The 72,089-nt window shown below is 40.2% G+C and overlaps 1 protein-coding gene across 1 annotated transcript; it reads right to left on the reverse strand.

Annotated features, from left to right (window-relative positions):
* Positions 1 to 37,468: 37,468 nt before the first annotated feature.
* Positions 37,469 to 40,902, reverse strand: LOC149214082 (F-box protein PP2-B11-like). The gene is made up of 3 exons (XM_089392184.1): positions 40,517 to 40,902; positions 40,277 to 40,401; positions 37,469 to 38,635 (listed from the first exon to the last, which is right to left on the reverse strand). Exons 1-3 carry the CDS (start codon positions 40,826 to 40,828, stop codon positions 38,236 to 38,238), a joined length of 837 nt encoding a protein of 278 aa, XP_089248310.1. The 5' UTR covers positions 40,829 to 40,902; the 3' UTR covers positions 37,469 to 38,235.
* Positions 40,903 to 72,089: the final 31,187 nt, after the last annotated feature.

Below are 72,089 nucleotides of genomic sequence, written 5' to 3' on the forward strand. Positions count from 1 at the left end.
ACAAAACTAGGGCTTGGTGTCAATCCATCAACAACCAATCTGCCCTCAACAAGATACTCTGACTATCTAGCTAATGTAGCATGCACTCACAGCTCTTCTCGTTTGTACCCTGTACCTTCTCGATCCTTCAGCTCTTGATATACAACACTGCCTCTATCAGCGATCCAATTCCATCTGTTCACTAAACCTCAATTATCTAATCTTTTCACTAGTTGATCATTCGTCCTTCAACGCATCAACACATCGAGACTCATGTTGAGTTTTTCATAACTCTATTTTGAACAACTCTCAATCTTCCCATTGCTACTCATTATCTACTCAGGGACTTTAGCCCACTATGGTCTTCCTATGCTTCTCCAATGAAGACCACCATAGGGCACAAAAGGTTTCCACCTATCACTGAAATATGTTCATCTCCCACAATGAACATGGGCTAGGATGAATACCCATCATCTATGTAAATCTCCTTCTCCACACACAAGTCTATGGCTGCACAAACTACTCCTGGATGATCATACCCTTGAGCTCTTCTTCTGCCACTCTAGCAACCACCTAAGTCCATGAATATGGTGCACATCGGGCTCCAACTTGGACACTATCATGTTATCCTCCAGCATACCATAAATTCCCAATCCACATTCACATTTGGTCCTCTCTCATGTTTCCCTCCAATAGACCACGAGTGTCCAATCCTGTTGTAGCATCAGTGCCAAGTTATGGCAACCGACACCTATGGAGACCCTTCCACATGGCTACTAAAAAAATTCTCCAATCAATCTCTCCTAGGACACTCATCCTCTAGCATCCAATCATTAAACAAGAATACATCTGCAACTTACTGTTGTTGTCCTCCTTTCCTTGGGATTTCTACATGTACCAGATTGGTTAGGGCACACCAAAAACCCTACACCAGTGCCCAATATTTGTATTCACCTTTCTCCAACTAAGTTGCTCCACTTGTTATTCATTCTAGGAATCAAAGCACAATACTAGAGCTTGATAATCCTCCTCACAACACCCTACAACGTACCTGTACCTTCCAGCAATACAAATCTTTCCAAACTCATGGAGAAAATGTTTTTCTAGTTTGTGGTCTTCAATATATGAATGTAGTTGGGTTAGAGGGTCTATCCTAGGCCTCTCAGCCCACTCAAATCTTCCTTCTCAACATTTTTGCAATTCCTCTGATCTACATCCCAAACAATATGTACTAACACACTTAAACAATGCACAGACAATCCCTAACTCGCCTCTAACCTAGTGGCTTAGGATTTTCACTTATGGACTACTTCAACCAAGCCAAGACATGTCTCAATTTATCTTCTACATGCCTTAGACTTGCGGCCCTGTTCCTCATAAATCTGCACTCCTAAAACAGGCCCAAACTCGTGCTCCTAACCTTCTTCGTCCTCCCTTAATATCAATATCCAATCACAGAGGTGTTCCTTTGATATTGATGATACAATTAGGATATGTGGTATGACCTCCAAATTCACACCTTTTTATATCCTCCATGTGGTTGTGACATTAACCCTTAAGGGCACTCTTACATGTTGGTGGACTTTTCCTAGTAGACCTCACAACCACACATTAACTTCAAAAATTCATAACCCAACAACGACAACTCGAAATTGGATGATTCTCGATGTGTTGGATTCATATCTTCATCTATTATCATCCTCATCCATCGCATGTCGCAATATCATCATGGTTTTGGCCCAAACATCGATGGGTGAAAAATCCCAGGCTTGGGTTTCAAGACCACAAGGCTACTTGTGGAGCTCCTTCCTCCAAAACCTAGATCCTCAAGGCTTGGAGTACCTCCCAAGCTACAAAAATCAACACTCCCTCTTATCGAGGGAGGTACCTACAAGACTAGGAAGTAACCATCATCATCCGGCAACACTATCCAGCTGCCTATTTGGCATCCATCACTGCAGCATACCTTGTAGAATGAACACGACAATATCAACAGTGCCTCTGCCTCATCACATCTGAACCTGAAGATCCCAAACCTCCATAGGCTTTCTCCCTCTGAGGCTAGACTCCCTTTGACACTACACGGTCTGCACTGACTCAGTTCTGCAAGAATTCATCCTCCTAGATCAAATACCACTCATGCAAATCCCTCCAATCTCGGATATGAAACATCACGGTCTGATGAAGACTCTATCCTAACAATCTATAGTCCATCACATGAAGCCATCTTCATCAACCCGATATCATCTAAGCTAAAGAAGCCCTCAAGTTTAAACCAACCATCCATGGAAAATCAAAGGAAGTCCACGATCAAAAACTTTCCCTACAACAAATTTTTGTTCACCGGGCTCACCACCAATCCACCAAAATTACCATCCAATCTCATTTCCAAACTAGTCAAGACCACATCTCCATGTCTTCAGTTGAACCCTTTGCTCCATGTTCTAGACCCACAACTCCCTTTGAGTTTCTTTGCTATGAACACTGATTCACCGTCCCTCAAAGTAGCTTAGATATGCTCTGATACCATGTTGTTTTTCCGTGATCTTTGTATCTGGGATATAATCTTAAATATCTGATGCTAAAAAACCAAGAATCACAACGAAGATACTTTGCATAGTTGAATATAAACATTAGTAAATATACTAGTGCACAAAATATAGACAACTTTTTACAATTTTCAACCCAACTTCATTATATTAATCAAACTAAATAATACAACAATTTGAGGCTCCCGTACTAGGGATAATGGCCCTTATACATCCACTAGTACAAGAATACAAAGTTGGGTCTTGGTGTCAATCTATCGACAACCAATTTGCCCTCAACAAAATACTTTGACCATCTGGCTAATGTAGAATGCACTCACAGTTCCTCTCGGTCATACCCTGTACTTGCCCGCTCCTTCGTCTCACGATTTGCAGCACTGCCTCTATCAATGATCCAAGTCCATCTGGTAACTAAACCTCGGCTATCCAATATGCTCACCAGTTGATCGTTCGTCCATTAATGCATCAACACATCGAGACTCCTATTGAGTTGTTCACAACTTTGTTTGTGAACAACTCTCAATCTGCCTACTGCTGCTCCTCAACTACTCAGGGACTTCAACCCACTATGGTCTTCCTACACTACTCCAATGAATTCCAACATAGGGCACGGAGGGCTACCACCTATCACTGCAAGATGTTCATCTCCCACAATGAACATGAGCTAGGAGGATTCCTCATTATCTACTATAGATTTCCTTCTCCACATACAAGTCTAGGGTTGTACAAACTTCTCATGGCTGATCAGACCCTTGAGCTCTTCTTTTGCCACTCCAGCGAACACCTAAGTCCATGAAGATGGTGTACACTGGGCTCCAACTTGGACACTATCACGTTGTCCTCTAGCAGACCATAAATTCCCAATCCATGTTCACACTTGGCCTCTCTCAGCCTTCCCTCCAACAGAGCATGAGTGACTAATCATGTTGTAGCATCTGCGCCAAGTTAGGGAAACCAACACCTATGGAGACCCTTCCACATGGCTTCTAACAAACCTCTCCAATTAGTCCTCTCCTAGGGCACTCATCCTCTAGCATCCAACCATCAAACAAGAAGACATTTTCAACTTTTTGTTGTTGTCATCTTTGCATCAGGATCTATGCATGTACCAGACTAGTTAGGATGCATGAACAACCCTACACCAGTTCCCAATCTCTGTGTTCACCTTTCTCCAACTAGGTTGCTCCACTTGTTCTTCATTTTAGGCATCAAAGCACAATATTAGAGCTTGAGAACCCTTCTCACAACATACTTGTACCTTCCAACAATACAAATCTGCCTAAACTCATATAGAAAAGGTTTGTTTAGGCTGCGGATTTCAAGAGATGAATGCAGCTAGGTTAGAGGGTCTCTCCCGGGCCTCTCAGCCTACTCAAAACTCCCTCCTCAACACTGTTGCAATTCCTCTGGTTTGCAGCCCAAACAATATGTAATAACACACTTAAACAAGGCAAAAATAATCCCTAACTCACCTCTAACCCAGTGGATTAGGATCTGCACTTATGGATTGCTTCAACGAAGCCAAGACACATCTCAATTTCTCTTGTACATGCCTCAGACTTGCAGCTTTGTTGCTAAAAAATTTGCACTCCTAAAACAGACCTAAACTTGTGCTCCTGGCCTTCTTCATCCTCCCTTAATCTCGTTGTCCAATCGCAAAGGTGTTCCTTTTATATTCATACACTTAGGATATGTGGAATGACCTCCAATGTCACTCCTTTTTATAGCCTCCATGTGGGTGTGACATTAGCCCTTAAGGGCACTCTAACATGTTGGCTGACTTGTCCTAGTAGGCCTCACAACCACACATTAACTTCAAAAATTCATAACTCAACAACGACAACTTGAAATTGGACGATTCTCGATGCATTGGATTTGTCTTGTCATCTACTATCATCCTCATTTATTACATGTCACAATATCATCACGGATTTAGCCCAAACATCGATGGGTGCAAAACTCTAGGCTTTGGTTTCAAGCCCACAAGGCCACTTGTGGAGCTCCTTCCTCCAAACCCTCGATCCTCAAGGCTTGGAGTGCCTCCCAAGCTACAAAAATCAACAGAGTCAATCTAGATAGATATTGAACAATGGTTTCATTTTTCTGCATTCGAATGTTCTTGAGCTTATCTTTCAACGCCAATTTCCTAGAACCATTGCTACTTTCGAATAACTCTGTGAGGGTTTTCCACAGTGCATAAGAAATATGCTTTCCATGCAAACTCGAAACCACATGGTCTTTGACTCCCTCCAAGATAATCCTCCTGACCTTTGTTGTATCTTTCATCCACTGAGCTAGTTGTTGAAACCTAACCTTAGTTATTTCGTTGGTCATCTTGCTGCTACAGTACATTGAGAACAGCACTTGGGGAGATTAATCATACGTACAATAGGGTAGTCGAGTAGTATGGCTAAGGGTATGATTAATCCTCCTTGGTTAGTGCCCTGAAAGATTGGGTCGAGTAGTATTGTTGGACCCCTGCGTATATTGTGATTTGTAGTTAGGGTTTTCACAGCGCAGATCAAAGTCTTGGTGCAGTGAGGGTTTTGGCCACCCTAGTCTAGATCAGATTTTCGAAGCACATTTTGTTTTACCAAGCATTTGGGGTTGTTGTCACTATAGTCCAGGCCTGATTTTCACAGGGTATTTGACAGTATTAATCTTTCTAGAATTTAGCTGCTGCAATATTGATCAGCTGGGAGTAAAACTCCTTTGGAGTAAAAAAAAATCAGAGGTCGTCTCGGGATGCTTGCAAGAGACTTAGCCCATAAGATTTAGGACGATGAGTTTGTCGCAGTGGTACCATTCACTTGTAAACTCCCAATTTTTAGGCAGTGCCAAATTTTTCCCGACGCGACTTCAAGTGACCCACATCACTAGACTCCTGAACTTTATGTTGGGCATCGAATCCCCCAACAACATGTTTTGGGGCTCAAAGCCCAAGTTTTGGTCAAATGTATTGTAAGACTCCGCAAATTGCAGGCTCAGAGCGTGAAGTATAGGTTGAGTTATAGGGTTGTCTGCCCTAAGTTTTGTAATGTAATGTAATGTCATGTCGACCTACCCATGGTCCACGGACCATGGGATTGTATAAATAGAACGAGGCTCTAAGTTGTAAAGATAACTAAAAATAGAATGAAAAATAGGAAGTGAATGGTTCAAGCATAGAGTAAGAGTCTGAGTGCTTTGGGTCGTAAAAGTAGGAAGAGGCTCTGCCGCTGAGTGCACAGAGGCCTAGTAGAGTTCGTAGCTGAGTGCGCGGACCCCTGCAGCTGAGAGTTGAGTCTATAACCTTGAACGAAGAATAATAAAGAGAAGGTGATTCCAATTTCTGTGTGTATGCTTTTTTATTATTTTCTATGCATTTATATTGTTTTGGTATCACACGCACTTATATGAATGTTGAACATTCTATTAAATATCACTAGACATACCTAGATAAGTTAAGTAATCGCATAATATCAGGTTAATAAGGAAATTGGGTAATAACACAGATCACGCCTCGAATAGGGCTGCGCGAAGGCAGCATTGCAGGATGCGAAGCACTGACAGGTGCGCAACGTGCGCACAGAGTCAAACCGCAGACCACCGAAACTCATCAAACATCTCTAGGGTGTCGAAACCTAGTTGTAGCACCCTCCCATACTACTTCGGGTGAGACCTTAGTCCGCGCTTCGTGGACTGTTACCGGAAGGGCCAGTAGTACCGGGATTTGTTCGGTTAAATCACCGCAGAACCTAGGTCAGGCCCCACTAAGCCAACAAATGGTCTGCATAAGGGATGTCTGATGTTGTGTCACTGGAATTCGACAAAGAAATAAATTGAAAAGTGGTTAGACAAAAAAATTCATGAGTTTGCGGCGCAGGAAAACAGGAATCCACAAAGTATCTAAGGAACAGTGGTTGGAGCGCTACTTATATATGGAAATCCACGAAATTTTCTTTGCATCCTTTCCTTTTGAATTGTATGAGTGGATCGCGAAGCTAGCAGAAAGTCAAGGAAGGTGTAGGCTCAACAAATCGATCGTGTGGACTCCAAAATTAGTATGCAGACTGGAAGCATCGGAGGATAAGATTGTGCACACTGTGGACCATTGGCTTGATCAGATTATAGGAGGGCTCATCATCGAGTTCGCGATGGACACATCGGTCAGCTACAGCGAGGTGGAACAACGCTTCCTCAAAGGAATGTGAGGTAAGTATATTAAATCGTTGAATACTTGGATTAAGATGCTATTGTGTGGAAAGCGGTTCATGCGAATAAATTAATGTTTGGGACTACACGAAGTGGGAAGATCTACAGAAACGAAGGTAGCAAAGAAGTATAAAATAATCCTTTGATTTCACCCTCATGAGAAAGAGAGGAGGAGCTCGCGAAAGTTTCCCCGAGAAGCGCGATCAATCTGATAAGGCAGCGGATTCCGCGCATTCCACCCCCACCTACACCGCCACCGGCTTCACCATCATCACCTCCATCTCTGTCCACACCACCTCCGCCACCCACCCCATTCCGTATGGTGAGCACAATAAAATTACCAATATTCAAAGGAGTAGGGAACAAAGACATAGATAAATTCTAGTTCGTAGTAAAGGTAGTATGGGAAGCACACAGAATCACAGATGACAACATTAAGAAGGCAACACTGGTGAGCACGTTGCAAGACCACGCATTGACGTGGTACATTAAACACTCTAATGACAATCCAAATGCAACGCTCGCAAAAATCCAAATCACGCTGAATAGGGAGTTTAGCAGGCCAAAATCAGAGACACGGTCGATTATTGGGTTTAAGGAGATCGCGATGCTTCCAAGCGAGACTCCCTGGGAACTGGATCAAAGGCTGAAGGGAATGATTCACGAAGCCAACATGACCTTGACAGATGCACAACACCACGCATGGTTCGTAGCATCCCTAACGCCGCACCTAAGGACGGCGCTCTCGCAGTAGAAGTTATCCACCCAAGTCAAAGCATTGGAGATTGCAATGAGACTGCATGAGACCCCTATACAAGATCCTGGCTTGGGATTTCAACAAATCCACGCGCAACTGAAAAATTTATGCCTGGAAATGCAGAGCTTAAAACAGGATAGGATGACTCACCTAGAGGTGTGCGAGGAAGTATGGTGCATCAAATGTAAGGGACAGGGACATGATAAGGATCACTGTCCTATTTTCGCGAACTATTTGGTGGTAGGAGGGTTGATGCCATTGAGACAGGAGGCACAAGCAGGGTCGACTGCGGCGCTTGCATTGTGGTGCACAGTCTGTCAGATAGGAGGAAAACATGCTATAGACAATTGTCATCTACTACAGAAGTATAGGCAGACGTCCCAACAATTGTTTTGTAATTTCTGCAGGTCGGTAGGTCATGATGAGCGCACATGCAGAAGCTATGAACTAATGATGGACTGAACCCCTACCTACAGGGTGCAGGCTGAAACATGAGCCCTTGATCAAAATACAGGGCTAGCGCATGCTGGATTTCAAGGACGCGGACGGGGTCGAGGAGGAATGGGACCAGGAAGGGGTCGCGGACAACTAATTTGTTACAATTGCGGAGGGCCAGGGCATTATGCCCGCGATTGTACGAATCTGACGAGAACATCATGTTTGTATTGTACTCAGTTTGATCATGAGGCAGAAGACTACCCTACATTGATAGCGAGGCTGCGCAAAAAGGGGGTACTCCAGCCTCCCTCAACTCAGAATCTACAAATGATGAGGTCTGAGCCACGCAAAGAGGACCCGAATGTGAACATTGTGCTTTGGAGTGGTATCATAATAGGGGATGAAAAAAGTAAGAAACCTGAAGAGAGTGCGTCCGTTCGCAAGGCTCCTGCAAAGGAACCTGAATTTGATTTGGAGTGCGCAAAGGAGACATTTATTGAAGCTAAGAAGATCTTCATAGAGGCCTCCACTTCAGGTAGTAAGGATCAACTAGACCCAGAGATGGATCCTTCAATGCTCACTACCTTTCTGGAGACATGTATGAAGTTGTTGCGCGACAGCAGGGCTATGAAAGGACTACAGGAACTTATCACTAGGTGTGCGGGGTCAGGAGAACCGCACATGGTCCGGAAACTTGGAAAGCATGCACTGCGCACAGGAAGGGAAATGAGGTTGACTGCGCAAATCGGAGAATATGAAATGGATCAAGTAATTCTAGATCTAGGATCGGATGCGAATGTACTACCAAAACAAACATGGGAGCACATGGGCAGGCTCACATTGCAGTGGTCTCCTATTCAATTACGAATGGCGAACCAACAAAAGATCTTACCCATGGGGAGACTGCAAGGAGTAACAGTCAATATTGAAGACGTGAGCACTTTGGCGGATTTTGAAGTGATAGAAATTGTCAATGATAGCAATCCCTATCTGTTGTGGGGAAAAGTATCCAACTCGGAATGACCCTATCCCACTCTAAGGGTGATAGTTCCTTAGCAACAGCTGAAGCAAATCTATCTAAAATTACTTCTTTATGACATGCAAAAGATGAAAGGAATAGATCCACTTACCGATGTCTTGCGCAAATGGTCCGTACCCCGTCCCCTCCTTCATCTTCGTAAGAGTAAGAGCCGGCAAGAGAGTCCGGCTCTCATGAAGAAGAAGGGGCAGTTAGGAATGGGGTTGTTCTGGAAAAAGATTCTTTTGTTAAAGTTATGTGGGAGGACGGGAGCCCGTTACTCACCATTATCTATCTTTAGTAGGCATAGCCGAAGAAAGATTTTGTTTGAAAGATTAACGGAAAGGATCTTCGGGTAACCTCTTTAGGTAGGCATCGCCGAAGAAAGTTTCTGTTTGAAAGGATTAGCAGAACAATCTTTGGGTAACCTGAAAAAGGTAAAGCCTCACCCGCTGAAAACAAGGGTTTTTGACGGACAAGTAGGGGCGACCTTGAAATTAGACTTTATACCTGGGGGCATGCAAACCTCTTGAAATGCAAGCACGGGCGGCTTTTTTAGTTTTTAGGTAGGTCTAACCCCTCTAACCCGTAGGATAAGTCGATACCCAGCTTGCATAGAGAGAAGATATGGAGCAAAGCATAGCGAGATGAAGCTCTTTAAAAAATAGCGAGCACCAGGAGACCTTCCTACTTTATGACTGGTAAAAACGAGCAGTTTTGGCAAAGTTCATGCTCGTTAAAAAATAAACGCAAAACCGAGCAATTTTAACGCGGAATTCATGCTCGTTAAAAAATAAACATAAGCATGTGAGCAAGCTTCCCCCCAGAGTTTAAGCTCATCAAGAAAAATGAACCGGTAAATAACCATTTGAGACCGTAAATTCATCAGCCATAAAAACCTTGGTCGTGTTTGTGCACCGTCACCTCCATTTTTCATTTGGCCGATCATTCACATCCACTTGATTGTTTACCTATTTTGAGGAACAGCTGTGAAGAGTGATCCCACTTAGCCCTCCTTGTAACACTGCCGTGATTGGAAAATTCCAACCTGTACCTGGAATCTGATGCTATCCCTGTTTATCACTCGTTCCTCAAAATACGAGTCTTCTTTGAGCTCTTTTCAATGACTCGTAAAATATGAAAAGTTTGCCGAGTTTTGGCCTTCCAGCTCGTTAAAGGAACAGGAAGAGCTATCCCTCCTCTAGATTTTAATCTTTTTGGACCTGAGGGATTATTGCACAAAAAGATCGAGCGCTTGTCTAGTTCGGCTCGATAAAGCTATCGAACATTCATCCCTTCTGTATTGTTTTATACTTTTTCGGACTTAAGGGATTAGATGACGAAAAAGGACCTCTGGAGTCAACTTTATGTACCCTTTTCAGACTCTCTAAAAATGAAAAGGACCGAGTTGTCTTTGTCGTTAGGCTCGTTAAAAAATATTGGATAGCGACAAACTTGTCTTTAGACGAGAACGAGTTTCCCTATCGCTAGGCTCGTTAAAACATAGCGATGGGCTTGCCCGAAGGGCAGGTTATAGAACAAGCATATGTTATCCTCCTCAAAGCTTGACAAAAATAAAGAGGTACTGGTCAGAAATGACTGGGGAAAAATTGGGAGAACCTCAAAGCTTAATGGTAGCAAGTCGCTCTTGAACATGACACTTTTGCCTCCGTAAATATCGGGTTGGGTTATTTTCATTCACCGGTCCCTTCACCATGGTCTCACCATACCATCCATATATGGGGTAATGCTACCGATCCATCACATCAGTGTCGTTATATGTTCAAGAGATGTCATTCAGAGAGTGTCAACCGGGTCCCATCCACTACCATACATCATCTTTCATCCTTTCATGGCCGCCACCCTGAATCATATTTCACAGATCGTTTTCACCATCATCACAAACGCTAGCTTCGTTCCGTGTCACTGATGTGGGATTCATTAAGGCCCTCCTTTGACGGATCGCTTCTTGTCGACATCAGCTCATTATCCAAGAAGTTGATCTAGGAACACCCCCTCAATACTTTGAAGCTTGCATGCCTCAATGGCAAGTTTCTCACTTCCGGCGACAGGTATACATTAATGACCTTCGACCGGGAGACTTTGCGTGGTGTTCGACGCCAAATCCTATATTCACGCCACGTGAATTGTGCTGCAGTACCTTGAGGGTCATCATCATTATCGGTGATTCCTCTCGCGCTTGTTAACAGTTTACATTATTGACTGGTAATCAAGCGATGTCTTTCCATGTTCGACTCCAAGAAATTCTCACATGGATCGACTTGTACTTAGAGTGAAGATCGGACAAGTTTGAAGACCCCGGATCTAGTTTCATCCATCCGGGCTGCGATATATATTCAGGAGATAAAGACATAGACATGTGCAACAGATGATCATCCTACTAAAAGGATGATAATTAAAAGCAGAGAATTATCAGTCTACTATCAGACGATCGTCTGTTTATGTACAGAAAATGTATTTATAAAGCTGAACATGGGAAATGCCCGCATCAGCTAGATCATGAAAGCAAGTATGAAAAATAATGTATTGTATTGTATTTTTTTACAAGTCACCTCCCGACGACTGAATGAACTTCGGATCCTCCTAATAAAGCATTTCACCCGATAAACGACCTCATACTTTAGGGGGCAACTGTTATAGACATTTTTGCGCCTTACAGCATGAAGCATAAAATGTCAATAATCTGAGGGATCCAAAGTCCCTAAACATGTTGTTCTTACCCTTAGAGGAACAAGGTCAGCAAACCACAGCACTGCAAGTCAGTTCTCCACTGAAAAACACTCAAAAACAGGTCAATTTTGGATCATGTCAACTGCTCCACTGAGCACCTGCGCTGAATGTCAAAAGCTCCATGGTGTACCTGCGCTGAATGTCAAGTTCATCAAAGGCTACCTGCGCTGAGCGTACTTGGACATGTGGAGGAATCTTTCCTCAATGTGCCAGTGCCCAGGAAGCTTCCAAAATGACACTTGGATCAGAAGATTCGCCTAATGATGAGTAAAGAGGTTCTAAAACTCCAAGTGGAAGGTAGGATCTCCGAGTGGACTCAAGAACTGAAGAACAACTGGGGTTGAAGAGGACAACAGTCACACATCAAGCTGACTTATCTTCACTCCAAAACTCTATATAAGGATCTCATCCCATGGGATCTAGAGGCCGGAATTTAGTGCAAAGAATTTTTGTTGGTTTACAGTTGTGAGGATTGGGTGATTGCTTGAGGGAGGTGAAGAGGAGATTTCTTTCCGTCGAGAAGGTGATGCTGGATTGGACCTCTTACGGTTGTATCACCGCCTGAACCTTACTTTCTTCCATTAATAAAGCATCTGAGGTTCTTCTATTCGCATGTGTTTCAATGATGTATTGTCTTACTTGCGTATTTGATTTATGCTAATCCTTGAATCAATTATGAATGCATGCTTCTTGTAGTTTCCTTCTCTTGTCTTGTTTGCAGGATCTCGTGTAGCTAGGCCCGTGAGAAGACTTGGAGCTGGGAGCAAGCGGCAAAGAGAGGAGATTGGATCGACCATTTGCGAGATGAAGCTCTTTAAAAAATAGAGAGCACCAGGAGACCTTCCTACTTTATGACTGGTAAAAACGAGCAGTTTTGGCAAAGTTCATGCTCGTTAAAAAATAAACGCAAAACCGAGCAGTTTTAACGCGGAATTCATGCTCGTTAAAAAATAAACATAAGCATGTGAGCAACCTTCCCCCCAGAGTTCAAGCTCATCAAGAAAAATGAACCGGTAAATAACCATTTGAGACCGTAAATTCATCAGCCATAAAAACCTTGGTCGTGTTTGTGCACCGTCACCTCCATTTTTCATTTGGGCGATCATTCACATCCACTTGATTGTTTACCTATTTTGAGGAACAGCTGCGAAGAGTGATCCCACTTAGCCCTCCTTGTAACACTGCCGTGATTGGAAAATTCCAACCTGTACCTGGAATCTGCTGCTATCCCTGTTTATCACTCGTTCCTCAAAATACGAGTCTTCTTTGAGCTCTTTTCAATGACTCGTAAAATATGAAAAGTTTGCCGAGTTTTGGCCTTCAGATCCCATGGGATGAGATCCTTATATAGAGTTTTGGAGTGAAGATAAGTCAGCTTGATGTGTGACTGTTGTCCTCTTCAACCCCAGTTGTTCTTCAGTTCTTGAGTCCACTCGGAGATCCTACCTTCCACTTGGAGTTTTAGAACCTCTTTACTCATCATTAGGCGAATCTTCTGATCCAAGTGTCATTTTGGAAGCTTCCTGGGCACTGGCACATTGAGGAAAGATTCCTCCACATGTCCAAGTACGCTCAGCACAGGTAGCCTTTGATGAACTTGACATTCAGTGCAGGTACACCATGGAGCTTTTGACATTCAGCGCAGGTGCTCAGTGGAGCAGTTGACATGATCCAAAATTGACCTGTTTTTGAGTGTTTTTCAGTGGAGAACTGACTTGCAGTGCTGTGGTTTGCTGACCTTGTTCCTCTAAGGGTAAGAACAACATGTTTAGGGACTTTGGATCCCTCAGATTATTGACATTTTATGCTTCATGCTGTAAGGCACAAAAATGTCTATAACACTATCCCGCGCTACTGGGCATAGACAGGGCCACTGATATGAATGGAGTTATAAACCTGAAAAAGCGCAAAATGATTTTTGAGAAAAAGTCACTCCGCGTAGTAGTACTGCTAGATCCTGTCGAAGGAGCGCGATATACAGAATCAGTGCACAACGACGATAGTGATGATGATCTCAATTGTATCTACAAGATAACAGTGCGAGAACAGGATTGGGTGAATCCGACAGCCGATGGTAGGATTTCGTGGGAGCACGACAGCTCTTGCACCTCATATTCGGACGAGGAAGTAGAGCGATGGTAGAACCGGTTACATGAGGTAACCATGATAAATTGCAATATGATGATAATATCATTACACTGCATAGCAACAGAAGCAAGGGATCTGCCCTCATATGACGGACTGACATCAGTAGAGTAATTCCTAAACAACTTTGAAAGCAAAGTACCAAAACAATAGCAGTTCGATGCTCTGAGATGGGCACTACGCGCTATGCTTGCAAGATGGTGGGGTACACACTAGCAGAGTTTTGAGGATTGGCGCGACTACAGAAGGATGATGCTTATACACTTTGGGAAACCCCAGCCATCGATGAGAGTTGGGTTTGAGGGGAAAAACAGCTTGCGCACTCACCTTTCTAGATGGATACAGGCATATGCTACGCAGCCCATGTGCACGCGCACCACTCTCGCAATCGCAAATTAAAACAACAAGCGGAAGCATGAAAGGCGAAGTGCGGCAAGGATTATCCAAGCAAAAGCATTCAACATGGTGTGTGAAGCACTGAACAAGGTTCACTAGGTGAGACGTACTGACTGGGACCTGCACGTACCAATGGTTCGATGGGCATATAGGACCATGTGTAAAACCTTGACCGCGACAACAATTCCAGGGTTGTGAAAGGAAGTAAGGACCATAATATTTGAGGAGCATGACAAGATGGACCCCCACATAATAGCACCCGCAGGTGTGACAATGCGCGAAGCCCAGGATGATGAAAACACACAGCTATGTGAAGCAGAACATAGAAGACTTCAGAAAGCAATTTGACAAGGAAACTATAGACTTCGCGAGCTTGAATCGGACTGGGTATGGTTAAGGAAGAAAGGCATTTTAATAGACACATAGGTCAAGGGGCTAGAAAATGAAATAAAGGGAGCATTTCTCGTCAACGGACCAAGGATAGCAAGGCAAGGTGCATACAATCATTCGAATAATTTAGAAGACTATCGCCAAGAACCAGTTAATCTACTGCCATGGCTAGGTCCGCATATCACCAAATGTAGTAGCCAAGGGGATGCACTACGTAAAGAAGAGTGCACAACACTGACTCCCACAAGGACAAATGGAGATTTTATACGAACTATACTAGAGCGCGAAATGGAGGCCTGCACAGGTGGTGAAACCACTTGACTAGCTGTAGGAAGCACAGTCTTAGCGCTCCAGGCAGTTGAAAGGAAGTGCAAGACTATAAAATATTCTGTCGAAGGACTGTGCACTCTGGGAAGTGCATGCAATAACAAGATTTCACAGGGTTCGCGACCACGCACAAAGGGCAGCGCTGCCACACGAGTAGGCTAGGAAGTGACTATTGGTGTCACTGTTCACGACGGGATGTCTGATTTGGGGCCAAATGGAGTGGGAGTGGGCATTTAAGACACGAATTATGGGCAATATTTGGGAAAATCTCCTACTAGGAAAGCATTGATGGCCTGGAATTGGGGGGAACGGTCGAATTTGAATTCAAAAGGCGCTATAAAACTCCAAGAGCTAGTCACAAGACAACACTTGTTCACTTGAGATTTGAGTGGTTGAATAGAGCATAGAGTGTTGAGTGCTGAGCGATATTTGTGCCCCTAAGTTCACGAAAGACCACGTATAGTATAGACAAGATGACGGCTACCAGGAGAGGTTTGGGCTTTGAAGAAGGAACAGTCGGCGAGGTCGTGCAGAACCCCAGGGTACACGATGTTCCCGAAGGTACTGGGGTTGCACCAGAAATCCCTAAATCCCCCCGAATGCCAATGCTAAAGAAAGTTAAGCAGCCAACAGGACTAGTCTGCATGTCCTTGAGGAATCCATAGTTCGGTAAGCTATAAATGGAGGAAAAGGGAAAGGTTGTAACCATTGAGACAGATGAAGAGGAGGAGGATTTACAGGCTCTGATTGCTGAGGTCGAGGAAGGAGAGGACATAGAGGAAGATATCCAACCGTTGCACTCTATAGCGAAATTGCCCGAGTATATCCTTCCGTGGAAAGGGAAAACCAAGATACCAAAGGATCTGGATGCAACAAAGAGTGCGCTCCAGACCCCGCTCCTCCTTGATGGAATTTTGTTTGAGGGATTGCACCTAGGACGCGTGCCCACCATGAAGTTCTAAGATTGGGACCTCGCGGACAGCGAGAAGTTCCCACACTTAGAGACGACGAGCCTAATGAAACAGAATACGGAGGGGCCAGTAATAATATTAGAGCCACGAAAATGGCTATGCGGTGTGGAGAAGGTTGGGTTGCTTCATCTGCTATGGATACCACACTTTCACTGCACACCCATCACCATTTTCGTCATCAGGCAGCTACTTTTCCTAGTGCATGATGGGTACTTATGGCTGGAAGAGCCTATTCCCATCATGGCGGATCTCATCCACAGGATTTCTTGGCTTCCCTGTAAGGGAAAGGACCCCGCAACAATAGCAGGAAAAAGCAGCAATTTGGCTCTCGCGGAAGCCATGAAGGCCAAATATAAACTTGAAAAGAAAAAGAGGGGTTATGCCATCACCAGTATCAAGGATAAGGGGGTGCGTGTAGCCACCCAACTCCTGGTTGGCAAGGTAATGAGAAAATGTCACACCGATGAAGTACCAGCGCCAGTGATTGCATTGGCTGAACAATGCGCGGAGGGGGTCCAGTTCAACTGGGCTGAGTTCCTCTGTGAAGAATTTTTTATCAACTGTAAGGAAGCCTAGGAGTAGGGTAAGACCTTCCACTATGCATGGTTTCTCTTGTCCATCTTGCTGGTTGCAGGTGAACTACCAGAGGATAGTCAGTTCCTGGACATTGAGCATGACTTACCAAAGGCCGTGAAGTATGCGTCACTCTGGGCTACCAAGGACACGAAGCGGATTCACGATACAAAGGTTTTCTGGGTGCTCATGGAGGTGAGCATCCGCATGTGGATCAATAGGAGGTTGCGCCTGTCCCACAGTGCACAACAGTCTACAGAGTTTCGCATCCTTCAACGCAGACATGCACAATATCTACATCAGGGCGCGGAAAGATCTGGTGCAGCAGTGGACCAAGCTCCCATTCATCGCCACTGATGATGCAATTTTTACAATGTTAGAGACATGGCCTCCCGAGTGGTGCACCCCAGATTTAGCAAAATTGGCAAAGGTGGGAGCACAGAAAAGAAAGGAGGAGGCCAAGTTGTACGTCACATAGCTGGCCAAGAAGAGGCGCAATGAAAAAGTAACAACAAAGGTAAGGTCAGTCCGCGAGGCAGCGCGGGGAGCCGCGGAGCAGACAAAGGCCGCCGAAGCAGCAACAACAGCGCAGACAATAGGGTCCACAACAACGCAAGCAGAGGAGGGCCAGGAATTGTCTACAAGACAGGAGGAAGAGAACACAGACCTTGCAGAAGAGGGCGCAGACCCAGGCACAACTTCCACCCAACTCAAAAGGCAGCATGTCATAGAGAGATCGGGTCCATGGAAAAAGGTCAAGGCCTCGAAGCTGGCCATCAACCTGATCAAGTTAATGGAAGGTGACCTCTATGTCATTGGCGAGACAGTTCGCGATGTCACAAAGGAAGTGCTCCAAGAAGTCATAATGGAGCAGCAGACTATGTTGGGGAACCTAAGGGCACAACTGCAGGAACTACAGGTGCGGCCCCCATAGGAAGGAACCATAGCCACCTACGTCACAACAAGCACATCAACAACAGAACAGATGCTATGCGCGAGGATGACCAATACCATAGTGTTATCGAAAGGAGCTCTAGCAGCAACAAATGAGATTGATAGAGCCGCGATTGGCAAGATCAAGGGACTTGGCCTTAATTTGGCTGCCCTTCCACGAGAAACACTATACCAACTGCAGGATGGAATAACAGCAGAGCTCCGCGCCAGGGAGGGCTGCGCGTGTAGAGCCTCTACTTTACACCTACTTGTCTACCATTTCCCTCAGTTTTTCCTCAGCTTTTCTTCACTTTTGCCTCATTTTCACTGTAAAACCACCCAGATCATTACATTAGGTGTCATTAGGCATGATCAAGTAAGTTTTGCTAATGGGTGACTGTTTTGTTTAGATTTTGACATACTTGCAGGAATCCCGCAGCTGTCTGGCAATCCCGCAGCCATTCAGCGATCCCGCAGCCATCTGATGATCCCGCAGCCTTTTTGTTAAACTCAAGGTTCCACGTGTCAGTTTTCCAGATGAGCCACATGGGCACTTAGGTATCAACGTGCTCGAGGTTCCTGTGCCATTTTTCCAGCCATCCACGTCATCTGTACCTCCGGTCAAAGCTGGTCAAGTTACGGTCAACTAAAGGCAGTTTAACGGTGATTGTGAGCTGTTAGGTCACGTCAGCTCAAACGGTGACTTGTCCGCGTTTTGCAGGTGGTAGGGGACATGATCCAACATGGGATTCATTGCCCATGACGACAGAACCTCCAGCTCATCCACGCAGCCTTATGATGTGTCAATGAACCTTAATTACGCATTACAGTTAGTTGTTTTTCAGTTATTAGCTGTATGTGTTAGGCCATCCTTGAGATGCCTATATATAGTTGCGTCTGCGTACGCTCATTAGACTTTTTAGCTACTGTACTTTCTGAACTTGTGTGAATTTTAAGAGCATTTGTAAAACTCTGTTTATATAGTGCTATTCTAGCACTCTGTTTTGTACATTTCTGCAAATGGAGCAATAGAAATAGTGCCGTTTTGAAGCTTTCAGTTCCTTAAGTCTTCTTGTGGCTGAATGAATAGAGGGCCCCTGTTCATGTTAGCCTCTGTAAAGTATTTTATGTTCAACATTTCTTTATTTTCTCATTCAGCATTTCTTTAAGCATGTATAGTTTGATTTATTTGATTTCTTTTCTTTCAAGCTGATCAGTATTATTTCCTTGCAGGTTTTTAGCCCGGGATTTGTTTTTATGTTTGTGTATTTGCTTTACAAACTAATGGTATTTGAAGTTGACAGGTTCAAGTTGCTGTCTTTGTTTTTATAGCTGATTTTTAGTCTTATTTCTCAAAGTTCTGCTAACACATGAATGATCTTTTATCATAAATTGTTATCTTTTAAGGATCAGAATACCACTAACTTGCAGTTGGCTTTGAGTGCTTTTTAGACTATTCTTTCACTACTTTCTAATCATACTTTGCATAGTACATATGGCAGAAGTAGAGAGTTAGAAAGAGCAAAACGTTATCACTAGTCTTTAAAGTAGATTTTTCTCATTTTTAATCACTTTTCTAATTCAACTTGAGCTACTTCCTAATCATGCTTTACACAGCACTATGTGTTTGAAGCAGGGAGTTAGGGAGAGATAATCATTATCTTTGGTTTTAAAAGTGACTTTCTTTTCTTTTATTTGCAGCAGCATGAATGGTGTCTAGTGTCATTGGAAGTGGTTCTTTGCTTTCAAGTTATTTCAAGTCATTTATTTCTTTCAAGCATTTCCTTTCAAGCAAGTAGTTAGAGATCACTAATCACACACTCTCACTCATTTAGGATTCACTCCACACACACTATCACTCATCTGTTTATAAATCACCACTCCATCTTAGGAAAATAATTAACCACAAACAACACCCCCAACGATAAGAAAACTCTAAGAGGTTGCTTAAGTACATATAGTACACCTTCACTTCATTAGCTTACGAGCCCCAGGTTGACAATTAATACTAGCAATTTAGATAACACTAAATTGACTAAACATTTTGGCGCCGTTGCCGGGGAAGTGAAATTAAGTAGCCATATTCTTAGAAGAAAAAAAAAAACATAAAAATTTCAAGGAAAGAAGTTAATAGCCTATCTAAGTATGCTCTCCTCTTGCACTTCAAAGTGATCTGGAGGATCAGAAAGGAGAAAGTTATTGATTTAGTAGTTTCTTGAGTATGCTCTCTTCTTGCACCTAGAGTGACCTGGAAGATCAGAAAAAGAACTATTAACTTGACTTGAAGATAAAATAAAAAAATGACATGCATAGAGCTAGAGATTCTAGAGGAAGGTTTTTAGCTAGAGCTCGAAGTTCAATTTTTACAAGCCCATCTGCTTCAAGAGATAGACAAGAGACACCTCCCTTATCTCCAACCGAAACTCCTAGTCCTAGAATTCCTGCAATTCAAGAGCCTAGAGTTGACTCTCCTACACCTTCTATTGAGTTTGAACCAGGAAGAGACTCTTCCCTTTCTCCTACAGGAAGACCCATTATGATTGAGGAAATAGAATCACCTGAAGAAGAAGGAGAAATCTCTCCTCATTCACCCTTTGTAGAAGAACCAGAAGATTTTGAAATCCCTAGGAGAACCATCATGGCTGAGGAAGAAGGAGGTGGTAGAGGTAGAGTAGGAGGAGGAGGAAACAATAATAATAATGGAGGAGGCAGAGGTCCCTTTGGAGGAGGAAATAGAGATGGGGATAACTCATTTGGGTTTCCCATTGTCAATGAGGATTCCCGAGCCACTATGAAAAACATATCACCATCTGTCCTCCCAAATTTTCATGGGTTAAGAACTGAGGACCCTGAAACATTCTTGTTTGAATTTGAAGTTGTATGCCGAACCTATGACTATCTGGATGATACTCAGAAACTCAAACTGTTCCCATCAACTTTAAAAGATCAAGCTTTGAAATGGTTCATGGGGTTACTAACTCAATCCATTAGATCATGGGATGAGATGAAACAAGCCTTTTTGGATAGGTATCAGGACTATTGTACGCCTACTAATCACAAAGATGAGGTATTTAAAATGATCCAAAGAGAAGATGAGAGTTTGGAAGATTTGCTTGAAAGATTTCAATATAACTTAAAAAGAGCAAAAATGAGTGCTTTGGATGAAGAGACCTTAAAAGCCCTCTTATTAAAAGCCATTAGGGATGAATGGATAGATATCTTAAACATGATGGGGAAAGGGGATATTTCTCAACTTTCTCTCAATGATATAGCAGAACTTTGTATCCATCTCTCAAGGGGCAAATCAAAAACTCAAAAAGGGCCTAGAGATCCTTCTCTCCTTAGGGCAAATAAATCTGCAACAGGATCAGTGAGTAGGGCTGAAATCGGTAATATGCTTGATGAATTTAAAACTGACATCTTAGGGAGTCTTAGTGAACAAATTGATACCCTTAAGATTCAAAATAAACAAAAAGCAGAAGCTGAGGCTATGACTATCTTTTGCCCGAAGTGTAGAAAGAAACATGCTTTAAGGGAATGTCCCTTGGAAGCAAATGTTGTAGAAACATGTGTCATTTGCTCAGAAACTCATGAGACTAAGGATTGTCCTTCAATCCCTGGCCTCAAAGCAGTCTTTCAAGAGGATCCAAACACACTTGAATCTCTCTGTTTTGTTGCAAGGAGACCTTGGCAAGGACAACAGAATCAAGGGTTTAACAACTCTATGAATTCTCAATCCCAACCAAATTGGAATCCTTGGCAACAACCTTGGCCTCAACCACAAAATGCTTTTCAAGCATGGTTGCAAAGCATGCAAAATCCTTATGCGAGACTTGCTCAATTCTATCAATATCCTCCATCATTTCAGAATCAGCAAGCTCCCCAACTTCCAAATCAAGGTCAACAATTATCATTGCCATACCCTCAACAACAACAAACTCCTCCACAAAATCAAAATTCTCAACTCACCCAGCAGAAGTCAAATCAACTTCCCTCTCAGCCATTACCAAACCCAAATAATAGGAACCCTCAAAATGCTTATGTGATGGAAGGTCAACCATTCCCTACCTATATGGTTGTTCCTCTTAATGAAGTACAACTCAGATCAGGTAGAATCTTAGATCAACCTTCCACAAGTGTTCAAGAACCAAGCATTTCTGAGGAAGAATCTCTCAAAGTCAATAAAGGTTCTGAAGTATCACTTCAAACCCAAAAGGAAAAAGAATCAACTCCCTTAGTTGAGCAACCCACATCTTTAGCTACTCCTCCTTTTCCTGAAAGATTGCAAATTGACAAAGGAGTGGAGAAGCAGATTTGGTTGCCTGACTATAGCTTTCTAGATGAATTGAAGAATGTTTGTATCAAGATTCCCTTGTTACAAGCCATTAAGGAGATTCCCATTCTAGCAAAGACAATAAAAGAGTTGAGTTTGAAGAAAACAGTAAAAAGAACCAGAGATACCAAAAGGATACACCTAGTTGGAAAAATTGCAGACATTATGATGGGTAAGACATTATGATGGGTAAGATTACCATGCAAAAGTATGTGGATCCCGGTAGCCCTATTGTTAAAACTCATATTAATGGGGTTGAAATCCCAAATACCTTGATTGACTTAGGAGCCGCTATCAACATCATGAGTAGACAGACCATGGATCAGTTAAAGCTTCCTAACCTTCTCTTTACACCTACTTTGCTGCAACTTGCAGATAGATCAATCATCAAACCTGATGGTGTATTGGAAGATATTCCAGTCTCACTAGACTCTTGGGAGTATCCAGTTGATTTTATGATTCTAACTCCCAAGAACAATCTAGGAGGACATCCTCTTATTTTAGGAAGACCTTGGCTGGCCACAGCTGATGCTTTCATAAGTTGTAGGCCTGGGGACATGTATATATCAGATGGTAATTCTACCAAGAAATTCAACTTGTATCCTCCCGCAAAGGCAATAACAGAAATAGGAGAAGATGAGTGGATCGATGATGAGGATACTCTTCAACCTGTTCTAACCATCTCTGAGATTAGTGAGGACAGTCAAATTCTAAATACATTAGAAAATTTTGAGACACCTTTAGAATATGACTCTACAAAGTTTCAGTTAGATGCAGACATTGAATATCTCTCCTCTAGACAGATGTCTCTCTTCTCAATGGAAGAGTTTGGTAGTTCTACAGTTGAAATCTTTCCAGGAAAAACATTAAACATTAACAAGAACTTGGAAAGACCACAACAAGAAGAATTAACTAAACTGTTGCAAAAACATTCCACTGCCTTTGCATGGGAATACACTGACATGAAAGGAATCGACCCTAAGACTTGTATTCATCACATTTATATTGAATAAAACAGCAGACCTATTAGGCAGCCACAAAGATGGATGAATCCAAATCTTAGGGAAATTGTGAAAGAAGAACTTCAGAAATTGCTCAAGGTAAACTTCATTTACCCCATTTCAGATAGCCAATGGGTTTCTCCCTTGGTTATAGTGCCCAAAAAGAATGGTAAATGGAGAGTTTGCATTGATTATCGAGAATTGAACAAGGCAACCTTAAAGGATCATTTCCCTCTACCTTTTATTGATCGGGTACTAGATACTTTAGTAGGTAAAAAGTATTTCTCATTCTTGGATGGTTTTAGTGGTTACAACCAGATTCAGGTAGCACCTGAAGATCAAGACAAAACCACATTTACTTGTCCTTGGGGAACTTTTGCCTACCGAGTACTCCCTTTTGGATTGTGCAATGCACCCGCTACATTTCAAAGGGTTGTACTAGGAATCTTTTCAGATCTAATTCATGATTGTATAGAGGTATACATGGACGATTTCACAGTTTATGGTAATACGTTTGAAGAAGCTTTGGAAAATTTGGAAAAAGTATTGGTAAGATGTAAGGAAACAAATCTTTCTTTAAGTCATGAAAAGTGTTTTATGATGTTTACTGAAGGGATTGTTGTAGGACATCATATTTCAGGAGATGGAATCAAAGTTGATAGATCTAAAATCGAAGTCATCTCTAAGTTACCTGTTCCCAATTGCCAAAGAGATGTTAGAAGTTTTCTTGGGTTTACTGGTTATTATAGAAGATTTATTGAAAACTTCACTAAGATAGCATCCCCTCTTTTCAAACTCCTTACTAAAGATTGTGAATTTAAGTGGGATCCTGAATGTCAATCTGCCTTTGAAGCTTTAAAGATTAGAATATCTGAAGCACCCATTCTAAGGGGTCCAAATCGGAAACTCCCTTTCCACATTTCTACTGATGCTTCAGATACAGCTTTAGGAGTTGTTTTGGGACAAAAGGATTTGATCCCTTATGCCATTTATTACACAAGTAAGAATTTGACTCCTACTGAGTTAAATTACACTGTTACTAAAAAGGAATTTCTAGCAGTTGTTCATGCGATAAACAAGTTTAGACATTATATAACCGGCTATGAAACCTTTGTCCACACTGATCACTCTGCCATTAGATACCTCATGAACAAACCTGTCACTAATGGTAGAGTTACAAGATGGCTTTTGCTTTTACAAGAATTCAACATAACTGTGTTAGATCGACCAGGTAAACAGGACACAGTAGTTGATTTTTTGTCTAGAATCCAAAACACTAATGAGGATTCTCCTGTAGAGGATAAATTTCCAGATGAGTATTTGTTTGCAGTAACTACCAAAACTCCTTGGTATGCTGATATTGCCAATTATTTAGTTACTGGAAAGCTACCTTTACATTTATTTCCTAATGAGAAAAGGAAAATCATTCAGGATAGTTCACATTATTCTTGGATTTCTAATGAATTGTTCAGAACAGGGCCAGATTTTATGATCAAAAGATGTGTACGGGAGGATGAAATGCCTGACATCCTTAAGGCATGTCATGACGAACCTTGTGGCGGACACTTTGTTGATAAGAGGACTGCCTATAAAATCCTTTCTTTAGGATATTATTGGCCTTCTCTCTTTAAGGATGCAAAGCAATATGTTAGAAGGTGTGACAGTTGTCAGAGAGTTGGGAGACCAACTCTTTCAAATGAAATGCCACTACAGCCACAGGTATGTATCGAACCCTTCGAGAAATGGGCTCTAGATTTTGTTGGACCAATTAATCTGCCATCCAAGCAAAATAGATATATATTGGTTTGTACTGATTATGTTACTAAGTGGGTAGAAGCTAAAGCATTGACTTCTGCTACTGAAAATTCAGTTGTTCAATTTCTTTTTAAGGATATTTTCACTCGTTTTGGTGCCCCAAGAGAAATTGTAACAGATCAGGGGAGCCAATTTACATCAAGGATGATGGAGAAGTTGATAGAGGAGTATAAGATCAAGCATAGAACATCTACTCCATACCATCCGCAAGCGAATGGTCAAGTAGAATCTACAAATAAAGTTCTTGAAAGCATCATCACAAAGACTGTTCATCTTCATAGAAGAGATTGGGCGGAAAGGCTTCCTGAAGCCTTATGGGCCTATAGAACTACATGGAGGAACACCACAGGACATTCTCCCTATGAACTTGTTTATGGGAAGGAAGTCTTGTTCCCCATTGAGTTCCAAATCAAGACCTTCAAGACAGCAGTTCAATTGGGGATGAGCTTATCAGAAGCCCAGAAGCACAGAATGGACCAGTTAAATGAACTAGATGAAATGAGACAAGATGCAATTCTAAGGACCGATCTAGTTCAGCACCAAAGAATCAAATGGCATGATCGACATATCAAAGAAAAGAAGTTTAAAAAGGGTGATTGGGCACTCTTGTTTGATTCCAAATTTAAGGACTTCAAAGGAAAATTTCAAACTCATTGGCTTGGGCCATATGAGATTGATGAAGTCTTTAATAATGGAGCAGTTAGATTGAAGACTATTGATGAACTTCAAATTCCCTTTATTGTGAATGGCCACCGGTTGAAAGTTTACCACAAGCCACTCTCAAAAGAGGAGTTTGTTAAGTTGTTCCAAGGCGATTCTGAAATGAGGCTGGTGGAGAAGAATTCTTCTCCTCCATCAGCCTAATCTCTGTTTCTTTCAATTTCAATAAAAAAAAAAAAGAAAAAAAAAAAAAGGAATAAATGTATGAGCCTGAAAACCAATCTCTGATTGGCAGTCTCATGCAGAAAACCTGAGGTGAAAATTAGGGTCACCTGACACCTCATGTTTTCCAAAAAAAAATCTCTCTCTCTTTCATCTCATTTCGCCATTTCATCCATTCCATTTCACCATCTCATTCCATCTAACCATCCTCACTTCACCTCACTGCTTTCCACCCATTCATCCATTCATTCATTCCATTTCATTTCATTAATAAAGTTTTTTTAGGCAACTAAAGTTATTTTGTGCAGCTGGAGGACACCATTGCAGTTCCCGCAGCTATTTGGCAATTCTGCAGCCATTTAGCCTTTCCGCAGCCCTCTGCACCTGCACAAAGAAACACAGTCTGTTTGAGAAAATTTTTACAGTTCAAAAATCATCAATAACAAGTAGGAAAGAGTTATGTAATAGCAATAAGTTGACAAAGGGTTAGTGGCAAATTATCAGAAGGCAAATCAAACACGGATCTGAGGTATGTTTTAAATCTTAAACCTACAGTTATTTCATTACGCAAAATTTTCTGGGTTATGTCTTTTTGCCACTAATTGTAATGATTACCCATTTTCCCTACCATCCGACCATATATCCACGTATCCTCCACCTCTATCAGTCCATGATAACCACGATTTTGAAAATCACTTACGGCTGCTTCTGTCATTAAGGCTTTCGTACCCTAGTGACGTAACCTAATGTACTACGACTCTCTAAGTCCTCATCCCGCAGCCATGTGTAAACCTACAGCCGAAATCTGAGAATCTAGCCATTTCCATTCATTATTTCGAAACCCTCCTACGCTCATAACACTCCATTTCACGCTGTTCCATTCTCTCATTTCCTTCATTCCGTTCCACTCACTACGTTGCCTCCATAAACCATACTCTGTTTTTCCTCTCTGCTCATTCTGAGAAACAGTGAATACGTATAACCAGTGAACGTATGTTACGGTTGTATTACGACTGCTAAGCCACCGTTCCACTGTGTTAAAACTGTTAATCCACCATTTCACTATGTTCAAGCCGTGAATTCACTGTGTCTAAGGCTGTTGCTGAAACCATACATCCTCTTTTCCACAAAATTCTGAACAAGAACCGAGGATTTACTGTGTAAAGCCACCATCGAAGTCGTGTTTTAAGACAGAGCTGTAGAGTCAATGGGGAAACTTTTAAGGGCTAAACCAGAAGGTTCAAAATTCCTGGAAGCATATCCTCAAGTTGAGGAGGCATTGCAGAAAGCCAATTGGCTACAGTGCATCAAGAAGTTTAAAGGCTACCACAAGGAGGTTACAAAAGCCTTTGCAAGGTCATTCAGAGATAAAGACAGTCAAGTGGAGGTGGGTGATTTAACGTTTGCAGTCAGTGAGGGCAGCATAGCACAAGCTACATCTCTCCCACAAACCGGAGAAAGGTGGTTTAAAAACCGGTCTGTTCAAGATCAACAATGGAAGCAGATTTTTAAAAACCCAGGTATGGATACCAGTATCTTCACAAAAGGAATCCTTGTCTCTTATGTTAAGGAAGAATGGAAAATTTTACTATTGTTAGTGCAAAAAAATTTCACTTGTGAAGGGAGATTTGGGGTTTTATATGTTTATCATGGTAAAATTATGCTGCAATTTCAAGGAGAACATGATATAAATCTTCCCTACTTTCTATTCCAAAGCCTTAGAAAAATGTGTTCCATGGCCCAAAGGAATCCACGAAACATTGAAGCATATCTCTGTCATCATAGTCTTGTTAAGTTGTTAGTGGAGGAACAATTAAAAGCAAAACGAGACACCTGGGAGAGATTCCTTGTGAGAAATCATTTTGAAGAAGCTGGAGAAACCTCTGTGCCTAGAAAAAGTAGAAGAAAAAGAAAAGAGGATACCCCTGAAACTGATATCTTAGAGGGAACTGTCCAAGAACAGATTGAAGAGGAAATAGAAGTACATCATTCTGAACATGAGATTGAGCCTGAACCTACTATGGACAGTGATCCAATAGCTCAAGAGATTATCACAGAAACCCTCTCTGAACTTGCCAAAGAAGCTGCCCAGAAGAGAAAAGAAGATAAAAAGAAACAAAAGCAAGACAAGGGAAAATCCATAGTTCAAGAAACTTATCAGACTCCAGAGAATTCTAGTGAGGAAGATAGAGATAGTCAGCCCTTAGCACAAAGGTTGGCCAAACTCCATGAAAAAATTGCCCTTTCCAAGAAAGTAAAAGTGCAAAAACCAAGGAAAAAGGCACAAAAAGAAACACAGAGTGTTGCCACTGTAAGAAGGAGTAGCAGATTGCAGAATAAAGGGAGAGCCACAGGGACACTTTTCATTGATCTAAGCACACCTGAGAAGGGTGCTATAAAATCAGACTTTGAAGATATTCCACAACGTGATGAAGCTACCCCTCCAAGGGAGGACAGTCCATTTCAGCTCGAGTTTGAAACTGAAATTGAGCATGAACACAGTCCAAGAAAGTCACCAATGATTGACCCAGCGCAGCAAGAAGTGTACAATTATTTTGAGACATTGGAGCAGACCACTGCTGGCCCGAGTAATATCCTACCTCATGAGCAGCAAATAGATGTACTCAAACAAGAAATCTTTGAACTTGAAGTGCTAAATCGCCACATTAGGCAAGAAAATGAAAAAATGAAGGAACAAGCAAACATTGACAAAATGCTTCATGATAACACCATGCTGCACCTAGTCGTCTGCAAAAAGAAAAGCAGGGAACTGAAGAAGAAATGTAGAAGGCTAAACAGAGCCTTAATCAATTTGAAATTCAGATGCATGTTCAAGAGACCAAAAGTCAATGTCTCCACACAGAGGAAGAAGAGGAGATTGGATGTCTTAGCAGAGGCATCCCAGCAGGTGGATTGAGCTGTGTTTTCATTGCATGAGGACATGTAATACCCTCGTAGTGGGGGTATGTAGAGCCTCTACTTTACACCTACTTGTCTACCATTTCCCTCAGTTTTTCCTCAGCTTTTCTTCACTTTTGCCTCATTTTCACTGTAAAACCACCCAGATCATTACATTAGGTGTCATTAGGCATGATCAAGTAAGTTTTGCTAATGGGTGACTGTTTTGTTTAGATTTTGACATACTTGCAGGAATCCCGCAGCTGTCTGGCAATCCCGCAGCCATCTGATGATCCCGCAGCCTTTTTGTTAAACTCAAGGTTCCACGTGTCAGTTTGCCAGATGAGCCACATGGGCACTTAGGTATCAACGTGCTCGAGGTTCCTGTGCCATTTTTCCAGCCATCCACGTCATCTGTACCTCCGGTCAAAGCTGGTCAAGTTACGGTCAACTAAAGGCAGTTTAACGGTGATTGTGAGCTGTTAGGTCACGTCAGCTCAAACGGTGACTTGTCCGTGTTTTGCAGGTGGTAGGGGACATGATCCAACATGGGATTCATTGCCCATGACGACAGAACCTCCAGCTCATCCACGCAGCCTTATGATGTGTCAATGAACCTTAATTACGCATTACAGTTAGTTGTTTTTCAGTATTAGCTGTACGTGTTAGGCCATCCTTGAGATGCCTATATATAGTTGCGTCTGCGTACGCTCATTAGACTTTTTAGCTGCTGTACTTTCTGAACTTGTGTGAATTTTAAGAGCATTTGTAAAACTCTGTTTATATAGTGCTATTCTAGCACTCTGTTTTGTACATTTCTGCAAATGGAGCAATAGAAATAGTGCCGTTTTGAAGCTTTCAGTTCCTTAAGTCTTCTTGTGGCTGAATGAATAGAGGGCCCCTGTTCATGTTAGCCTCTGTAAAGTATTTTATGTTCAGCATTTCTTTATTTTCTCATTCAGCATTTCTTTAAGCATGTATAGTTTGATTTATTTGATTTCCTTTCTTTCAAGCTGATCAGTATTATTTCCTTGCAGGTTTTTAGCCCAGGATTTGTTTTTATGTTTGTGTATTTTCTTTACAAACTAATGGTATTTGAAGTTGTCAGGTTCAAGTTACTGTCTTTGTTTTTATAGCTGATTTTTAGTCTTATTTCTCAAAGTTCTACTAACACATGAATGATCTTTTATCATAAATTGTTATCTTTTAAGGATCAGAATATCACTAACTTGCAGTTGGCTTTGAGTGCTTTTTAGACTATTCTTTCACTACTTTCTAATCATACTTTGCATAGTACATATGGCAGAAGTAGAGAGTTAGAAAGAGCAAAACGTTATCACTAGTCTTTAAAGTAGATTTTTCTCATTTTTAATCACTTTTCTAATTCAACTTGAGCTACTTCCTAATCATGCTTTACACAGCACTATGTGTTTGAAGCAGGGAGTTAGGGAGAGATAATCATTATCTTTGGTTTTAAAAGTGACTTTCTTTTCTTTTATTTGCAGCAGCATGAATGATGTCTAGTGCCATTGGAAGTGGTTCTTTGCTTTCAAGTTATTTCAAGTCATTTATTTCTTTCAAGCATTTCCTTTCAAGCAAGTAGTTAGAGATCACTAATCACACACTCTCACTCATTTAGGATTCACTCCACACACACTATCACTCATTTGTTTATAAATCACCACTCCATCTTAGGAAAATAATTAACCACAAACAACACCCCCAACGATAAGAAAACTCTAAGAGGTTGCTTAAGTACATATAGTACACCTTCACTTTATCAGCTTACGAGCCCCAGGTTGACAATTAATACTAGAAATTTAGATAACACTAAATTGACTAAACAGCGTGATGTAGGTACTGAGTGAGCAAAAAATCAACATTGAGCAGCTCAGCCTGCAGCTTGACGAACTGGTGTCACAGAACTAGCAGTTAGTGCAGACAATTGATGAAGCATGCCCGTGCATCCCAAAGTTGTCCATTGCCACAGACCTACCAACAGAAGTACAGATCCACTGTTTGGCAAGTGGAGTCCGAAACGCATGCGAGGAAACAACGCGAGTGCAGCTAGAGCTGAATCTCCAGATTGCCGAGCTGCGGCTGAAGGCACAACCTTCCACTCCCCCAGAAGTTAAAGAGCAACGCGTTAGCGCTATCCAAACAAGGTTGGAAGAAATTAGATGGAAAGAACAGGATTGTACCGGTATGTTGGACCAAGCCTTTGGAGTCCTCACATCCTTGCAGGAGGACCCCAACATATAGTGCCTAGAATTAGAGACACGCAAGCTTCAGGAACAGTATGATAGTATCCAAGGAACTGCGTAGATAGTCGTCCTCACTCAATGGCTCGCAAAGATGCAGCAAGCAAGGGCACTAAAAGAGCAGGTGGATGTCGTAAGACAGAAGGAGGCAGTTCTCAAAGTGCGCATCCAGCCATGGATTGATGAGGCCTTCACATTACAGCAAATATCGAAGGTAAGCTCGCACAAATGCAGGGGCTCTACGCGCTAAGGCATGGATTTGATCCTTACAAAGAAGCATCGGAAGAATGCATGCAGCAAGTCCAACAAACTGCAGAGCAGTACATTGCGGACCTCCGAGCAGCACGGGACCAGTTGGAGGGACTCCGCGCCAAGATCGTCGTGCCAACTGAGTGACTCAGGGATGAGTCGTGATGTTTGTATTGGGGGCTTGTTGGGCATCGAATCCCCCCAACGCATATTTTGGGGCTCAAAGCCCAAGTTTTGGTCAAATGTATTGTAAGACTCTGCGAATTGCGGGCGCGGAGCACGAAGTATAGGTTGAGTCATATGGTTGTCCGCCCTAAGTTTTGTAATGTAATGTAATGTCATGTCATCCTACCAATGTATAAATAGAGCGAGGCTCTAAGTTGTAAAGATAATTAGAGATAGAATGAAGAATAGGAAGTGAATGGTTCGAGCATAGAGTAAGAGTCTAAGTGCTTTGGGTCGTAGTAGTAGGAAGAGGCTCCGCAGCTGAGTGCGCAGAGGCCAGTAGAGTCCGCAGTTGAGTGTGCAGATCCCTACAGCTGAGTGCGCAGGGTGGTGTCGAGTATGTAACCTTGAACGAAGAATAATAAAGAGAAGTTGATTCCAATTTCTGTGTATCTGCTTTTGTATTACTTTCTATGCATTTATATTGTTTTGTGTATCGCGCGCACTTATATGAATGTTGAACATATTGTTAAATATCACTAGACATACCCAGATAAGTTAAGTAATCGGATAATATCAGGTTAATAAGGAACTTGGGTAATAACATGGATCGCACTTCGAACAGGGTTGCGCGAAGGCAGCATCGCAGGCTACGAAGTACTGATAGGTGCACAATATGTGCGCAGGGTCAAACCGTGGACCACCAAAGCTCATCAGACATCTCTACGGTGTAGAAACCTAGTTCTAGCACCCTCCCATACTACTTCGGGTGAGACCTCAGTCCGTGCTCCGCGGACTGTTGCCGAAAGGGCTAGTAGTACCGAGATTTGTTTGGCTAAATCACCTCAGAACCTGGGTCAGGCCCCACTAAGCCAACACTTTCCCTCTTTCCAAGCATACTATTCTTAATTAAACTCAAAATTTGATCGAGGCTAGTGTATGTACGATACTAGGTCTCAAGTTATGGCTCCAGAGAAGGAAATAGAGAGAGTCGAAGTCATCGAGAAAAAAACGGAGGTCTTCTAGTCATCACTTAATTGCATCCGTGAAGCATTAGATGACCAGAAGAGGTCTCATGAACCCATGAGGGAAGAACCTAGTGTTTATGCATGCATAGAAGGAGAATCCAACCATAACATTCATCTCCATGGAGGTCACCAATGTTCAATCCACCAGACACACAAGTTGGACATGTACAAATTTGATGGCTCTAACCCCACAGTATGGGTGGCACAAATGGAACAGTATTTCCTACTTAATAATATATGTGAAGATGGAATTAAAATACATGTGGGAGCCCTTTAATTAGACCAAGAAAGATGGCAGTGGTGGCAGTGGCATCAGAAATGTTATCCAGGGAGGGTAACTTGGAATGTGTTCTCAAAATCCATATGTGACCGCTTTGATCGGAAATCTGACTTTTTGGGTCATCTCACTAAGATCAGGCAAATAGGTATAGTAAAGGACTACATTGTAGCTTTTGAACAATTGGCCATCAGAACTGAAGGCCTAGGAGATGAATTTTACTTGGAATGTTTCATTAGTGGCATAAAGGAAGTCATCCAATCCCATGTCCGAATGCATCACCCAGTGACTTGGTTGGACGAATTCTGCAAGGCCTTAAATGTGGAAGTCACCTTAAATGCCCAATCCAATCGTCAAAATTTCATCGCTAGGGCACGTCCCACCCAGGCTATGGGCCCCACCCAAACACTTGAGGTTCAAAAGGTGTCGCCGGTAGAAATGGCCGAAAGATGGAAACAAGGATTGTGCTACTACTGTGATGATAAGTACTCCCTAGACATAAATGCAAGGAACCAAAATTCTTTCAAATTGATGCTACTAAAAACAAATCAGTCAATAAAACTCCATTCCCATAAGTGTCTAGGGAAGAAGCAGGTGAAACCCAAACTGACCCAAACAATGATCTCATAGCTATGCAAAATGAGTTGGTTATATCACTACATGCCTTGGTTGGAATTTCTTTGCCCTGACTCTCAAAATCCACGGTTTTATTAAACATTGGCCAGTGGTGGTGTTGATTGATAGTGGCAACACTCTTAACTTTGTCCATAAGAGAGTAGCAGAAGTTTTTCACTGCTTTGTATGGGCGGTATCTAATTTTCAATTCCTTATCGCTGATGGGGGGGACCATGAAATGTGAAGGACGTGGTGAAAATATTAAGCTTCAGAAGGGGGATTATCACCTAAAAACCCACATGTTTTCCATTGAAATGGGTGGTTGCGACATTGTCCTTGGTGTTGAATGGCTTCACACACTAGGCCCTATCACAATAGATTTCCAGGAGTTATATATGAACTTTAAGTAGAACGACCACACCCATACATTGAGGGGACTCCAGGTAGGTGCTCCTACTATCATCAGTTCACATCGAATGGAGAAGATTTTAAAAAAGGGTTAGAGTAGTAGCCTAATTTAATGCCATCCAGGCCATTGAATCCAATACTCCTCATATTCATCCCGATATGCAACAGGTATTAGATCGCCACCAACGATTTTTTGACAACCCAAAAGAGCTTCCACCCTCTAGGGGTGAACATGATCATAGCATCCCTTTGGTCCTAGGTGCCCAATTGCCAAATTTCCACCCATATCGATATCCTTTTGCACAAAAGAATGAAATTGAAAAAATCATCAAGGAACTCCTCGAAGTCAGTGTTATCCGTCCCAGCACTAGCCCTTATTCATCTCTAGTGGTCATGGTTCTAAAGAAAGATGGAGAATGGCTCATGTGTCCCAACTTTAGGGCCCTTAACAAGCTCACTATTAAGGACAAATTTCTTATTCTAATCGTTGATGATCTGCTTGAACTGCATGGTGCTAAATTCTTTACCAAGCTAGACCTCCACTCGAGCTATCACCAAATAAGCATGAAGGAAGTGGACATTCCCAAGACAACCTTCAAAACTCATGAAGGCCATTATGAATTCTTGGTCATGCCATTTGGTCTTTGTAATGTTCCATCCACTTTTCAGAGCCTCGTGAATTTCCTTTTGAAACCATATCTCAAAAAATTTGTCTTGGTCTTCTTTGATAACATTCTCATCTACGGCATAACATGGGACAAACACCTTCAGCATGTTGACCACATATTGCAATTGCTCCAAGATCACAAATTATTTGTCAGATTATCCAAGTGCTCCTTTGACATGGAAGAAGTAGAATATTTGGGACACATTATGGGTCGTGACAGAGTGAGGGTTGATCTGAAAAAGATTCTGGCAATGCAAGATTGACCCCAACCAAAAACTTTGAAGAGTCTAAGGGGATTATTGGGTCTCACGGGCTACTATCGCAAATTTGTCTGCAATTATGGACGCATTTCTAGACCCCTCACTAATCTTCTCAAGAAAAATTCATTTCTCTGGACTGATGCAGCTCAGCAGGCATTTTTGGCTCTCAAAGAAGCCATGTGCTCCACTCCAGTATTAGCCTTACTAGACTTCACCAAATCTTTTGTGATTGAATGTGATGCTTCAGGTACGGGTATTAGTGCAGTATTAATGTAGGAAGGTAGACCATTGGCTTTCACTAGTCAACAACTTAGTGGCAAACATCTGGGTCAATCTATATATGAGAAAGAAATGATGGTCATATTACATTCAGTAGACACCTAGTGACCATACTTATAGGGGCGACGTTTCCAAATCCGCAGGGACCATCATAGCCTAAAATATTTTCTAAAATAGCGTCTATCATCGCCACATCAAAATAAATGGCTTGCAAAAATGTTGGGATATGATTATGAGATCATTTACAAGAAGGGGCGTGGCAATGTTACTAGTGGTTGATGCCTTATCATGCCAATTTGAGGATGAGGGCACCCTTCTATCACTCTCTCTGCCCATACCAAATTGGATTGAAAAGGCCCACAATGAATGGTTCTCCGGGCCCTCTTTATCCCAACTCATTAATAACTCAAGAACAAATCCTAATTCCTCAGAAAACTACTCTTAGAGGATGATATTCTTCGCTACAAGGATCATCTAGTGTTATCCCCGACCTCCACCCTCAAAACCCGCATCTTGGATGAGTTGCACTCCCCTCCGATTGCATAACATTCAGGCTTTCAAAAGACTTATGCACAAGCACATCGTTCTTTCTTTTGGATCGGCATGAAGAATGACATTCTTACTTTTGTAGCTAAATGTGATGTATGCCAACACAACAAAGGGGAAATGATCAAGCTATCGGGAACCTCACAAACATTGTCACTCCCTCCTTCTATTTGGATGGATGTTTCCATGGATTTCATTACTAGACTCCCAAACTCAAGCAACAAATCAATCATCATGGTGGTTGTTGACAAACTTTCCAAATATGCTCATTTTTGCGCTCTACCACACCCATTTACCCCAACATTGGTGGCTCAAGTTTTCTTGGACCAAATCTTCAAACTGCATGGCATGTCGACTTCCATTGTGTCTGATCGAGACCCCACTTTCACTAGCAAATTTTGGCAAGAACTTTTTAAGCTATAGGGCACACAACTCCAACTAAGTACAACTTATCATCCCCAAACAAATGGTCAAACAAAAGCAATCAACAAATGTTTGGAGACCTATCTGAGGTGCTTCACTTCAAACAAGCAACATCAATGGGTACAGTGGTTTCCTTTAGCTGAATGGTGGTATAATACTAACTATCATGAAGCCACCAAGATGACGCCATATGAGGCAGTGTATGGCCAACTCCCACCTTCACCAGTTTCTTATATCCCCGGATGTTCCAAAGTATAGGTAGTTGATCAACTCCTACAGAACCGTGTCGCCATGATCGCTCATCTCAAAGATAATCTACATCAAGCTTAGAATAGAATGAAGCAACAGGTTGACCAACATCATTCTGAGCGCTCATTTCAAGTAAGGGACAGTGTTCCTGTGAGTCCAACCATATAAGTAAACCTCTCAAAAAAAAGCGCTGCCAAAAACTAGCACCAAAATTATATGGGCCTTATTAGGTATTTCAGTGTATAGGAGCAGTCGCTTACAAACTGGCCTTGCCAACTACTTAAAAAATCCACCCGATCTTCCATGTATCATGCCTCAAAAAAGTGGTGGGGACCAATCGCAGGGTTCAAACAAGTCTGCCATAATTAGATGAGGAAGGCTCACTTTGACTCCAACCAAAACAGGTCCTCGATACTCGCAAAAGACATCTCCGCAGTCACACGATCAAGGAAGTCCTCATCAAGTGGAAAGACACCTCTCCAAAAGATGCAACGTGGGAAACACCACTATTCTTCAGCAGTTTCCACAGCTTCAGCCTTGAGGACAAGGATGATTTTGATGGGGGAGGGAATGTTAGGGTCCAACCCTAACCCCTTTATTTATGTAATAAGCCCAAGGGGCCTAGTCAAAGTCATAGTTAGTTAGAGAGTCAATAAAGCCCGTAAGCAGTTGTCCACATTAATAATAATTGTAAGTGGTTGACCTACATTATAGAAAAGGGACCACAATTAGTTATAAACAAGTCATAGTTAATCAATAAAGTGGTTAACTTGTGTTATTCAAGGGACCACTAGTAGTTAGGGTTTTGGATGTCATTAAGTTATAAATAGTCTTAGATAGTAAGGGAAAAATCACCGAGTCTTATTGTAATTGGATTTTGCCCTGTTGGAGGTCGCCCTGTTGAAGAGGCAAGTGAACATTGTATCTTTCTTCTAAATAATAAAATATCTTTACAACTTGTCTCATTTCATGTGATATTTTTGTGTCTTGGGTTTCTCACATGTCAAGAGCATAACAACTTCCTCCTCCAAATCATCAAGAAAGTCAATCTTGGTCTGAAATTCATCTACAAGATTATGGAAATATTTTTCCATGGTTGACTCCAGATTATCATCCTTGCTGATTTTCTCAGTGATACAACATTGGAAATGATTATTAAGTGTTGCATTATTTTCTTGCAATATAGTGACAATGGACTGTAAATGAATGACCTCTTTACGAAGTTGATGCGTTGCCTTCTCATGAAGTTCTTGCAATCTTTTATCCATCTTGATAAATTGTTCACAACAAAATAAGTTGGCAAATGTGTTTCCACTACTATAAAACAACTTTGACAGATGTGTAGATCTGAGCTTGGTTTTGCAATCAAACCAAGAAATAATATAGGAAACCATGTCAGTATGATCCAGGGCAATTTGAATATGAAAAAACATAGGGGGATGTAAGCTATACCCTTGCCATGAATCAAAGACAAAACAAAAGCATCACATGAACAATGTAAAATTGTACACTTGCCATTGACGCCTACAAGCCACCACTGAAAAAACCATCAATATTGAAAGGTGGTAGTGTTAACTTCATCAGAATCAAACGACCACTAGTTGTTGCTTGTGAAGCCTACAAATCTTGAAACATGGGCAATAAGGCAACTAACATTGCTCAAGAGCATTGTCATGATTCATTATCCTCAATTTCAAAGATACCATGAAATAGTTTTGTATTACTCACAATGTTGTAAAAATACATAGAGAAATCCTTCATTTATAACAATAGAGAAGGCCCAGTGTCAGCTAAAGATAGCTACGACAACTAGGCAGATAATAATCCTACATGAATCACAACACTTAGCTCAATGGAAAAGTGTGCATTGCAAAAGCCCAATGCTAACAATATGTAACTCTCAATTCAGTCAAAATCTTTTCCAAACATAGTTACTAACTATAAAATAAGTGCTTGCCTTTTTATCAAAAAGCAAAAATGCCATCTAGAAAAGGAAATAAAATATCGTGAAAATGAGGCTTTTTTCATTTTGTAAATCAGGGCTGTTTTGTTTTATTTAATGGTAAAACTCAATAGAGTCAACGGAGTAGCCTACGCAACAGAGTCATCATGTGCAACTTCCAAAACCAAATAAAATATGTGTAGGGAGGGACACAACCAGCCGCGGCGACGAAACAGATGCACTATTCACAATAAATGCAATTAAGTCTACAACATGAGACAGACGCAATATACACAAAAGATGCAATTATGTGTAGTGAGACTTGAGAACACTCCTTGGCGATGCTTGCATGCTGCTACAACTAACATCTCTGCTAAGCACTCATGTCAGGAAACCAAATAAAATATGTGTAGGGAGGGACACAACCAGCCGCGGCGACGAAACAGATGCACTATTCACAATAAATGCAATTAAGTCTACAACATGAGTCAGACGCAATATACACAATAGATGCAATTATGTGGAGATGGGCTCAAACTTCACGCCGTCCAGAAGAAGCCCACGTTTCGCAATCGTCATATCTAACACTTCTTTCATATAAAATTCGATGTGAGAGTCATCACCATCGTCTGTTTCGGGTCTGGTTGTAAATTCTCCTGCAACCACTTCCATCCATCCACCATTTATACCTTGGTTTTCGCCTCTTCTTTCATTCAAACGCTTCTGTAATTCCATTTGTTCTCCTTCTGGCGTTGTAACAGAAAACCTAATTGGCACTTCCCACCCAGAGGGATTTTCTGTGAATTTAAGGGCAAACACCACTCTGTAGTTGGTATTTGGAGACAAAAGCCCGCAGTCGATTTGACCACGGACCTCCAACCACCAAACCTCTGATAATTCCGCCAGCACCTCGAATCTGAACACAAACCATAACGTCAATGTATACTCTGTGAGGGTTTCCTCTGTTTAACAAGAAGGAGAGTTAACCAGGATCATGCGTTTAGCTTGAACACCATACAAAGATCACACAAGTTATAAAAAGAACAGACACTAAAAACAATCGAAAAAACTAGAGAATCATTGCTTCTTTTATGAAATAGAGAGCAAGGCCATTTATTTATAGCAAACTGGGAATACTCGGCATTAAAATTGGGTGGTTGGTAGTTCACCCAACAAGTCAGAAGTCAAATATACACAGGTATTAGATCACTGTAAACATAACCACATGGTGTATGTACACAAACACACCTTATAAGTGCAATTTAGGGAAGTATGAAAAGATGTGAAAAATAAAAAATGGGTCTGGACTACAAGGTCTGGATATATACCCTGTGTTTTATGGATGAGTGTTCGCAAAGAACCAGAACAAGACTCTGAGAAGGGAGTAACACCAATGCCTAAACACTTTGGAGTTGAAACTAAAGACGAACTCACAAAAATGTATCGAAATGCATGAACATGAGGCCTGAGGAGGTTGAAAGATCCAATTAGGAAGTATGATTAAATCTCTGAAAAAGAGGGTCAAGTAACCACAAAGAACATGATTGAATTCTGAAGCGGAAAAAAATGAGTTGCAGAGGCACAAAGACGGCAAACACTAATAACTGTCACATTAATGTTACAAAGACCACATTAAAGCTTAAAAAAAAAATTAGTGTTGATTAAGAACCACAACAAAGACTTCAAACAAATACAGACCACATTAAAGCTTAAAAAAAAAATTAGTGTTGATTAAGAACCACAACAAAGACTTCAAACAAATACAAACACCAGAGTCCTGTAAAGACTAAAAACTGCTAACCGAAAGTATGACCAAAACTCTAAATGAATAAAGTAGACCAAATTCTAAAAAGAATCAAGTGACCTATAAAAGTCTACATAAAATCTTCAACCTGCCACACAAGGCTAAGCAAAGACTAAAAATGTGTGCAACTTCCCTGCAAGTGCAATCAACAGGAAAACCCAAAGCGAAGAGGGTATTCAATACATCAAGAGGAAGGTACTCATTAGGCGTTCATTAGACTCTCAGAGAGTCTCTTACCCCCTGCGCATCTGATCTTTGATCGCCCAAACCTAAGCTCCCCAGGGAAATATCCAGTGATCTCCGCATGATTCAGATAAACCCCAACCACAACATTGATCCAAAGGCATATCCAGTAATCTCAGCATGATTCAGATTAACCCCAACCACAACATTGGTCCAAAGGCAAAAGACACAACTGTGCAAAAATTGACTCCCACCCAGCTTCCACTTACATTAGAAGGATCGCTTTGAACAAAAGCAATCCTCGATACCTGTAGATCAATGTAGGCATTCCTAAGCCTCGTTTTTGGAAAATACAATATGGGGTCAACCAAAAAATTAGCCCCAAAGAACTCCAAATCATCGTCATGCTCTAAGGCCAACAGCTGCCTGCATATGATTTCTGAACCAGATAACAATCCCCTCACTCCATGAGAAGCCATCACAGAAGACCGTGACCCCAAAACCAACCAGAGAAGGAGACCCTTAAACAAACAAATTGAAAAATAAAAAGAAGAAGATTGATAATCAAACCTGGAGTCGTATCCGTCTCCAGGAACAAACCGCCAATATCGTTCGTCGTCGCCCCAAATGATACCTAAGGCTCTTGCAGATAACATGTAACCCAATTTCGCTGGGGATCCTTCCAGCCAAGCCATCTATTGTTGTTCCAGCAGAACAACAACATATGAATATGAATTATTAATGAGTTGATGAACGGCGTTTTCCCAAATTTGACAACCAAAACCCTGAGAATAAAGGATATATAAATACCTTTGTGCCCCCATCTATGAGAATTGGATCGACGAGGCGAGCGTACAGTTCTGCCATTGAAGCTGGGACAGGGGGGTCAGCACTGGATACGATCTGATGGCATATTTTAAGAAGGGATTTGTTCCACAGATCGTTCGAATAGGCCACAGAATTGAAGAGCTTGGAGACAACTGACAATCTGCCAATGTCGCACGGCATAGTCAAGGAGAAAATGAACAGTATACAACTTTCTGGCAGGTCCAACACACCTGTCTCACGTTCAGGTTCAGGATCAGGCACTAATCCAGCAATTGGATTCCCGATGGCTGCCATGGCTACCTGCTCAAAAAGACATACAAAGACCAAGTAGTTTTGGACTCGGCGATGATATGGAAAATTTTATAGTTTACAGAGTTGAAAAGTTGTTATTTTATGGTCGGTGGTTTTGGGTATACAACTTTGGTGACCCATGGTATTAGAATTTATGGATTACCTATAATTGAAGTTTTTAAAAAGTTTCAAGATTCTTTAATATAATATATTTCATAAAAATTAGTATATGCTTTTTCAGTGTCTATAACATATGATTTTGCTCAATATAAACAAAATTACGATTTTTCTATTGAAAAAAAAAATTGCATTTGGCAAAAATTAAATCAAGGCAATGTTATTATAAATGTTAAAGATTTTTAGGCCGGAGTGTATGATGAAGAATGGAAGAAGTTGGATCGGAAGGCAAAAAGCACAATATGATTGTGTGTCTCAGATTCAATATTGCTGAATGTATCAGGGGAAGCTACGATGAAGGATTTGTGGGACAAGTTAGGGACTTTGCACCAATATAAGTCTCTGGTGAATACACTGTTCCTATGGAAAAAGTTGTATAACCTGAGGATGAAAGATGGAGAGTCGGTGACAGAGCATCTAAATGCATTTAATATTGTGGGAAGTCATTTATTGTCTGTTGATATCAAAATTTTAGATGAAGATAAGTGCATTATTTTGTTGTGTTCTCTACCAGATTCGTGGGATAGTCTGGTTATTGCAATAGGTAGGAATGCAATTGCCTTACAGTTTGATGAAATAGTCTCATCCTTGCTGACGGAGGAGATGAGATGGAAAAATATGGAAAGCCATAATGGCGACGCCTTGTCTATACGAGGAAAGTCCCTGAACTGAAACAAAAATAAGTCATTGAGTGGGAGATCTAAATACAGAGGGAGATCTAAATCTCCAGGAAAACCTATAAAGGTGGTGTACTGGAAATGCGGAAAGGAAGGGCACTATAAAAGGGACTGTAAATCTAAAACTCCTGACAAAGGAAAGGGAACTGATGATGCTCCTTCTATAGAGGTGAAAACCACCTCAGATAAAGGTGGGGATGTGTCCGTGGCTTCTTCAAGTACACATATAGATCATGAGGCATGGTTAATTGACTCAGGTGCATCCTTTCACTTCACTCCCCATAGAGAATGGTTCTGCGAGTATGAGAAATACGATGGTGGTGATGTCTTCTTAGGGGATGATAGGAAGGCTAGAATCGTTGCTTGTGAAAAAATAAAGTTGAAGTTGTAAGGTGGAAGGGTTAAAACACTTTCAGGTGTTCTGCATATTCCTGCATTGGCCAAAAATCTGATTTATGTAAGCAAGCTGGATGATGCAGGTTTAAAAACAGTGTTCGAGAAGGATACCTACAAGATGGTTCGAGGAGCACTACTATTGATGTGGGGAGTTCATATTGGAACTCGGTGGTGAGCGCCAGTATTGCAACAAGAATGCTGCAACTTCTGGGCTTCCAACTTTACTTTTATCAACCCGGTAGTTCGTAACAAACTTGGAAGCACCGGTGCTATATGCACAAGTACTAGTTCTCACTGCAAGTTGTCACTTGGTCATCCGGCGCGAGATCACTAGGAGTTCAAGCCAACTTCTATAGATTTCAAAAGAAGCTCTATGTGTGATGAAAGGAAAGAAAGATTACTCTACAGATGCTATTCTAATTGTAGAAAGAAGAAAGACTGGAATGTAAAGCAAAACCTAGTAAACCCTACTTAACAAGCTAATTCTACTTTTTCTAGAAACACTATGAAAACCATGAAAGAAATGCATTACTTACTCAAGGGAGTAAACAACATCTAACCATGTCATTTTTAGAATTAAATAAGCAAAAAACATATTTTTGGATTTTTATGTGTTTTTATGTGAATTTAACATGCATCTAATTTATTGTGTGTGAGTGTGGCAGCGATTAGGTGGCATTAGAGGGCGGTTTTGGAGCGTGGGAGGATGTAGAATAGTGTGGATGGGTCCTAGGAGGTCTTAGGTGGCCTTCTGGAGGCTTTTCCCACACTCAGCCTTCAAAAGAGATCCTACAGGAAAAACTACAGGAGGACACATGAAAACTACAAGAGGAAAACAGGGAAACTACAAGAGGAGGCCGAGAGCAATTTTCGTTGTTTTGAGGGTGTGAGAGTGCGTGGAAAATGGAGATGAAGATTGAAATGAGGTGTTAGGGTGCTTAAGGTTTACCATGAATCACTAGGAGAGAGAAAGATGATTGGGTTTGCTCAAGGAGAGAGGAAGAAGTTCTATGAAAAATGAAGGAAACTAGGGAAAAATTCAAGTGAGGTTTGGGAGACCTTATAGGACATGGATTAGATGGAGGGTGTGATTGCTGGTAAGCTAGCCTACTGTTGGAAGAAATCTACTACATAGAAACTTACAGTCAACCAAGAAAATCAAGCAACCAATGAAATGAGTGCATTCTAGGAAAAACAGAGTTTTGCATTAAAATGGCCTAAACTATGATGTATAGAAGGAAATGTTGGGAAATGCTTTAAGAAAGGAAAGAATGCAAAAGGACTATTGCAAATCAGGAAGTGAACATGACAAAGAAGATCTAAAGCAAAGCAAAACTAGATTATCAACCTACTAGAGAGCTGCAAACATTAGAAGTCCTAGGAATGAGGAAAATCTGTGTTTTTGGGGCAGCAAGAGATTTTGCCTCAAATCATGGTCCCAGAGGGAGGAAGAGAGGCCAAGGCACTGTTGCTAGCCTTTTGAATCTTCTCTGGCCAAGGCACTGTTGCTAGCCTTTTGAATCTTCTCTGATCACTGCTTACCTACTACAGAAAGCACAAATGGAAGCAAGCTACTAAATCATCAAAAGCAACCTATTCTTAACCATAAGAGAAATACATCTAACAACAAACTAATCTACAAACTGAAGTAAAGCATACAAATAAAAGTAAAGAGAAGCTTGGCTGCTTGGATTGGGTCCTAACCCAAGAGCTTCAGCCCTTTGAGGTAACTCAGTGCTAGTTCAAAAAGGATTCCATCTTCATTATCAAACAATAGCAAGATTACATAAAACTGTCACAAAATAGTAAGCTCGAAATTTGAGTAGAGTTTACACCAGCAAAAAAGTCGACCCTAGTGAGGCCCTAGGCCTCTCTACTTATACATCTAAAGCTACCAACAACTTCCTTAAAATCAGGGAGGCTTGGCTCTCAAAACTCGAGATAACTATCAATCATCTTCCACTTGCTCGGCTGCCTTCTAGTGCATGATTCGGCTGCTTGTACTCCGAGCTGAATGAAGGGGAATTCGAAGTGAGAAGCAATAAGTGAGGAGGATTCCCTCCTATAAGTCCTCTCCTCTGTCTACTTTGAGTTATTGCTGCAGTTTGACCACTAGATCCTTGACTTTGACCTCAAAATCCTTCCATAATCTGCATTAAATACATCTTAGACTACATGCCATAATAACTAACTCAACTCACCCTATAGGCATAAATATAATCAAAAAATCATATGATAAGCTAAGAGAATGGTTTATTTGACTAGGTTAGGAGGTAAAATGAGCCAATATAATTACCCATTTATGAGGCTCATTATCACCCCCTACTGAAGGTGTTGCTCATCCTTTGAGCAACCTAGTCAATCTCTTCATCTTTTATGGCCTTGGTGGCCTCCCTAACATTCTAGGCTTTTGATGTTGTCCACTCATGTTCTCCATAAAATCCTATCTTTCTATCTATGTCCTTCCATTTCTCCTTCTCTTCTTGTTCTCTTCTGCCTTCCAGCATGCCTAATATGAGTGGAGGACTCAATTTGAGGCAAATCTAGTTGACCTTCAGCCTTTGCATGGAGCGCTTGTACATTGGCACTCTTTTCAATGCCTCCTTCAACCTCATGGGGGAATGGTATTCTCTGATCTGCAAGCTGTGGGGTAGGGTGTTCCATCTTCTCATGCATGCATGAACATAGTCATTCCCAAGTAGCCTAAACATATCTTCAAAATGTGCAATGGTTTGTTCCTGATTAGCTAGATATTTAGGGGCAATCTGAGGGTCATTGGCAAGTAGGTTGTGTGTGCTGATGAGTGCCATAGGATCTGATGGCTCAGTTCTTATCATCAATGGTTCATTATGCTCTTTTATTAACAATATTTTCATTTCTGCTGCCCTCAATTCTTCATGGTTCATCCATGACGCCATGGCCATTAATTGCAGATCCCCTAGCTTAGCATTGGGGTCCCACACATTCAGGTCTGTGAGGACCATGTTGTGTAGATAGAACTCTGCCATCTTTGCTTTGTCCTCGAAGGTGCTTTGGTCACATAAATCCATGAACTACCTGTAGTCTTGGAAAGACATTGTGCATCTTTGTACCAAAGTTTTTATTTGGAATTGAAGCCATTGATCCTTCAGATAGAGGCCATAAGATTTGGCTGGTGTTCTGCATTGTAATGCTTCTATGGATAAGCTAGCCATGTATGCCAAATGAGTCTCTTTCTCCTGCAGCTGCCTCCTTAGTAATTCATTCTCATTCTCAAGGTGGCTTCTTGTAATGGCTTCTCTATCTCTGAGAGCACTCAATTCCCTACCCATTTCCCTGAGTTTGTCTTCCATATGGCCAATATCCTCAACTCCTTTGGACTTGGCTATCGCATCCACCTATGCATTCTCACTCTCTCTTTTTCCAATTCAAAAAACATTGGAATTGAAAATTTTTGTGGGATTATCTTGCCTCGCTCAAGTAGATTGTAATAGGAGGCATGATTAGGCTGGGGGTTAGGTTCTTGTACCTCTTGTTCTTCCTCTTTCACCTCTGGCTATCCTCCTATATTTTCCTCAAATTTTTGTCTCCTGTAGTTTGGACTGTGTCTCCTATAGGACTGTTTTAGCCTCCTGTAGGTCTGGTTTGGGGGCCTGCAGAATTGCCTTTCCCTTCCATGTAGAAGATCTTGTAGTCCCCCTTTCATAGGTTATGGGTGTCTTGGCAGGAGATTCTTTCACCTTGGTAGATGGTGAATCTTCAATGTTAATGGGAGTCTTTGATGAGAGTTGAGTTTTTCCTGTTTTAATTCTAGTACTCTTCCTTGCCCTAAAAAACATGGAGGTTTTTATTTTGCTCTTCTGCTTCTGCTTGACTGGTGTGTTGAGGGCAGTGAGAGTACCTACTACTTCTCTTTCCCAAGTTTGAGGATACTCTTCTCTTTGCTCTGCCCTCTCTGCCTCCTTTTCTCCCTCTTCTGTCTCTTTTTCTACCTCCTGTTCTGTCTCTTCAACTCTCCCCTCCTCTATTTCTTTTCTTTCCTCCTTCCTCTCTTATTTTACTGTCACCACTGGCTTCATCTTCTCCTCCTTTGTATTCTCCCTCCTCAATGACAGCAGGACTAACATCATAGGTTAATGCCTTGATGTCATCCTCAACTTTCATATTTCTGAAAACTTCCCATGCTATAGGGATTGTAAGGGTATGGAGGGCTTTTTCTACTAGGATCTTGATTAGGTCATGGTGAGCTAGCTGCTGTGAATTTCCTACTTGTACCTTGGTGTTGGAGTCAATAAGGGACTAAAGGAGAAAGTAAGGGATACTGAGCTTTTGATGTGTTGGGGCATCCATGCCATATCTCAATCCTTGGAGGATTCTGAAATGATATCCATAAACAATGTTGTGCCTCCCCTCACAAGAAATGCATTTGACCACTTGGTAGCTAACCTCATCCCAGGGTTATGGTATACTATCCCTCCTAATTCCATTTTTGTCTTCAACAGGGGTTTCATTATCTTGGAAAATTTTCCTCTTGGCAGTCTGGCCAATTGGTTTCTCATCTTTACTCCAAGGCAGCCCAAGAGGAAGGGTAGTGACCCTACTGATGAATTCAGGGGTTATTTCAATGGAGAGGACTCTAATGGTTAGAGTAGCATGAGTTCTTGTGTGAGGGGCCAAAGAGAGAGCAAATTCATGGGCAATTTCATCATCAAACCCTCTAAACCTCTCGAAGAAATTCATCCAGTTTGAGCTTGTAAATATTTCCACCACATGAGGATGTGCATGGAGTCTAGTGGAGTTCGTGGGCTATTTTCTCATAAACCCCCTGCCATACTGCCTATACTTTTTTTGGAAAACCAAATATGGAGGTGGAGACAAAGAATTTTGAGTGAAAAAGAAAAACAAAGGACATTGTGTTTTTTTTTTAAACAGGATTTTTTTTTATGTACTTCTACCCTCTTAAAGACTCATTTTATCTTCAATTTAAGACCAAATCTTTCACATTTTGATATTCAATAGAGGGAATTCATGAACCCTACCTTTTCATAATGAAATTCGTGCCAAAAATCACATTTCCTCCCTTCAAAATGACTCACTGCCCCTCCTGTAGAAGCCCACTGTCCCTCCTGTAGATTTCACGTAGGTGCTCCTGTAGAAAACCTATAGGGCTCTTGTAGAAGATGCTGAGAGAAAAAATATGGAGGAAATCGATTGAGGATGGTGGATACGAGGCTATGGGGGAATAAGAAGACCGCTGTGTGGTTGAGTTACGAGGAGAAACTGAAAAAATGGTGGTGAGAATGCGCGGGGAGGAGTGCTCATTACCTTTTATGGCTATTTTCGGTTATGAGTGCTGAGCTGGCAAGGTGTATGTTGCCTAGATTATGTCCGTTGGTCCCCACCTGCTTGGTCATCATGACCCTCCCTCGTAATCATCCCCTCATTAATGCGCCAGAGTTAACTCTTCCTCCCACTACATGTCCTTCACATCCTTTGCTTAAGTTGACTGTATGCACGTGTGGGTGATATTTCTGTTAAGTGGAGTCAACTAAATGAAGGTGGCCAAGTTAACTGGCCACCTTTCCTTCTTTCGATTTCAACCATCTCATTACCTTCCTATGATTCCTAACTACACAGATGCAGATAGAGGACTGACTTAGTTACTTACCTGTAATTCGAGTGTATTTGCTGCCATCGATTGTGAGGTGTTGTGGCTTTCTCTGTTGCATGCCTTCATTTTCCTTCATGCATGTTGTCTCTGCTTACTGATGTGTTGTTGTGTGATTTTTTAGGTTCTTCTTTTGTTGGAGTTAAGCTGCATGTGCCTTTTCAACCTTCAAATGTGCTATCCCTTGTTATTGGTGTTGCACTTCTATGGGATCAATTGCTACAAGAATTCCTACAAGAGCTCATGTAGCTGCTTCTCCCGTTGAAAATTCAGCTAATTCCCTGTGCTTGGAGCTCGAGAATGATGCCAGAGGTGGATATGAATGGTGGAGGGATAATAGGTAAGCTTAAGGTAAATTTAATGGTGCCTTTTTCTTCCTCTTATTTTTGTTCTTTTCAAAACTGAAAAACTGTTTTTTTGTGTTTTTTCTTAGAAAGGAAAAAAATAATAATGATGCTTGGAATGTGATGCAAGCTTAGAAATGATGGCAAGGAGGTTTGAAGATGGTAAGAGGGATTATAAGTTCCTCATGAAGCTTTTATTTTCCCTCAAACTACCTCTTGTAGACACTTTTGGCTCTCTGTAATTCCTACATGAGCCTCTTGTAGAAAACACAGTTTTGGAAAAAGAGGTATAGTGGGGTGAAAGGGATGCCAAAAATGATGGAGGGAGGTGTGGAGAAGATGAGATGGATGTTGGTATGAATGTCAGGGTCCCCTTGGCACCTTCTTCTACTCCTTGTAGTCCTCCTGCAAACCTACAATGCAATAAAAATTTATTTTTTCTTTCTCTTTTTTTTTTGGAAAACAACTAGGGTGCCTCAGAGAGGTTTTCACCTTAATTTCCTACCCTGGGCACCTCCAAGGGAGGTTTTCACCCAGCGATCTTATTCTTTTTCTCTTTTTTTTTTTTTTTACATCACTGGGCCACCTCAGAAGAGGTTTTCAACCCAGTGATGAGACTCAAGCGCCTCATAGAGGTTTTTACTTGAGTCCTTATTTTTTCTTTTTTCTTCAGTGAGTGGGTGAAGTGGAAGCTAAGACATGCTCCACTACCATCACTGTTTTATTCAAATCTTCAATAAACTCTCACTTGGAGAGGGGTTTCTTGTAGACTTTCAACCGATGTCCATTGACAAGCATGGGTATGGCTTCATCATCAATGGTTTTAATTAGAACTGAACCATTGTCATTTCATTTCTCCACAGTGTAGGGTCCTAGCCATCTTGTCCTTAGCTTGCCTTTGAAATCCTTGTATCTTGAATCATAGAGTAGTGCCCAATCTCCCTCTTAGATTTGCTTCTCCCTAATATTTATGTCATACCATATCTTTCTCTGAAGCTGAACTACCTCTGTATGGAGAAGGGCTTGCAATCTGTATTCATCCAATCCATTGAGCTGAAGTAATCTCTCCTTCTATGCATGGCTGAGGTCTAGGTCTAGTTGAGTTGCCATCCTTGGGGTATTGAATTCAAACTATATTGATAGCAAAGCCTTCTTTCCATAGACCAGTTCATAGGGTGTGAACCCGGTGGTGGTCTTCCATGTTGTGTTGTAGGCCCAAGTGGCCTCAACTAATTTGTCCGCCCAGTCTTTTCTAATGTTACTCAATACCTTGGTCAGGATCCCTTCAATGCTTTATTAGTGACCTCCACTTTCCCATTGGCTTGTGAATGGTAAGGGGTGGAAGTCCTGTGCTTGATCTTATGATGTGTGAGCAGGTCTTCAATCAGGTTGGAAGTGAACTGACTACCTTAGTCTGTGACCAACTCTCTCGGATACCCGAAATTGTAGAATATTTTTTCCCTCAAAAAATCAGCTACTTTTTCCTCTATCGCTATTTTGATTTCTTTTGTCTCCAACCACTTTGTCAGGTAGTCGGTGCACACAATGATGTGCTACTTCTGCTTTGAAGGGGGGTTGATAGGCCCCACAAAGTCCATGCCCCACTTCTCAAATGGCTTAAAGGTCACTTGAGGTTGCATGGGCATTTCATCCTTTGGAGTGGGTTTCCCCATCCTCTGACACTGATCACACTGGCTCGTGTATCTCCTCACATCCTGATGAAGAGTGGGCCAGTAGTAGCCTACTTGCAATATCTTGAAGGTGGTTATTTTTGTTGCAAAATGACCTCCACAAGGCCCGTCATGACAGGTCAGGAGGATGTCAAAGACTTCCTCCTCCCTGACACATCTTCTCAAGATCTGATCTGGGCCAAGTTTGAAGAGATTGCCTCCAATCTAGGTGAAAGGGACGCTTTTCCTTACTATCTTGCTCTTCTCTTTTGAGGATAGGTGTGGTGGGAACTGTGTTGAAACCAAGTAGTTTGCTATATCAGCAAACTATGGAGAGAATACTGATATAGAAAATAGGTGTTCATCTGGCATTTGGTCATCCACCATTCCTTCTTCACCTACAGGCAAATTTACTTTAGACAAAAAGTCAACAACAACATTCTCTTTACCAGGCTTATCAATAATGGTCAGATCAAACTGCTGTAGTAAAAGCAACCATCTAATAATGTGAGCATTTACATCTGGTTTTTTCATTAAATATCTAATTGTAGCATGATCAGCATGCACAAAGGTTTGATAGCCTGTGATATAATGTCTAAATTTGTTTAAGGAATGCAAGACAGCTAGGAGTTCCTTCTTGGTCACTGTATAGTTTAACTCTGCCTTTGACAAGTTCTTGCTTATAAAGTATATGACATAAGGTAGATTTTCATCAATTTGTCCTAAGGTTGCTCCTATTGCTTTGTTCGAGGTATTGGTGTGAATGTGAAAGGGTAGGGCCCAGTTTGGGCCTCTAAGAATTGGGGCAGTCACTAGCTTGCTCTTCAAGGTATCTAGGGCTTCTTGACAGTTTTCCGACCATATGAACTCAACATCTTTGCCTAGGAGGCCAAACAAAGGAGAGGTTAACTTGTTGAAGTCTTTAATGAATCTCTTATAATATCTAGCTAAGCCTAGGAAGCTTTTGACATCTCTCACCTTTTGAGGAGGTGGGACCCTTTGGATGATGGCAATTTTGTTGGCGTCCACTTGCAGTCCTTGTTGAGATATTGCATGACCTAGCGCGGTCCCTTTAGTTATCAAAAATTCACATTTTTCTAGACTAAGGGATAGGTTCATCTCAATACATTTATCTATGACTTTTCCTAGGTTAGATAAAGCTTCTTTAAAGTCAGAGCCATGAGGAGTAAAATCATCCATGTATATTTCTACTGCATCATGAATCAGTTCAAAAAATATACTCAATACCGCTCTTTGGAAAGTGGCTGGAGCGTTGCACAAACCAAAAGGAAGGACCCGGTATGCAAAGGTACCCCAAGGAAAAGTGAAAGTGGTCTTATCTTGTTCTTTTGGAAGCAATAATGCTGCAACTCCTGGGCTTCCAACTTTACTTTTATCGACCCGATAGTTTGTAACAAACTTGGAAGCGTCGGTGCTATATGCACAAGTACTAGTTCTCACTGCAGGTTGTCACTTGGTCAGCCAGCGAAGATCACTAGAAGCTCAAGGCAACTTCTATAGATTTCAAAAGAAACTCTATGTATGATGAAAGGAAGGAAAAATTACTCTACATATGCTATTATAAGTACAGAAAGGAGAAAGACTCGAATGTAAAGCAAAACCTAGTAAACCCTACTTAACAAGCTAATTCTACTTTTGCCAGAAACACTATGAAAACCATGAAAGAAATGCCATTACCTACTCAAGGGAGTAAACAACATCTAACCATGCTATTTCTGGAAGTAAATAAGCAAAAAACATATTTTTGGATTTTTATGTGAATTTAACATGCATCTAATTTATTGTGTGTGAGTGTGGCAACAAACAGGTGGCGTTAGAGGGCGGTTTTGGAGCTTGGGAGGATGTAGGATGGTGTAGATGGGTCTTAGGAGGTCTTAGGTGGCTTCTGGAGATTTTTCCCACACTCGGCCTTCAAAAGAGAGCCTGTAGGAAAAACTATAGGAGGACACAGGAAAACTACAGGAGGAACACAGGGAAACTACAGGACGCTTACAGGAGGAGGACGAGAGCAATTTTTGTTGTTTTTAGGGTGTGAGAGTGGGTGGAAAAGGTAGATGAAGGTTGTAATGAGATGTTAGGGCGCCTAAGGTCTACCATGAATCGCTAGGAGAGAGAAAGATGATTGGGTTTGCTCAAGGAGAGAGGAAGGATTTCTATGAAAACTGAAGGAAACTAGGGGAGAATTGAGGTGAGGTTTGGGAGACCTTATAGGGCATGGATCAGATGGAGGGTGTGATTGTTGGTAAGCTATCCTATTGCTAGAATAGATCTCCTACGTCGAAACTGACAGTTAACCAAGAAAATCAAGCAACCAATGAAATGAGTGCATATTAGGAAAAACAGAGTTTTGCATTAAAATCACCTAAAATATGATGTATAGAAGGAAATGCTGGCAAATGCTGTAAAAAAGGAAAGAATGCAAAAGGACTATTGCAAATCAGGAAGTGAACATGATGAATAATATCTAAAGCAAAGAAAAATTGGACTATCGACCTAGCAGTGAGCTGCAAACACTAGAAGTCCTAGGAATGAGGAAAATCTGTGTTTTTGAGGCAGCAAGAGAGTCTTTGCCTCAAATCATGGTCCCAGAGGGAGGAAGAGAGGCCAAGGCACTATTGCTAGCCTTTTGAATCTTCTCTGATCACTGCTTAAATTTCTATAAAAAGCACAAATGGAAGTAAGGTACTAAATCATCAAAAGCAACCTATTCTTAACCATAATAAAAATACATCTAACAACAAACTAAACTACAAATTGAAGTAAAGCATACAAATAAAAGTAAAGAGAAGCTTGGCTGCTTGGATTGGGCCCTAGCCCAAGAGCTTCATCCCTCTAAGGTAACTCAGTGCTAGCTCAAAAAGGATTCCATCTTCATTATCAAACAATAGCAAGATTACATAAAACTGTTACAAAATAGTAAGCTCGAAATTTGAGCAGAGTTTACACCAGAAAAAAAGTCGACCCTAGTGAGGCCCTAGGCCTCTCTACTTATACATCTAAAGCTACCAACAACTTCCTTAAAATCAGGGAGGCTTGACTTCCAAAACTCGAGATAACTATCAATCATCTTCCACTTGCTCGGCTACCTTCTAGTGCATGATTCGACTGCTTGTACTCTGAGCAGAATGAAGGGGAATTCGAAGTGAGGAGCAATAAATGAGTGGGATTCCCTCCTATAAGTCCTCTCCTCTGTCTACTTTGAGTTATTGTTGTAGTTTGACCACTAGATCCTTGATTTTGACCTCGAAATCCATCAATAATCTGCATTAAATACATGTTAGACCACATGGCATAATAATTAACTCAATTCACCCTATAAGCATAAACATAATCAGAAAATCATACAATAAGCTAAGAGAATGGTTGATTTGACTAGGGTAGGAGGTAAAATGAGCCCATATAATTATCCACTCATGAGGCTCATCACTCTGTACAAGTTGCAAGGTAGCACTATTGTTGATGAGTGCAACAGTTCTATGGTTCCTGAAAGTGGAGCAGAAAATCTAGTGGTCTCTGGAGAGAAGACCATGCTGTGGCATCAAAGGCTTGGACATATTGGAGAGAAGAGCCTTCAAATACTTCATGGTAAAGGTATGGTAGAAGGTATGAGTAATAGCTCTCTAGATTTTGGTTTTTGTGAAAATTGTGTATATGGGAAGCAGAATCGAGAGAGTTTCCCCTCTAGTGGTAAGAGGGTAAAACAAATATTAGAGCTTGTGCACAGTGATGTGTTTGGACCTGTGAAGGGTCCATCACTAGGTAAGCCTGTGTACTATGTATCATTCATACATGAATTCTTAAGGAATACATGGATATATTTCCTTAAGAAGAAATCAGAAGTCTTTGACAGGTTTAAAGAATTTAAGGCTCTGGTGGAAAACCAGAGGGAGAAGAAGATAAAGGTGTTTAGGTCAGATAACGGTGGAGAGTTTTGCAGCAAGGAATTTGAAGAATTCTATAAGAAGTGTAGTATAGCATGGCAGAAGACTACTCCATACACACCTGAGCAAAATGGAGTTGCAGAAAGAATGAACAAGACATTGATGGAAAGGGAAAGAAGCATGCTTATTGGTGCTAGGTTAGGACAAGAACTCTGGGCAGAGGCGGTGGAGACATCATGTTACCTGGTCAACATATCACCTTCATCAGCGTCGCAGGATACACAAGAGGTATGGACTAGTAAGAAACCCTCTCTTTCACATCTGAGGGTATTTGGATGTGATGCATATGTACATGTTCCAAAGGAGAAAAGAACCAAGTTGGATAGTAAATATGAAAAGTGCATCTTTATTGGGTATCAGGATGGTTTAAAGGGTTATAAGCTTTGGAACCCAGTAATAAGGAAGGTTGTGTACAATCGAGATGTGGTGTTCAGAGAAGTGAAAGATGTTATTAAACATGAATTCCAACCAAAGGAACCTGAGAAGATAAAGTTTGAACTTAAGGAGGAAGAATCAAACTCTACAGCAGAGGAGGAATTAGAATATGAAGAGCCACAAACTCCGGGTGTAAAAAGATCAGTTCGAGAAAGAAGGCAACCATAAAGGTATAGTCCATCTGCTTTCTATTCAAATTCTTCTTTATCTGTTACTGATGATGATCCTAGATCTGTGAAGGAAGCAATAGATTCAGAGAATGGAAAACTCTGGAAAGAGGCCATGGTTAATGAAATGGCATATTTGCACAAAAATGAGGCTTGGAATCTAGTGGAGTTGCTGACTGGAAGGAAACCCATTGGTAGCAAATGGGTGTTCAAGAAGAAGACAAATGCAGAAGGAAAGGTGGAGAAATACAGAGCTCGGTTGGGAGAAAAAGGTTATTCCCAGGTGCAGGAATTGATTTTGGTGATATTTTTTCTCCTGTTGCCAAGATAGCTTCTATTAGATTACTTTTATTTGTTACTGTTGCTTTTGATTTTGAGGTAGAATAGATGGATGTGAAGACAACATTTCTTCATGGGGATCTGCAAGAGGAGATCTACATGAAGCAACCTGAAGGTTTTGTGGTGAAGGGTAAGAAAGAACTAGTATGCAAGTTAAAGAAGTCTTTGTATGGGTTAAAATAGTCACCAAGGATGTGGTATCAGAAATTTGATACATTTTTACGGGGACTTGGCTTCACCAGAAGCAAAGCAGATCATTGTGTGTATTTTAAATTAATTGGTGACCATGTTATTTATGTGGTTTTGTATGTGGATGATATGTTGCTAGTTGGAAATGAAAAAGAAATTATCCAGGATTTGAGGACCCAATTGTCCTCCAAATTTGAGATGAAATATCTTGGTGCTGCAAACTATATTTTGGGCATGGAAATTAAAAGAGATCAGGAAAAGCGGAAGCTTTGATTAAACTAGAGGAAGTATATCGAGACAATACTGCAGAGATTTAATATGAAAGATAGTAAATCAGTGAAGGTTCCTATTCCTGGAGGTGTAAAGTTATCTTTCGAACAGTGTCCCAAGACACAAGAAGAAGAAGAGGACATATCTCGTGTTCCATTGCAAGTGCAGTCGGTAGCTTGATGTATGCAATGGTCTGTACTAGACCAAAAATTGCACATGCAATGGGAGTATTGAGCAAGTTTATGTCAAAACCATGAAAGGAGCACTGGACAACAGTGAAGCGGGTTTTCAGGTATTTGTGTGGCACTAGTGATTATGGTTTATATTGCCAAGGAAGACCACGATTAGACAGAGTGTTGGATATTCGTGGTTTTGTTGATGCAAATTGGGCTGGAGATCTGGATCAGAGAAGATCTACAAGTGGGTATGTGTTTAACCTATTTGGAGGTGCAGTCAATTGGATGAGTAAGAAACAGTGTGTAGTGGCACTATCAACTACAGAGGCAGAATATATGGCAGCCACTCATGCAAGAAAGGAAGTAGTTTGAATGCAGAGATTGTGTTCAAGTATGGGGTTAGTAAAGGGAGCTATAAGGATAGACTGTGGCAGCCAAAGTGCAATTTTCTTGGCAAAGAACCTTGCTTACCATTCAAAGACAAAACACATTGATGTTCAGTATAACTTTGTGAGGGATATGATAGAAGAGAAAAAGGTGTCGCTGGTAAAGGTGGACACTTTGAAGAATAGGAAGGCAATATAAATACAATAATCAAGTAAAATATTTCTTAATCTAGAAGGAAATATTTATTAGAAGAGTAGCAATCATTAATGTAAGTTCATTTAGATACACTTAAATATGGATTCAATTTTTTCTATTTCATATTGGTCAAGCCTTGCTCAACTAGTTTGGGCTAGTAGGGTTGTTATTTTTTCATATTGATAGTGTTATATAACCTACATTAGAAATTTGTGTCCTTAAAAGTAAGATTTGAGCTTGATAAGTCTCACCATTAACGACTACATAGTTTAACTTTTTCATATCTTCTCACTCCCCTAACTTGATTCTATAGTTTATTTCCATGACATTTAGAGGAGTCCTATCTTGTGCTTTGTTATTTAAAGAATTATGTGGCCTTACTTGAGTTTTATTCTTTCCTCTTTTTGATTTCACTATACTACTTATTGGATTGATATAAGTGTGTTATGTTGATATATTAGTTACATGTGAAGCTCCAACCCATGGATAATTGAGAATATATCCTTGTTTTCCTTCTTTCAAGCTCCAAATGATTTCACTTTTAGTGAGGCCATCTTGGACTTATTTTCGAGTTTCAAAACCCTCCCATGTTAATCAAGTACACGTCTAGGTTGACTATTTCATATTTTGTTAGATGTGAAAATAATTTGCAAAAAATTCAACATTGATCCTTTTCAACAATCACTAGGAGGGATCCAAGTGAGCCAACTCTAAACTTTTGGGGATAGATTTGATTATAATACTCTTAGAGTGACTATAGAATCTCCTGTAATTGTTGTCACATGATTTAAAGAGCAAAAGGCATTTATATAAAGTTAATACCTTAGTATCATTGTTCATGGTAATCCCAAATCTTAAGAATATTTTACTTCTTAATTTCCTTTAAAGTCAATGATGACCCCAAGCTATGCTTATCATTACATAATAATAATAATAATAGTTATAATTATTTACCATTATAATAATAATAATAATGTAATTTTAATATAATTATTATAAAAATCATTATAGTAATATAATTTTTGAATAATAATTATGATTAGTGTAATTATAAAAATATAATAGCATTTATTAATTTTGCACTGAAATTATTGATGATAAATATTGTGAGTTTCTCCATATAAATTTATCATAGCATTTATAAATTTTGCACTAAAATATTGTGAGTTTCTCCTTTTATTACAGGACTATATACGTAAAGTAATTACTATTAAGATAAGACGGTGATATCAAAATGAATAGCATTACTGATGTGGACGGTCACATGGAGAAGCCACATTCAATCTTGACTTTCTGCTCCATATTTTGTCTCGGTACCTAAATCCTCCATGGATTACTATTGAGCTTGGCACGCAGTATATAATATGGTCTGTAACTTGACATGCATTGAAATAAAATTACAAACACAGGAAAGGAACATCGGCGTGGCGCATTATAACTTGACACGCATTGAAATAAAATGCATTGAATTGAGGTTTAAAATTTATTATCCTTTGTTTTAATAAAATCATATTGTTTTCTCCACAATAAGACCTCAAATCTGAAACATTGGATAAAAGATTTGTTTATCCAATATTTATGTTAAAACATTTCTTAAAATTGAATACGGTTGTTGGTCAAAACTAATTAATGCTCGGTCAAGGCTTATCGATCGCTATAGTCCCTGCACTGCCAAAGGCAGGGACTAATAACAATCAAAGGATAGCAACATCGGCCAAAACCTGCATTGCCATTCACCTCAGCTGTATAACCATCGTCTTCACTTTTGATAACCAAAAGCAGAAGAGTAATCTCCACCCTCCATGTGCCTATCAAACATTTATATGGAGAAGGATAGGAATTGATGAACTTTCTTATCTGTTTTACCATGTTTGTAAATATTTTTGTTTACTATGTGAGCTCGGCGCGTAGTATACAATATGCTCTATTACTTGACATGCATTGAAATAACAAACAAAGGATAGGAACATCGACAGACGGTTTCGTGCGTTCAACTTCAAATGCAGGGGTATAGAAATCACGCTGAAACAAACATGGTATGGAAACTGGAGCTTGCATAAGACTCTTCCAGAGAGAGCAACATTTCAAATGCCCTCACAAAGAAAAAGCAAGGACCCTGAGAGAATTTTTGAACAAAAAGGAAAGTTAGCTATAATATAATATAAAATGTCAAGGAAGAATATGTTGGGGATTTTTCTGTCAAAATCCCAAAAACAACATAAACAACACACAGAGACAATTCTCTGTTTTGGTCTAGGATCTTAGCACAGGGAAGCTTTTACTGATTGTTTCTGAGAACAGAGTATTACACGCATAAACAAGGATCTGTATTCATTAAAATGAAAAGCCTGATACAAAAATTCTTCCTCTTATACTCAGAGGGATTCACCAAAAAGAAAAACACAGTGCTACTCTATTCATTCAGTTCCGATTACATTCTACGCTGCTGCGTATTCCAAACATTCATTCACTTGCGCTGCTGCGCTTCAACACTATCACACTCATTGTCAACAACTCAACAGACTACAATAAAAAAATACAATACAAACTAATTACATTTTTTTTGAATCTGAATGGTTTAATGAACATAAATGGAGTCCCATGCTGTGAACTGCTCGAGGCTGTCCTTCTCGTCCTTGACTTAGCGGTATATAACTGCGGTAGCTGAAAAATTCAATGTGTAAGTGTTGGATTGCTACCTGCTTCTTCTCAGCCCATACTATAAATTGAAAGCAGTCGCCTGTTGCGCTGTACTGCTCCATACTTTCTTTAACTGGCTCCGTGCCATTTAGAAATCCTGCCCCCTTTGCCTTCAGAGGTCAATGCATGCAAAACGTTTCTATCGGGTCTGCCTTTCGGGTCGCATTGCATATCGCAGTCGACCGATCCTCTGTTTCATCATATATTTGAAAAAATACAAAAACGCTGCAAAATACAAAGATTTGCCTTTGGGCGGATTTCAACCATTATACAATTTGGCTTTGGAAACCCATCGGGTCCGATCCATCGGGTCGGATACATGCCTTATACAAAAGCCTCGCTCCTTTGGTTTCGCCGATAGCGAAATGATGATGCGATATCCACCAATGCAATATATTATAACATATGCTTGGAAAGACATTAAAACACGGGAAAATGGCCGCTTACAGAACTGAAATAACATTAAACAAAATGTTGAATACCCGTCGGGTCCGGCTCATCGGATCGCGACTATATATATATGCGAAAGGCCCATGCTCCATTGGAAACGCCGATAGCGATGTGCTGATAGCGATATCGGCGATCGCTCATCGCACAATAACAAAGCCCATTTGTAAGTCCTCCATTGCGATATGCCGATACGCCGACGCGATATGGACCACTGATCGGCCAGATCCGACGGTTGAGGTTAAAGCGGATCCTTAAGCCTGTGATTTGATTTTTGGAGTGTTTTTGCCTCCCGATCCTTGGTAATTTTCTGGAGCTGTTTTGGTAGGAATACATGCACACGGTCATTGTATTCATGCTACTGCACAGCTCAACTATTACGCAGTTGAAATTATATTTTCAACACTCCCCTTTAATTTCAACTGTTGGGCATCCAATCATACCCAAACATTTCCTCAAAAATTCAAAGCTCTTCTGATCCAATGGCTTTGTCAGAATGTATGCTACTTGTTCTTGAGTCCTGCAATGTTGTAAACTGATTTCTCCATTGCTTACCAATTCTCTGATATAGTGGAACCTTGTGTCAATGTGTTTCGTTCTCTTATGAAACACTGAATTCTTGGACAGGGCAATAACTGAGCTATTGTCACAAAAAACAACTGTTGCTTTTGCCTGATCTTGGCCTAAGCTCCTCAACATTCTTCTCATCCAAACTGCTTGACATGCTGCTGCTGTAGCTGCCACATACTCTGCTTCTGCTGTAGACAACGCCACAATTGGCTGTTTCTTGGAAACCCATGAAATGGTTCCTGAACCCATATGAAAAACATAACCGGAAGTGCTTTTCCGATCATCTCCACTCCCAGCCCAATCGCTATTAGTATATCCAACTAAATCTGAGCTTTCTGAAAAAGTATACAAATTGCCAAATCTTTTTGTACCTTTGACATACCTCAGAATTCTTTTTGCTGCCTGCCAATGTGCCTCTTTTGGCCTCTCCATGAATCTGGAAATCAAACTAACATCAAACATTATGTCAGGCCTAGTTGCAGTTAAATACATAAGGCTGCCAACTATGCTCTTATACAAGCTAGGATCAAAATCCTTGCTGCTGTCCTCTTTGCTGAGTTTTAATCCCATTACTGTGGGAGTGATTGCTGCCTTGCACTCTTGCATATTAAATCTTCCCAACACTTCATTTACATATCTTGCTTGAGAGATAAAAATTCCATTTTCATTTTGATCTACTTCTATTCCTAAGAAGTATCTCAGCAAACCCATGTCAGTCATCTCAAATTCTTCTTTCATGACTGATTTAAAATTTTCAATGAGGTAGTCATCATTACCTGTAAAAATCACATCATCAACATACAACACTACAATTAAAATCTTACCATCTTTTTATTTGATGTAGACGGTGGGTTCTCCCTCACACTTGTCAAATTCATTTTCCAGTAGATCGGAATCTATTCTACTGTACCACGCTCTTGGCGCTTGCTTCAGCCTATAAAGATCTTTCTTCAATCTGCACACTTTGTGCTCTTGGCCTTTCTTCTCATAGCCTAGTGGTTGTTCAATGTAAACTTCTTCTTTTAACACTCCATTTAGGAATGCCGACTTCACATCCATCTGGTAAACTTTCCATTTGTTTTGTGCTGCTATGGACATCACTGCTCTCACGGTTTCCATTCTTGCAACCGGTGCGAAAGTCTCCTCATAATCTCTCCCATACTGCTGCTTGTATCCCTTGACAACCAGCCTTGCCTTGTGTCTTTCAATTTTGCCTTCAGCATTGCACTTGGTCTTATAGACCCATTTAACTCTAATAACTTCTTTACCTTTTGGTAGCTCAACCAAATCCCATGTCTTGTTTCTTTCTATGGCTTTCATCTCCTCATCCATAGCTTCTATCCATTTCTTATCTTTAATTGCCTCTTCGAAATGAATAGGATCATCAACATGACAATACAAGGCAAATAAGGAATTCATTCCTTTATCATAAATGTCACTTAAATTTCTAAACTTCTTACCTCGTTCATTCGGTGTGCAAGTGCTTGAAGATGCACTTGAATTTCCTCCTTGTGGTGTGCTTGGAGAAGCACTCTCATTTCTTCTCAAGGGTGTTCCTTGCTGTCCTTGTGTTGGTGCTGCTATTTGGGGATGTATTTCAGCCATCTCCTCATCATCTTCATCATGAGACAAACAGTTTTTAACATTCATTGTTTTCTCTATGCTTCCATCCCAAGCTTCCTCCTCAATAAACTGAACATCACTGCTCACAAAGAACTTCTTGGTAGATGGGATATACAACCTGTAAGCTATGGATTCCTCACTGTATCCAATGAAAATACATTTCTCCCCTTTGCTGTCCAACTTCTTCCTTAGCTGATTTGGAATGTGTGCATAGGCCACACATCCAAAAACTTTCATGTGGGTGACTCCTTGCTTTCTCCCACTCCATGCTTCTTCCGACACTTTGTTCATCACAGCTTTTGTAGGACACCTATTCAAAATATATACTGCAAATTTTACAGCTTCAGCCCAATAATCATTTGGCAAATGCTTTTCCTTCAACATGCTCCTCGCCATATCCATAATGGTCCTGTTCTTCCTTTCTGCAACTCCATTTTTTTGTGGGGTGTACCTTGCTATAAACCGTTTGTGTATTCCATTTTCTCTGCAAAACCATAGGAATTCCTTGGAGATATACTCACCTCCTCTGTCTGTTCTCAAAACTTTGATGCGCAGCCCACTCTGATTTTCCACAAGTGCTTTGAAATTTTGGAATTTTTCAAACACTTCACTCTTGTTTTTCAAGAAATAAACCCAAGTCTTTCTTGTAAAATCATCAATAAATGTTAGAAAATATTGGCTGCCAGCTAAAGATGGATTTTGCATCGGTCCACGCAAATTTGAGTGGACAATTTCTAAGGGTGCTTTTGCCCTTATGCTATTCCCTGATGGAAAATTTTCTCTGTGTTGTTTCCCCAATATGTAGCCTTCACAAAGGCTGTCCGGTTTCTCTATCAATGGTAATCCTCTTACCATTCCTTTTCTACTCAACAAGTTAAGACCTCCAAAGTTGAGATGTCCAAATCTCAAGTGCCACAACCAATTTTCATCCTTTGGCACACTTTGGAAAGCCCCTTGGGAAACTGCTGCAATTTCTTCTTTATTTTTCAAATCTTCCCTTATTCTAAGAGGGAACATCCTGTTCCTTGTCATCTTCACTTCAGCAATGCATCGTTTGCTGGTGCTCTATCCATGATGGTGCATATATCATTCTCAAAGAAAACATTGTAACCTTTTTGAACAAGTTGTCCAATACTTAAGAGGTTACATCTCATTCCAGGAACATAATAGACATTTGCTATGGTTTTCTTTTCACCTTTCTTTGTAAACATTTTAACTTCTCCTTTACCATAACAGAAATTTTGCTATCAGTCCCAAGTGTGACTTGTGACTTCACACTTTGATCTAAAGTAGAAAACAGGGCTATGTTTCCTGTCATGTGGTTACTACAACCGGAATCTAGAAACCATATATCTTCACTATTTGTCTCAACCATGTTACAAGCTAACAGCACATTATCTTGGCTGATATTTTCTCTAGTAATATTTGCATTTGATCTATTACTCACATCATGCTGCTTCTTCCTACAATCATTGGCATAATGCCCATATTTTTTACAGTAATAACATTGGACATTGGATTTTTCATACCTTTGTCCTTGAGCATGATGTTGTCCTCTTTGTTGGCTGCTGCCTTGACCTTGGTTCTGATTTTTGGATTGTTGCCTCTTCCTTGAGCATTTGCTGGACTGTTCCTTCCACCTCTGTTCTGGCTTCTGCCTCTTCCTATCTTGTTTCCTCTGCCTTGACCTCTTCCTCTTCCAAAGGACATCTGGGTCTTGAAAGCTTTCTCTAGAGATGAGTTTTCATTTCTACTCAACCTTTTCTCATGTGTTATCAGTGATGCATGAAGTTCATCAACTCAAAAATTTGAGAGATCCTTTGTCTCTTCTATGGTGGTGACAATCACATGGAACCTTGATGGTAGGAATCTCAAATTTTCTCCACAATCCTCCTTTCTTCAAGAGTCTCTCCATGAGTCCTTATCTGTGTGACCAGACCAATCACATGTGTGAAGAATGAGTCAATATTGTCTGACTCCTTCATGCACAGGTTCTCAAAATATCTTCTCAGCAATTGTAGTTTTGCTGTCTTCACTTTCTCCATGCCTTGATAGGCTGTCTTGAGAGTTTGCCATGCTTCTTTGGATGTCTTGGCTGTTGCTATCCTTGGAAACACACTCTGGTCCACTGCATGATACAAAAATACAAGGGCTTTTGAATCCTTCTTCCTATTGCTCTTCAACAGATCCTTATCTCCCTGAGTTAATCCATTAAACTCATTTTCATTTGTTGGTTCTTCAAAACCATCCTCAACTAATTCCCATAAATCTTGTGAGGCAAACAGGGCTCTCATGGTTATTGCCCAGTAGTCATAGTTTTTCCCATTAAACGGTGGGAGCTGGGTATTAAACATACCCATGCTAGTGCTTGTGTTGGCCATTCCTTGCATTCTTGACTTGATTCTTTTGTTGAGTCTTCACACTGCTGGAGAAGTTGCTTCAGCAAGAAACCTTCCTTCAGCTTCTTTGACACCTTCAAAGACCCTGAACTTGCTCGGATACCACTGTTGGGGATTTTTCTGTCAAAATCCCAAAAACAACATAAACAGCACACAGAGACAATTCTCTGTTTTGGTCTAGGATCTTAGCACAGGGAAGCTTTTACTGATTGTTTCTGAGAACAGAGTATTACACGCATAAACAAGGATCTGTATTCATTAAAATGAAAAGCCTGATACAAAAATTCTTCCTCTTATACTCAGAGGGATTCACCAGAAAGAAAAACACAGTGCTACTCTATTCATTCAGTTCTGATTACATTCTACGCTGCCGCGTATTCCAAACATTCATTCACTTGCGCTGCTGCACTTCAACACTATCACACTCACTGTCAACAACTCAACAAACTACAATAAAAAACCACAATACAAACTAATTACATTTTTTTGAATCTGAATGGTTTAATGAACAGAAATGGAGTCCCATGCTGTGAACTGCTTGAGGCTGTCCTTCTCGTCCTTGACTGAGCGGTATATTAACTGCAGTAGCTGAAAAATTCAATGTGTAAGTGTTGGATTGCTACCTTCTTCTTCTCGGCCCATACTGTAAATTGAAAGCAGTCGCCTGCTGCGCTGTACTGCTCCATACTTGCTTTAACTGGCTCCGCGCCATTTAGAAATCCTGCCCCCTTTGCCTTCAGAGGTCAATGCATGCAAAACTTTTCTATTGGGTCCGCCTTTCAAGTCGCATTACATATCGCAGTCGACCGATCCTCTGTTTCATCATATATTTGAAAAAATACAAAAACACTACAAAATACAAAGATTTGCCTTTGGGCGGATTTCAACCATTATACAATTTGGCTTTAGAAACCCATCGGGTCGGATACATGCCTTATACAAAAGCCTCGCTCCTTTGGTTTCACCGATAGCGAAATGCCGATGCGATATCCGCCGATGCAATATATTATAACATATGCTTGGAAAGACATTAAAACACGGGAAAATGGCCGCTTACAGAACTGAAATAACATTAAACAAAATGTTGAATACCCGTCGGGTCTGGCTCATCGGATCGTGACTATATATATATGCGAAAGGCCCATGCTCCATTGGAAATGCCGATAGCGATATCGGCGATTGCTCATCGCACAATAACAAAGCCCATTTGTAAGTCCTCCATTGCGATATGCCGATATGCCGACGCGATCTAGACCACTGATCGGCCAGATCCGACGACTGAGATTAAAGCGGATCCTTAAGCCTGCAATTTGATTTTTGGAGTGTTTTTGCCTCCCGATCCTTGGTAATTTTCTGGAGCTGTTTTGGTAGGAATACATGCGCACGGTCATTGTCTTCATGCTGCTGCACAGCTCAACTATTGCGCAGTTGAAATTATATTTTCAACAGAATAGGGACAACTAATATTTCCAAGTCTATTGAGCCATAAATAAGTGGGGCGTTATATACCCACCATTGGATCAAAATAGATGCATTATCCAGTACTAAACATATACTGCCACCATGTATTAATGACTCGACAAACTAGTAAATATGCCTTGCCCTATACCGATAAAAACAACATCAAGTCTGTGTCAGAATTTTAAAATTTGTGTGACCAAGAGTTTGAAGTGTGGGTCTTCATACGGAGGAGGGAACACCATCAAAATCTGAAAAAGAAATTTGGTGAGTCTTCATACGAAGGAGGGAACACCATCAAAATCCGAAAAAGAAATTTGGTGAGCACGAAGCTGCTGATTGGAATAATAAATTTTGAACAATCAAAGGTATCAAACACACATGGTGTAAGGTATTTTGTTTGAAACTCGTTTCTTTATTCTAGATTTAAAAAATAGTAAGGCAATAGTAAGGAAATGTGATTCAAAAGTGTATTATTTAAGTTTTTATTTTAAAGGAGTTTGTCAAAAAGAAAAAATGTGATTCAAAAGTGTATTATTTAAGTTTTTATTTTAAAGGAGTTTGTCAAAAAGAAAAAATGTGATATTAAAACAAGTGTAATATGTAGCGTCACTGCTTAGTACTGGAATTTTATGTAAAAGTAAGAAGTTAATATGATTGCATATATTGTTACTACAACAAGGAATATAAAAATTATTGAAAAAGATGAATAATTAGATATTTAACTAGTGAATATGAAAATAGTCAAAATCACCATTAAAAAATGGATTCATTAATTAGATGTTGAAATCATGTGGAAATTGAATAATGAAATTAATAGCAAACTTTTTTATTATTTTTAAAATAAAATGAATATAAATGCATTCTTAATATTTTAAAAATAATAATAATATAAATTTTAAAATAAAACACTAAATAATTAAAAAATTTGTAGTAATTACTATGTTATTTTTGTGAAGTTTAAAAGTAAAAATTTATTTATGTGTTTAAAAAATACAATAGAATTTGAAAGAAAAAATAAAATAAAATATAATTCTTATATCTAAGATTTTAAAATATAACCAAATCAAAATAAAACATAAAAAAAAGAATATAACACTTCAAATTATTTTTAACTTATTTATAATAATAACTAGATAAATATTAATATAATTATTTATTATAATAATTAAATAGATATTATTTTTATATTAAAATTGAAATTTAATATTCATAGAAAATAATCATTTAAAAAAATAAATATGATTTTTGTAATTTTATATATACTATTTACATTTTATCTAAGTTTACACGAAAGCGAAGATTTCATAGCCCAACTACTATAAATTAATAATACTAGCATTTGCACCAAAAGGTGCAAAGGAACGCCGATAAGGAGCGAGGGAATGTGGAAAGAAATTATTTGACATGTCAAGTTTCATCATCGATGTCACGTTATGGTGGGGGGCACAACGCCATACTGAAGGGAACAAGCTTTCTGACCTTTGCACAATAGGAGCCACTATAGTCCTTACAATGAAAGGGGATCATGAAATAGAGTTCAATAGAAGGACTATTAGAATTATCCCCACCACTTCCCTTCTTTATAAACCCAGATAAAACCAAAACATGCTAGCTCCAACGGGTCTAAGAAATAGATCTCAATAAAACCAGAGTGTCGCTAGAACAAAGGGCTCCACAATGACCATAAGGAATAAGAATAAGAGGTTTTGAAAACTTTGTTCGCATACAACCATCTAGCCAAGGACTAGGGTTTTTGTAAGGAAATGGTAAAAGCCACTGAATATTTTTGGGTGTTTGAGAAAGTGATAAATGGAGTCCCCTATGATTGATTTGGAGCCATACTTGAAATCCACAGGTAGATTTGGATGTGGATTTGACTCCAAACATGACTCGATTTAGCCTGTGTGTAACCTAAATGGAAAACTCGAGTATAGTTTGGATTTAAAGAGTTTATTGCGATGAAGTGATGGAGTCTTTGAAATAAATAGGGGCATTGGTGGTTAGAGACTCAACGGGTCCAATGAAGGTTAATGACAAGTTTATGGGCATTATGGAAATGTATTTTGAGAAACTAGATGACTTCAAGGATTAATAAAAGACGTCACATCTTCCTTATCAGGTGTTTTTTTATGACATATGGTTTCCTTGAGAGCTTCATTTTCGTCGTTCGAGAAAATTACATTCTCGCACGTGGAACACATTTCTGTCAATTTTTGTAGAGTTTTGGGAGAGCACCAGTCTCAAGTTGAGTTTTCACTGAGGACTCGTTTCACGAATGGATTCAGCATGACTCATGAGTCTTGGGTAGTCTCAACATTCCATCGTCATGTTTCTCTGTCCAACCATTGACAGGAATCTGGGCAGATCCTATTTGCATCTCTTGCAAGAAACTCACCAGGTGTTAATTAACAATGCCTATGGAGGAATTTTCCCACTAGGATTCACTAACAATGTCATAATAAATGTTGCTTATGTTGTTGTTGTGGTCATGGGCAAGTTTTGTAGAGTTTTGGGCAAGAACGACTCTCAAGTTGAGTTTGGATGTGACTTGGTGTAGACCTGGAAATCAATGCTTTCATATTCCAGATTTCATTTCTACTGTATGTGTTGATACTCAAGAATGATTGTTTGAGGAATACCTTTATGAAAACCAATTCGATCTAAGTTTCAGTAATATAATGAAACTCTGTCTCATGAAATTCATAAAAAATGGCTAATAACATTTCCCATAACCTTCAAAGAACTTTGCACCCAAATATGCAGGGAGAGGTTTGTAGTTTTCCAAGAATTAGAATGGTTGGCAACTTCAAAAATGTAGGATGGAAGTCTTCAACTTAGGGCTTTGCGATGTTGTGTGATGCATTTCCCCAAACGAAAATCTAACTCTAAGGATCTTACCTTTTTAGGTTGAGACACCCACCTAAGGCATGTTTCCAATGGCGAGGATATAGGTTGCAGGTTCAAATCTGATTGAGTCCCTGCCCTCCTGACTAGAATTAATGACCATGATGACATTCATTGAACAAAAATCTCCTTGTGGGGGTGAACAGACCCCACCCCACCCACTTTCTTGGTAAATGTACACATGATGTAACAAGCTTTGAACCCTAATGGGTGTTATAGTTGTGCCTTAATTTCAATGACTCAACTCACCTCGTGTGGCCAAAATTATACTTTGTTATTAAAATAGTAGGTTGCCTACATTTTAAAGAGTTATGCCTATTTATTTTTCCATTCCCATTGTTTTAGAACATTTATTTCAGTGTAACTTTCTTCTTAAATTTAACCACCTGCTACATTTTGTATAAGAGATTTAGAAACTCAAATTCTTCTTGTATTTCATTGTCCATATATTTCAATTCATTATTTCCTTCTACATTCCCCGCTCCCCTATCGACGTTCCTTTGCACCTATTGGTGCAATTGCTAGTTTACTCCGTTTTTTATTTATATGGGAAATTGCTTGGGTGCCTCCCTTATGTTTTCCAAGTCAAAGTCAAACCACCATTCTGCATTATAAGAAAATTTCAGCTCTAGACTCCACCATTGCGAGGAAAATCAAGCAGCAATAGGGGACCATGGAACCAGACAGTCCGCTGCAAGTATAAGTTTTTAAGTCTTCTTTTTGCAGGATATGGTTGTTTTCTAAGTTTGAAAAATCATCTTCTTTTTGTAGGATATGGTTATTTTCTTCACATTTGAAATAATTGTGTGTCGAACTTGAAATAAATGTATCAATTTTGAATGGATTAGTAGGTTAAGGAATGAATTTTAGTAGGCTAGATAGTTGTTTACAGGATGAAAATTGAAATTTTGTAGTGAGGTTAATGTGGGTTTGGGAGAAATTTTGGATTTTTGCAGTCGTTAAAACAAAGATTTTCTTTGAGGTTTGATGGAATTATGATGGAAAGGGAAAGAAACAAGAACAATATTTTGGGCGGGGTTTTCTTTATTGCTGGTGTGAATTTCGATGGGTTTTATTCGAGCCTCTGGTGTGAATTTTGATGGGTTTTATTCGAGATGCTGGTGTGAATTTTAATGGGTTTCATTCAAGCTACGGGTGTGACTTTTGATGGGTTTACTCAATTTTTCTTTATTTTTGATGTGAATGCCACTTTGTACTGAGAAATCTAAGGAGAATATTATTAATGTTAGAAGATATCCAAATGGTAAGACTAATATATTGGTAATTCTAGTGTGGTCGCCTTTGTATGTATGCTATTTACTAAGTAACAAAAGGTTGATATTTAATTTGCAATTTTGAATGGGGTGTGGTAGTAATCTCATATGTAATTAGTAGTAGGGGTTTGATTCAACCTAGTAATGCCAGATCCAATAATCTGGTCTTTGACCTACAACTTTTGGCAAGCTAAATGGTTTTAGGGAGGTGGGCATAGTTTTCCTATTTAGAAGCTTGTGCGTATCTATATTTTTCTACATTGGTTTTTCATTAATGATATATTTTAATATTCATTTCAAGTAATGAAGGTATGGTTGTATTTTTTTTAACCTGGTCATCTCCTTCATGTATTCTGATCTACAAAAATTATGCATACGTGACATATTTAATCCACATAAATTTGAATTGTGAAGGAACTAGAGCTCACTTCACCATTGTCATCATCTCCTAATGAGAAAAACTTTGAGATTTAATCGTATTAAATGCAAATAATTCTAAATTGAGATTACCCATTCTTGGTTGCCCATATGGTGCTAATTAACAGAAACATTGTTACAAGCTCAATGTTGGTCAGGAGACAACAACTTTCATTCTTTCATGCGGAGTATTGTCGAAGGCTTGGGAAGAGTCATGTCTGGCAAGCAAATCAAAGATTTTTACTCTGAATGAGTATGAAGGATTTGCATATGTTTCCTTCCCTTCATTTCATAATATCGAAGACTTCATTGTCAAAGGTAGACAATATGGAGATGGCAATATACAAACTAACAACAAGGTCTTCTCTGATTGCCTCAAGGGCAATGATGATCAACAGACCCTTGTACATCAGGGAGCTCTGAAGTTGTTCTTGCATATTTTGGAGAAAACAAATTTTAAAACAAAGGTAAATTGATTTATCTACTGTGGCTGTTAGGACAAAGTGACCTTAGTTTCATAAAAGGAGGGTTCGCTGCTTCATTTATCAGAGATTATTTTTTTGAAATTTCATATGAAAGTAACATCGTGTTCATGTATTATTCTATGATCAATCAGTTGTAGATGTATATGAACTCGACAAAAAGGAATATTAAGCCCATTATATTTTTGGGTCATTTCCTTAGGAGGGGAAATTGCAACCTTGGGCACACTACGGGTACTTGAAAAGAGGTTAAGACAAATCTCTCCCTTTTGTATCACATTTGGTTTTGCTTTGATTGGAGATGAAAGTCTTGTTAAAGTTGTTGGCCGAGAGAAATATGCTGGCAACTTTTGTCATGTGGTTTCCAAGCATGATATTGTTCCTTGGATGCTCCTTGCACCATTTGAATTAATTGTTGGAGCTTTGTCTACTATCTTTCCTTACTGGCAAGGAAAAGTGAAATATTCTTCTATTCAAGAAGCTTGTAGGAAACTTTTCAATATTGTCCTTGATTTTCTAACAGAATCAGATGTGAAAATCCCATAAAGGCCTTTTGGCACTTACATGTTTTTCTCAAGCAATGGTGCAACTTGTATTGAAAACTCTGAAATAGTTTTGAAAATGCTTAGTTGGACAATGCAAAGACAAAAATCTTCTTCTGGTGAAATTGTACATGACTGTTTTTTAGAGCATATAGGGCATGGCTCTATTTTGAAAAATGTCATAGAAAAGTCCTTTAGTGGGAAAATATTTGCAAATCCTGAATCAACTTCCTTTTATGAGATGGGAGTCTCATTGCAGCTAGAAGCTATTGGTGTTGGGGTCTAGGTAATACTCAATTTCTTTCCAAAAAAATTTACATTTAATGTTTCTTGATTTGCTGTTAGTTTCTATACTAGTAAAGGCCTTTAAAGAATTATGGTATTATGGATTCTAATATAAGGTTTTTAATCCTAGATCTATTAAGAACTAAGAGATAAAAAAGCATAGATGAATGTTAACCTTAAATCTATTAAGAACCAAAAGAAAAACAAAACTTTTAAGTACTTGAAGCTTAATACATCTCTGGTTCATATTGATAATGGGTTTTTTTAGTTAGAAACACAAAGGCATACAAAGATTTCCTCCACCTAGGATATAAAACACCTAGCTTCTCTACATACATCAAAATTGCAATTTTGTGAATCCTTTTTATTTTCATGTTTTCCACCTATGATGTAAAGCATCTAGCTTCTCTATATGCAACAAGATTGAAAATCTATGAATCTTGTTTTCTTTTTAAGTCCAGGACTTTTGGAGCTTTAACATAATAGAAAAAACAATATATGGCCTTAATATTTGATAAGAATATGAGGCTATCCTCTCAGCTTGCGTAGAAGTCATGTTAGTTTCGTATTGCGTAAGATTTGATATTAGGTCTTAATGGAGTAGGGTCTTTATCTATAGTTCTGTAGTCATAATAAGCTTCTGAATAATCAAGTTATATTGGAGAAAAAATAGGGTTATCGAAAAGACAATCAACCCCGACTATTGAATACAATAGTGTGTGAGACTTACAGGCTTCCCAAGGAGAAGAAATGGTGACTCTCGCAGCATTGCCTAAACAAGCTTCCGCTTCTGGCAAGCCCCAGTCGTCATAGATCAGCCTTTGGATCTGCTGCCAGATACTACCATGGTACTATTATTCAGCGAAACTAAAAATCTTAAATAAATTTTCTATCATAAAAAACATATCTTATCACTTTCACTCTGTAATACAAATATATGTGCCCTACCTACATCCCGACTTTGCTGAAAGTCTCCTGATGAACATGCTACCTCAATAGCTACAAGAGTTATTTTATGAAACAAGTAATTAAACTATTTACCTTTCCCTACTCACCCCATCATTCTCGTGCTCTAAGGTAACTTTGAATATGTCCTCGCACTCCATTTTCAATCAAAAGAAAAACATTT

This window comes from Pinus tabuliformis, chromosome 1_1 (genome assembly GCF_031772625.1).
Source record: "Pinus tabuliformis cultivar Carrire ecotype Pingquan chromosome 1_1, CPIR1, whole genome shotgun sequence".
Taxonomy (NCBI): domain Eukaryota; kingdom Viridiplantae; phylum Streptophyta; class Pinopsida; order Pinales; family Pinaceae; genus Pinus; species Pinus tabuliformis.

Excerpts from the sequence above, each read along its gene's own strand:
- LOC149214082 (XM_089392184.1), bottom strand. The coding sequence starts at position 40,828 with ATGGCAGCCATCGGGAATCCAATTGCTGGATTAGTGCCTGATCCTGAA. Across the intron at positions 40,402-40,516 it reads TCATAGATGGGGGCACAAAG|ATGGCTTGGCTGGAAGGATC; the intron begins GTATTTATATAT and ends GAACAACAATAG. Across the intron at positions 38,636-40,276 it reads GGAGACGGATACGACTCCAG|ATTCGAGGTGCTGGCGGAAT; the intron begins GTTTGATTATCA and ends GTTTGTGTTCAG.